At 43.5% G+C, this 66,824-nt stretch overlaps 1 protein-coding gene across 1 annotated transcript; it reads left to right on the plus strand.

Moving 5' to 3' along the window:
• Positions 1–18,909: 18,909 nt before the first annotated feature.
• On the plus strand, positions 18,910–21,051 carry LOC124658986. Its single transcript, XM_047196965.1, has one exon. The coding sequence runs from the start codon at positions 18,910–18,912 to the stop codon at positions 21,049–21,051; it is 2,142 nt and encodes a 713-aa protein (XP_047052921.1).
• The last annotated feature ends 45,773 nt before the right edge of the window (positions 21,052–66,824 follow it).

Consider the following 66,824-nt stretch of genomic DNA (forward strand, 5'->3'; position numbering starts at 1 on the left):
TCTCCGTGAATCTCAAGGAGGGAAAGAGCGTCCAGAAGGCGATCACCTTCAGGGTTCTCCAGATCATAATCTTGATGCGTTTTCCCTAAAGCGAGTCAAAAGAAGCTTGTCAGGAAAAAGCAAGCCAAGAAAAATTTAATGATCCGAAGAAATGAAAGAAATGTGAGTACTTACTCACAAAACATCGACTCTGCGACTCCAGGCGACTAAGGATTTCTTCTTCGCGAGCAGCCTGTTGAGCTATGTTTTCACTCAGTGAAGTTTCCGCGTCATGAAGTCTCTTTCGAAGATCTTCAACAGCGGCAGCATCTGCTTCAGTTTTTTATGAGCCTTTTCACTTTGCTCCAGTTTACGAGCAAGAGAATCGGTACGTTTGTTGGCTTCTACGAGATTTTCTGACAAAATAGTCGACAACAATTAAAATCATCATAAGAAATGATGGAGAGGTCATGTACCAGAAGAAGTAGCAAAATAGTACCTTCGGGTTTTTTAGCATGGTCACGGTACCCGACGAATTGGGTACCGAGACGGATGAATTCCTTCATCAAGGGCTGACAAAGAAAGATAGAGAAAAGAAGCATCAGTAAGGTAAAAAAGTTCGACAGCAAAAAGTAAAAGAGAAGCGAAAAACAAAAAAGAGTCGACAACATTGAAATATTCGGCACAGAAGAGAAGAAGTGAACAACTCACATCATCCAAGGAAGGAGTCGTGGAGCTACCAAGTAGTAAGGTAGACTCCTTGGCTGGCTCGACCCTTGCCCTCTTTGGCGAAGGGGCACGGGGGCTTGCAGGTGGAGTAGGATGCTCGATGTTTTGCTGAGGAGGCGAGGTTTCATCTCCATCAGGCTGAGCTTTAGAGACAACTAAAGTACGTGACGTACTCGTTCGAGCAGTCGCGTCAATAGGTTGATCTTCATCCTCGTCACCGCTACAGTAAAAGACGACAATATAAGAATCAACATAGACAAAAACATCGAGAGCAAACAACCAAAAGCAATAGAGAACTTACGAGCTGACAAGGGCATCCTCGTAAGGATTGAAAGTTGTCTTCTTTTCAGAAGGACCAACTTCTTCGGCAGGAGGTGCGCCGGCCTTGGAGGTGCCAGAATCGGCACCTTCGTCCCTTCTCCTCTTGTTCCTTGGAGAAACAGCGGAAGGAAGGGAGCGTGTCGAGGCAGTGGCCTCAGATTCGGCTTCTTTTTCAGAGGAAGCCGCGGATTTTTGAGAACCCGCGACTTCACTCTCAGGGCGAGAAGTACCCTGGTTGTCGTCGGTGACAATAGTCCGTTCTTCGACTTCTCCACCTTCAGGAAGGGGAGGAAGAGAAGCTAGAACTGGGTGGTTCTACAAAAACAATAAGTGTCGACAAAAATTTATGCAATGGACGCCAGCAAGATAGTAGTCGACAAATATTAAAAATTCAAGAGGACAAGATAGTAGTCGAGGGAAAAATTCAAGAGGGGGTTGGTGCTACTATACGGCTTCATGCGGCAAGAGGATGGAATAGTATCCTTCTTGCTAAGCGATGAAATTTTTCGGATTAGCTTCTCCAAGTCCTTCACAGGAAGATCTTTGGAGAGCCTCTCGACATCTTCTTCACCAGCATACATCCAAAGGGGATTTTTGCGAGCTTGTAAAGGCTGCACTCTAATCCTGAGGAAGTAGGCTGTGATCTGGATACCCGACAATTCCTTGCCACGGGTGTTCTGAAGCTCATGGATGCGAGTCATCAGCTCCTCTGTCGCCGATTTCTCTTGTTCGGTGGCTTCAGCGTCCCAGGATCGGCGACGAAGAATCTTGGCTCCGCCATCAAAAGGAGCAATGTTGTAATCCACCGAGTTGGAGCTTTCTTCATGTACATAGAGCCACTTTTTGCGCCACCCCTGGACGGAGTCGGGGAATTGGACGTCGAAGTACTCGACATCAGGGCGAACGCAAATGACAACGCCGCCTATGTTGTAGGCGACGTTGTGAGAGCCATTGCGGCGGCAGTAGAAGATGCGCTTCCACAGAGCCATATTGGGATGGACTCCAAGGAAGCACTCATAGAGAGTGATGAAAATAGAGATGTGGAGGATGGAATTGGGCGTCATCTGATGCAGCTGTAGCCCGTAAACAAAGAGGAGACCGCGGAGGAACTCGTGGATAGGGGGAGAGAGGCCGCAAATAAGGTGGTCAACGAAACTGACCCGATATTCGATTGGCGGTGATGGATAGCTTTCTTCCTTGGGGAAGCGTAGGGCGTTCTCCTTCTTCGTGAACCCGAGCTTCTTCAGCAGGTTCATATCTTGATTGGAGATTTTGGATCTCTCCCACTCCAGATCTTCAGCGGCCATCTTGGACTCGGGCGTGCTGTGCCTGGTGAGCCGCGCACGCGGTGGCATCAACGAGAGCGGAGGAGAAAAGCGCGAGCGTGGTTGAGCTCAAGAGCTGTGGGGCGCAATGGAGGATTTTGGCAGAGGAGAGCAGAGGAGCGCCGCGAGCGAAAGTATGAAAGGAGGAAGACGACGACCTTAAGTAGAGGTGCGGTGAATCGATGCACCGTTGGATGAAGAAATTGTGAGATAGATGGTGTACACGTGGACAAGGGGTAAAAATGAAATTTCACTGAGAAGGGAAGGAACAGGCGCTACAGTGCGTGCGCCAGGAAAAGTGGAGGACGTGTGTCCCCCACTTGCACGACGTGTCAACTTGATGAGAAATTTGGGCCCGCAAGGCAGAGAGAGCGCAGTTCTCGCGTTTTCCCGATACAGTGATCGTGGCTATCGTCAGCAATGATGTCACCTTGGTAAGAGAAAATTTCGGCTATGAAGCTTCATAAGAATGGCGACAGCAGAAGATTATTGATTATTCCGAGAGCCTTTGATCAAATACAAGTTTTTGATCAAATGCTTGGGGGCTACTTTGAAACAATGAAAAACTCGAGAATGACAAAATAGAAATGGCGAGAGCCTATGATCAAATACAAGCATTTGTTCATAGCCTCGGGGGCTACTCCCATCGGGAGCGCTGGTCGCGCACCCGATAGATATGAAAACTTCGAGAAAGAAGGAAAATATAGCAACATAAGGCGTTGAGCCTACACCCAAGCACAAGTCCTTGGCTGTAGCCTCGGGGGCTACTCCCATCGGGAACGCTGTTCGCGTGCCCGATGAAATTATAAAAAAAAAAGAGAAGGAAGACGAAAAAGTGAGCATATTTCGAGTTATATAAATAACTCTACATATACTCCCATCGGAAGGGCAATATAAGTCATCCGTTGACTCAATAAAATGTGCTATTCCAACAGCCGAAAAAGCACTCGACAATATATTCTCAGAGCGCCAAAGTTGCGAACGATCTCTGAATGCCGCAAAACTTTGCGAAGGTAAGACCCCAGATCCGTTCTGAGTGGCGTGGCGCCGTCTCTCACGTCGGTTTGCTACTTTTTTCCGTATTAACAGATACGGAGAAAAATCCTAACGGACGCGTTAGATACCGATAAAATATGGCTCGGGACTCGACGAATGGTAAGACCTTAAGCGGCACTTGTCGAAGTTTACACCAGTATCCCGAGATCATGTCCAGGGACGTGATCTTGAAGTAGGTTTTTGCGGATTGCCACTAGAGCAGTTAACTAGTACCTGATCCATCAGATGAACTAGCCCCAACTACCATTATCCCTGTACAATATATAATTACGTATCCAAAGATATGTGATAAAGTTTTGCAGAGCTATTGAATGAATATAAAGTTGGAGATTTTCCCTGATTCTGCGATTCAAGCAAAATCTCGAGGGCTACTGACATAGGCATCCCCAATGGGCCTGCCGAAGATGGTACCCGGGGTTTACTGAAGGCCCATGACTCGAAGATAAGGAGAATCGGAAGCCGAAATTACTATTAAGGAAAGCTAGAGTTGTATTAGGAAATAATACTTGTAATCTTGCGGGATGGGTTGGAAACCCTCCCGGACTCTGTAACTTGTGTATTACGAATCCCTCGGCTCCGCCTCCTATATAAGGGGGAGTCGAGGGACAAAGAAGCCATCGATTCATTGTCTCACAAAACCCTAGTTTTCATATCGTCGAGCACTTTTCGGCTGAAACCTTCGAGATCTACTTGCCCTCTACTTCCGACTAAAACCCTAGTCTACAACTTGTAGGCATTGATAAGTTAATCCCTTGTCATACACCCCCCAGGGTTGGCCGGCCATGCTAGGTGGAGTCCCTCCGGGACTCCGCCTTCCATAGTGATTTCTTCCGGACTTTTCTAGAACCTTCTAGAACCTACCATAAATGCACCGGATCATTTTCAAACTTATAAAATGACTTCCTATATATGAATCTTATTCTCCGGACCATTCCGAACTCCTCGTGATGTCCTGGATCCCATCCGAGACTCCGAACAAAACTTCGAACTCCATTCCATATTCAACATCTACTAATACGACATCAAACCTTAAGTGTGTCACCCTACGGTTCGCGAACTATGTAGACATGGTGGAGACCTCTCTCCGACCAATAACCAATAGCGGGATCTGGAGATCCATAATGGCTCCCACATATTCAACGATGACTTAGTGATCGAATGAACCATTCACATACGATACCGATTCCCTTTGTCACGCGATATTTTACTTGTCCGAGGTTTGATCATCGGTATCTCTATACCTTGTCCAACCTCGTCTCTTGAAAAGTACTCTTTACTCGTACCATGGTATGTGGTCTCTTATGAACCATTCATATGCTTGCAAGCTATTTAGACGACATTCCACTGAGAGGGCCCAGAGTATATCTATCCGTCATCGGGATGGACAAATCCCACTGTTGATCCATATGCCTCAACTCATACTTTCCGGATACTTAATCCCACCTTTATAACCACCCATTTACGCGGTGGCGTTTGATGTAATCAAAGTACCTTTCCGGTATAAGTGATTTACATGATCTCATGGTCGAAAGGACTAGGTAACTATGTATCGAAAGCTTATAGCAAATAACTTAATGACGTGATATTATGCTACGCTTAATTGGGTGTGTCCATTACATCATTCACATAATGACATAACCTTGTTATTAATAACATCCAATGTTCATGATCATGAAACTATGATCATCTATTAATCAACAAGCTAGTTATACAAGAGGCTTACTAGGGACTCATTGTTGTTTACATAACACACATGTATCAATGTTTCGGTTAATACAATTATAGCATGGTATATAAACATTTATCATAAACACAAAGATATATAATAACCACTTTTATTATTGCCTCTTGGGCATATCTCCAACAGCTTTCATTGGAAAATATTATCCTCCTGCTGAGATTATATCCTTGCGTAGTGACATAATGAAATTTAGACAATTTGATAATGAACATGTTGCTCAGTCTTGGGAGAGAATGAAATCTTTGGTAAAGAATTGCCCGACTCATGGACTGACTACTTGGTTGATCATCTAAACTTTTTATGCACGACTGAATTTTTCTTCAAGAAATCTTCTAGATTCAACTGTTGGAGGTACCTTTATGTCCATCACTTTGGGGTCTGCAACAAAGCTTCTTGATGATAAATTATTCGGAATGGCACACCGAGAGGGCTCCACAAGGTAAGAGGTAAAATCTGTTGAAGAAACCTTCTCCTTGAGTGATAAGATTGATACTATTATGTCTATGATTGTTAATGGTAAAGCTCATGTTGATCCAAATAATGTTCTTTAGCTTCTTTGGTTGCTCAAGAAGAGCATGTCGATGTGAACTTCATTAAAAGCAACAATTTTAATAACAATGCTTATAGGAATAATTTTGGTAGCAACAATTATAGGTCATATCCTTCTAATAATGGTAATGCTTATGGCGACTCTTATGGTAATTCTTATAGCAACAATAGAGGTGCACCCTCTGATCTTGAAGTCATGCTTAAGGATTTTATTAGTAAACAAACTGCTTTCAATAAAACAGTTGAGGAAAAGTTTGGCAAAATTGATGTTCTTGCTTCTAAAGTTGATAGCCTTGCTCATGATGTTGAATTTCTTAAATTAAAATCTATTCATCCTGATGTTAAAGAAAGCAAAACTTTGAATGCCATTCAATTTAGAATTGACAAAAATGTTAGGATGTTGGCGGAATTGCATGCTAGGTGTGAAAGAGAGGATGAAATTGCTAGAAATAATAACTTGACTAAACATTCCACCATTAGTACCACTAGTAATACTGAAACCTCAAATGCTAGCAAGCCTCCTACTATTAATGGTAAAATAATTGGCGTAGTAAATGTCCCTACTCCTTTTACAAAAGGGATTTATATTTTCGTGCCCTCGGGTCCTTAGTTGTGCTCAGTTTTCCCCAGCCGCTTAGTTTTTCCTCAGTTTTCCCCTAGCCCTTGTCTGAAACCCTCATAAGTGCTGGAACAGCCGTTTGCCCAACGGGTCAACAGCTTTGACCGTTATCTACTGACTAGTGGGGCCACGTAGAGCCCACAAAGACACGTCGAACCATCCATCTTTGTTTGACCGTAAGCATCACCGTATCCCTGACCAAAACGTGGACGTGTGGGGCTTCGGTATATCGAATGACAAGTGGGGCCATGACGCTGACACAAGGGGCAATACATGGGTAGGATTAGATTTTTAAATGGAGCTCTACATCGATGGTACGGAGGAGGTGGCCTGCGGGGTGCCGAGATGAGATCGACGTCCACAAAGAACTGCATGAGGCGAGACCAGACGCATTAAATAGATATAAACTAGACGCGTTTAGCCATGCAAAGAAGAGAAGAAATGGTCGAGGACATCAACGACTACCTCAACACTTTGACTGATGGTGTCGAACACGAATGCGAGCAATGTAGAGATAACTAGTGTCTCTCCTTTCTGGCGTGTATAGATGGGTTCTAGGGGAGTGTGGTGGCGAAGGGAAAGACCTCATGGTGGTCTGTGGCGTCCAACATATCGGGGCAGTGTGGTCGTGCCCACAGCGGCGTGCATGTTCGGCATTGGCATCAGCATGTACGTTCGGTATTGGCCTCGGCGGTATCTCTGGTGTGTCAGTGATCGAATGAGGGGACGGGATTGAGGGTGCATCCCGATGGTGACCTAGCAGTGGCGGCGAGCATAGCCGTTCTGACCATGCCGATATCGGCATCGGCATCGTTTGGAGGTTGTGGTGCTCGAATCAAGGTGGGATTTGTTTCTTGTACGCTAAAATGAATTTGAAACAAGTTTCCTGTTGAAGGTTAGGTAAAATACGAAAGTTTGTAACTAAAAAATTTACTAGTACCATGGTGAGGTTTTTTTTGATAGAGCTATACGGTTCGGCAAAAGTTTTTGACAATTTTTAGATATTCCTTGTTGTTACATGTATGGCATCATGTATGGCAAATTTGGGGTCATTTGGAGATGTTCGAAAAAATCACTTTGCTTAAGTGCATGCCGTTTGGTCTCACTAAACCAGCTTTTGTAACAAGTTAGGTTTTTTCGACCTTCTCTAAATGACCTCAAATGTCATACAGATGATCTTCTATACAAAGATAGCTAGATTCTTTAGTTTTTACATTTTTTTGAACTTTTATTTCCCTTTATAATACCTAGTTGATTTTCAGATCAAAACCTCGAAAGTTAACATAAGTAGATGGTGAACCCTCCCAAACTTCAAATACAGAGATAGATAGATTGTTTCGTTTATCATTTTTAGCATGAAAAGTAATGGCTACAAGAAATTGGTGATGGTTTATCATTTTTAGCGTGAAAAGTAATGGCTACAAGAAATTGGTGAGGTTTATCATTTTTAGCATGAAAAGTAATGGCTACAAGAATTTGTGATGGTTTATCATTTTTTGCGTGAAAAGTAATGGCTACAAGAAATTGGTGATGGTTTATCATTTTTAGCATGAAAAGTAATGGCTACAAGAAATTGGTGATGGTTTATCATTTTTTGCGTGAAAAGTAATGGCTACAAGAAATCGGTGATGGTTTATAATTTTTTGCGTGAAAAGTAATGCCTACAACAAATCGGTGATGGTTTATCATTTTTTGCGTGAAAAGTAATGGCTACTCCCTCCATATCGGTTTATAAGCACATTTCGTGATTTGAGAAGACCTTTGGCCATTAATTTGGTCAAAAAATATGAAATATATATCACAAACATTATATCGTTGGAAACTTCTTTTGCATATGAATCCAATGGTATAATTTTACCCTAAATTATATTGGTTTGACCAAATAAATTATCAAAGTTTTTTTGCGTGAAAAGTTTATCAATTTTGGCGTGAAAAGTAATGGCTACAACAAATCGGTGATGATTTATCATTTTTAGCGTGAAAAGTAATGGCTACAAGAAATTGGTGATGGTTTATCATTTTTTGCGTGAAAAGTAATGCCTAAAAGAGTTTATAATGCCTAAATGCCGACAGAGAAAGAGAGGATGGTGGGCCCCAATCAGAGAAAGAGAGGGTTATCCTGCCCTTTAGATCATACGATCAACGGTCGCGGGCACGATCCGCATGACAAAGGGCTAGACCAATCAGGGGAAGGTTGGGCGTCTTTGAGAATTTGTGAAGGGAGAGGAAAAACTGAGTAGTATCAAGGAACCAAGGGCACGTGAGTAGTAAACAGACTAAGGGATTCAAATATGAGATTTAAAAAATGGAAAATGCGTGTTTTGTACTATGAAACACATTTTGGCCTACCTCAAACTATTTGCAATACAAATATACATGAGTGTGAAAATTGTGGCCTCATTCAGACAAAGTATGTTTTGGGGAAACCTGTTTTGGGAAGAGCTTATTATGGAAAGCCATGCACCTTCATAGCTACTAGGTGATTTGAGAAGTGGCAATTTATGGTAAAACTTGATTTATCTATCATTGTTATAGTTCCCAACGTTGCAGGTCGTGTAAGAAGACTCCATGAGTAAGTGCCACTATGGTTTTATCTTTTTTTGGAATTTTTGAGCATGAAATGACTCAATTAGATAGCTTAATCCCATTTGTTGACTATCTGTTGACTAGCCACTTGAGGGTAAAACTGAGTATATTGCACTAGCCAGTATTAGTACTCGAGGGTAGAACTGAGTACACGTAACCGCGTTATTTATGTTCTTTGAGAAATAGTTTCCTCTCATTTAATCTTGTTAAGATTTAATCTCCTCAAATAATAAGGTATGAACACATGTTGACCAAGGTCAACACTTCATATTTATCATTTGGGAAAATGGTTTAAATGAGGTATTACACCACATGCAATTTAAATCCTACTTTGATTTAATATCCTCAAGTAAGCAATGATGAGACCATGCAACTAAGGTCATCACTTTACTTCATATTACTTGGGAAGATGATTTAAATGAGATGCTACATCTCATAGATTTGAAATTCCAAATTTGAAATGATTTAAATGAGCTAGAAATGACTACATAGCCATTTTGAATCTAGCTCATGATCATATGAAGCAACCATGTCATATTTCTACATAATCAATTAGACAATATGAAATGTGATTTATGAGAGTTGGAATCAACTCAAAATCATTTATGGTTGATTTTTAATAAATGTTTGAATCTAAGAAAGGCTCTGCCTTGTTATTTTTGCTACACTTATTCTATAACCAAACTAGGTATGAGACCAGTGTAGTTGTTTAGAGAATTTCATAAGCTTTCCAAATATATAAAATTCACCTAATTTGGCTCAGTAGATTTGAAGTTATTTAAATTTGAATTTGACACCAGTATGCAATTTGACTGAAAAGAAATAATTTGAATTCAAACGAGTTGGGCTAGGCGGGAAAGAACTTGGGCCAGTGAGAGGGAAAAGAACTGGGCCGGCCCAGCTACGCGCTGGTGCGCAGTGGGCTGCCTGACAGGGTGGGTCCCAGCTGTCAGCGAGTCTTAACCAGCGAAACGGTATGAATCAGTATGAGCCGCATGATTCGAAGTTGATCGAGCGGCGCAGAGACTTCGTCGTCTCCGGCGAGAGAGGGCTACTGGCGCGGCGAGGGTTAGGGTCCAGCGAGCTCACCGGTGGTCGGCGGTCATCGGCGAGGGTGCGCGGCGGCGTTGTCGAGGGTGGCGAAGCTCCTGGTGCAGATGGCGTCGACTGAGTTGGCGTCAATCGACGGCGAGGTGCTGCAAGTACTGGCGGGGCTCCGGCGTGCAATTGGCGCTGCTCCAGCGAGAATGTGGAGGGGAAGAGGGTCGAGGAGATCGAGGAGAAGGTGGGGAGCGAGATGGTGAGAAGAGAAAGGCTCGGGGGAGGCTCTATTTATAAGGGCGCTAGGGTGCTGTGGGTGCCCGTGGAGGTCGTCCATGGCGCCGGCGTTTGGAGCGGCGAAGGGGCAAGGGAGTGGGCGCGTGAGGTCACTGGCATCATGGCGAGCAGGGTGAGCGTGATGGCGCAGAGAAAGGAGGTCCAGGGTGTGCGGGCGACGTCAAAGTCTCCGCAGTACTGAGGCGGAGGACGGTGATGATGTCGACGGCGATAGGGCGAGCGCCGACCAATGGGGTTGTCCAGGAGGGAGAAGGTGGGTGGTGATCGCACGTGCGAGAGGAGGGAGCGAGGGGAGGACGGATGCGACGTCGCGAAGGCGTGCTCTGGCGCGTCCAGGGTCGTGCCCGTGCGCGTCTGGCATGGTCTGGGCGCGTCTGGGCGCGTACGGGCGCGTGACGTTCTTGGCGTGGGCGTGCTTGTCTTTGACCAGGGAAGGCACCAGCGTGCTCTGCAGGGCGTGGTGAGTCTCGTCGACATTGTGAAGGGGACCAGAGAAGGATGGAGAGGAGGAGTGGCATGGTGATGGCATGGTGCACGGCATGGGTTATTTTGATCATTTTATTTCAGTGAAAAGGGGTTGCAAAGTCATGGCTTGATCCAGAGGAGGTACCAGCATGGTGATGATCACAAATGGTCCTGGGTTTAGCCCAAAATCTGATGGGTAAAAGGATGTATGAACTTACAGATTTTTGCACACAAGGTGCTCGACCAAATGGCCGCATGAAATGAATATTTGAATTTTCCAAATCTTTTTGGTGGAGTTGATTCAAATAATGTTTGGAACATAATGGTGGTGGTGGTGTGCAAAATTGGGTTGGTTTGTGAAATTTCAAAATGGGCATAATCTTAAATCTGTTTTGGTGTTGCTACTTTGCCATCTTAAATTAAGCAATAGAGAATGAATTGGTCAAGGTGGTCAACACCAAAGTTGTTCACCTTGATGAGGTCTTAGATGAGGTGCAAAGAGTTGAGAGGGTTTGGTTTAGAAATTTCTTAATACAGGGGCTCAAAGACGGTAAGATGTTAAAAATGGCACAAGTGACCATTATCATATGTCACTTGAATTTGATTTTTTCCTTTGATTTGATTTGGGTTTTCTTGATTCAAAAGTGATTCTTATTAGTGTAGTAACATTTCCAAACCATTGACACACTTCAAAATGGCCTAGTTTAAAGATTTACAAAAATGGCCATAAGCACATATGTGGTGTTATTCTTATTTTTCTTTTTCTTCTATTTTGTTTTACTTGATTCACTTGGCATGGTTTAGGGTCCATTTAGGGTTAGATGGGGTTTGGTAATGGTTTCAAACCATTTGGGTAAGGTATGAGGGCTTAGGTCAAGATTTTCCATTATGGCTATATGCCACATATGCCTCTATGTATATTTTTATTTTATTTTTGTTTCACCTTTGATTTAGTTGGTAAGTGCTAGGTTGGGTTTGTTGAGGTTTTTCAAACCATCTAAACCAGGTAGAAAGTGGCATAGTTCATTATTTGTAAAAATGGCTATTTGCTCACATAGGCCTTTCTTTTTAATTTAATTTTTTTTATTTTTTTTTATCTTGGAGGGTAAAAAGGAGAGTAAGGTTTAGGTTTTTGAAACAATCCAAAGTAGTTCACAAAAGCATCAAGGCAATATCACAACATATAAGCCTAAACACTATGCACAACCTCTAATTTAATTAAACTTTTTGTTGGTTCCAAATGTTGGAAATAGGGAAATTCATTTTCTCTTTGTTTTAAAATTTGGGATGTTACAACACCCTTCTCCACCACCTCATGGCAAAGGACAAGTTCAAGATGATGATGAAGATGAGGATGAAGAAGAAGGCGAAGATGAAGACGAGGAGGACGATGATGATGATGATGATGATGATGAGGACGAGGATGACGAGGACGAGGATGACGACGACGAGTGATCTTCTTGGGCCACTAGCATGCTTCTTCTTCCTTGTTGGTGTTCCGATGCTAAAGGGGGAGAATTTTTTCTATTAGGAACGGGAATTTGCATGGGGATGCCAAGGGCTTGGTGCTTCATTTTGGTCTTTTCGGCCTTGGCATCAATTTTTATTCCTAGTTAGTGAGAACTTTATTCGTGCTTGATACTTTGATACTCTATTCTATTCGTGGATCTCCCGGTTTGTAATAAGACCTATTATGGTAGCCTATGTTGGTTTTCGGTATTCATCTATAGTGGCTATACCATCTATTTGGAGGCATAATTGTTGGAGTTTGGGTTTTCTCAAGGCAAAGGTATGTCTCATGCACTCAAACTCCTCGTATCATAATGCGTTGCCTCTAATTGTGCATATGTTATATATACAATGTCATATATCCTTGTTGCATATGTGCTTGGTTTGTAAAATCTAGGGGAGTTATGTTCCTAGGATGTTGTGCATTCATATTCAAACTATGCACGCATATAGGGGGAGCTCCGTCTATATTTTGCAAATCTTAAATCCTATCATAATATCTTGTGCTATATTGCAAATTCTTGTGTTGTCATCAAACACCAAAAAGGGGGAGATTGAAAGAGCAAGATCTACCCATAGCGTTTTGTGTGTTTGATAACAACACTCGAATGAATTTCACCGTGTGCATAGTTGTGATACGTCTCCGACGTATCGATAATTTCTTATGTTCCATGCCACATTATTGATGATATCTACATGTTTTATGCACACTTTATGTCATATTCGTGCATTTTCTGGAACTAACCTATTAACAAGATGCCGAAGAGCCGAGTTGTTGTTTTCTGCTGTTTTTGGTTTCGGAAATCCTAGTAACGAAATATTCTCGGAATTGGACGAAATCAACGCCCGGGGTCCTATTTTGCCACGAAGCTTCCGGAAGACCGAAGGGAGTCGAAGTGGGGCCACGAGGCGCCGCCACACTAGGGCGGCGCGGCCCGAGCCTGCGCCGCGCCGACCTATGGTGTGGGGCCCTCGTGTGGCCCCCCGCGTTGCCCTTCCGCCTACTTAAAGCCTCCGTCGCGAAACCCCCGAGTGCAGAGAGCCACGATACGGAAAACCTTCCGGAGACGCCGCCGCCGCCAATCCCATCTCGGGGGATTCGGAGATCTCCTCCGGCACCTCGCCGGAGAGGGGATTCATCTCCCGGAGGACTCTTCACCGCCATGGTCGCCTCCGGAGTGATGAGTGAGTAGTTCACCCCTGGACTATGGGTCCATAGCGGTAGCTAGATGGTTGTCTTCTCCTCATTGTGCTTCATTGTTGGATCTTGTGAGCTGCCTAACATGATCAAGATCATCTATCTCGTAATACTATATGTTGTGTTTGTCGGGATCCGATGGATAGAGAATACTATGTTATGTTAATTATCAAGTTATTACCTATGTGTTGTTTATGATCTTGCATGCTCTCCGTTATTAGTAGAGGCTCGGCCAAGTTTTTGCTCTTAACTCCAAGAGGGAGTATTTATGCTCGATAGTGGGTTCATGCCTCCATTGATATCCGGGAACAGTGACAGAAAGTTCTAAGGTTGTGGATGTGCTGTTGCCACTAGGGATAAAACATTGATGCTATGTCTAAGGATGTAGTTGTTGATTACATTACGCACCATACTTAATGCAATTGTCTGTTGTTTTGCAACTTAATACTGGAGGGGGTTCGGATGATAACCTGAAGGTGGACTTTTTAGGCATAGATGCATGCTGGATGGCGGTCTATGTACTTTGTCGTAATGCCCAATTAAATCTCACTATATTTATCATGACATGTATGTGCATTGTTATGCTCTCTCTATTTGGCAATTGCCCGACTGTAATTTGTTCACCCAACATGCTTTTATCTTATGGGAGAGACACCTCTAGTGAACTGTGGACCCCGGTCCATTCTTTTATACTGGAAATACAAATCTGCTTGCAATACTTGTTCTTTACTTGTTTTCTTGCAAACAATCATCTTCCACACAATACGGTCAATCCTTTGTTACAGCAAAGCCGGTGAGATTGACAACCTCACTGTTTCGTTGGGGCAAAGTACTTTGGTTGTGTTGTGCGGGTTCCACGTTGGCGCCGGAATCTCCGGTGTTGCGCCGCACTACATCCCGCCGCCATCAACCTTCAACGTGCTTCTTGGCTCCTCCTGGTTCGATAAACCTTGGTTTCTTTCCGAGGGAAAACTTGCTGCTGTGCGCATCATACCTTCCTCTTGGGGTTCCCAACGAACGTGTGAGTTACACGCCATCAAGCTCTTTTACTGGCGCCGTTGCCGGGGAGATCAAGACACGCTGCAAGGGGAGTCTCCACTTCCCAATCTCTTTACTTTGTTTTTGTCTTGCTTTATTTTATTTACTACTTTGTTTGCTGCATTATATCAAAACACAAAAAAATTAGTTGCTAGCTTTACTTTATTTACTATCTTGTTTGTTATATCAAAAACACAAAAAAATTAGTTACTTGCATTTACTTTACTTGATTCATCATGTTTCCTTTTAATTTTACCACAAAAGACATACCGGTAGGACGCGGGTCTATAGTTGGGAGAAATAATATAGAAGAAACAATCATGTTAGTACCGTTGAAGATTTCGAAGATAGACACTTGGTAGAACTTGCTCCTACTTATGAAATTGCTGCTACTGCTTTAGTTCGCATGTTGGAAACTAAATTTGTTAATCTCAGTCCTATAATCCAACACATGTTTCTTACACTCGGTGATATGGAAGAAGGGGAAAAGAAAGATTTTGTTTTAGAAACCCTTCTTAGAGAATTTGGTGGTTTAGCAAGAGAGGCTAGAAAGGTCTTTAGTAAATATAAGATGCTTGGTTCCACAAAGGTTTTTGGGGCGCGCCAGAAATTTTATCGTCCTCAGTCGCGCGTCCCAAAGGCTCTTTCCGTCCAGCGCCATCCTATACGATGTCCGGCGTCCCGAGTCCGTCTGCTCCACATGGAACACTCCAGGGAGGTCGAACAGAGCGAGAAGCGAGGCCGGGAGTGCCGAGCCTGACACGTCATTGACACATGAACAAATTTGGGGAGCGCGTTTGGGGAACACGACTGGACAGCGACACCTCTCAAACGCGGCACAAAGAAACAACGTCCCCAATCGCTAAATCCAGAGCGCTTTGGGAGACGTTTGGGGGACGCGACTAGAGATGCTCTAAATTTCGTCCGTAAATATCTCATGTAGTATTTTTGTTCGAGAAATTAACAACCGACCTTCTCGAAAATGGTGAATGGAACCTGGGTGCGCGCGCACCCATTTACGAAAAGTTCAAAAAAATGCTACTTAAAAGTTTCCAAAAAATGTGAAGTAAATTTTTGCATGTAGATATTATGTTGATACTTACTCATGTGTGTTTTCACGGAAAAATACCATTGTGTGTGACCTACACAAAAAAGACAAAATGCAAATTCCTATTCCTGTGAAGGAATAGTACAAATTCCTGTTCACTATTCTCATTTGGACATTTTGTCATTTTTATACAGGCCACACACAATGGTATTTTTTCGTGAAAACTCACAAGAGTAAGTATCAACATAATATGTACATGCAAAATTTTACTTCACATTTTTTGGAAACTTTTAGATAGCATTTTTTTTGAACTTTTCGTAAATGCGTGCGCGCGTACCCAGGTTCCATTCCTCCGGGTCGCCGACCTTCTTCACTAATTAACCAACAATCGAATTAAACATGAACACTTTTTCAAAAAAATTACACATGAACAAAAAAATTGATCCAACCAAAAGCTACATAAAAAAAACGAAGTCACTGCCCCCTTGACGTTTCTTCAAGTCTGTGGTGAAGCAACTGCAAAAACAAAATTTGCACGGTTTAGACTGGGCCAGGTTTGCTGCGTGTAAGAAAATATACCTTTGTAACAAGAAAAATATTCCGTTGTAACAAGACAAAGAAAAGTCGCCATTTGATAATGTCAAAACCAACATTTTGTGTGAGAAAATACATTGGTTCGTTGTTAGTCAAAGCTAGAATCTATAAATTCAAAATATACCTTTGAAACTTAATTAGTTTTCTGAGAACACGATTCCAGACTACATTAAAAGTATAAAACTTCAGTAGTGTGATTGTGTGAGTCACTGACATCTGGACTCAGACAGTGTAAACTAAACGGTATAAACGAGACTGTAAAACGGCTTAACGGCCATAATAGAGTAAAGTATGAAAGAAGGTGAAGATCTTGATCAGGGTTCTCGGAAAAAAGATCTTGATCAGTGTAGGAAATATCCAACTTTAGGTGCGACCTGCGTTTGCTGCCTAAATAGCAACATTCTGTTGTAACAAGAAAAAAGAAGAATAGTCTCCATCTGATAATGCCTCCTATACAGACTAAACATCAACATACATCCAAAATGCATCGAACCAATATATTCTCTCGCCTACCTTGCATATAGCATGTGGATGCTTTATAAATACCCGGTGCATTCAAGGCTCAGAAGCGCAAACCGTGGCTGCTTCAAACCGTGTCTGCTCCCTGAAGGAAACTTTAGGCGCCACGCTAAGTGCAACAATTCTGTCGTAACAAGAAAACCAAGAAGAAGATTCTCCATCTGATAATCTGAACATTCTGCCTTAATACCAACCTGCCAGACAACCACATTGGTAAGTTGTTTGGTCAAAGTTAAGATCTAAATTTTCGGAACATGCCTTTGAAGGCTACGTACGGTCTATACTGTTTTAATAAACCTCTGCAGTGTGAGCCAATGACAATCTTGACTCGGACAGTGCAAACTAAAGTGTAGAAATGAGACCATAAAACGGCTTGATGGCCACAACGAAGTATGAAAGAACGGCAGTATTTTTATCAATGATCTGAGCCATGTCAGCTCCCTGTAGGAAAATCCAGTTTTAGGCGCAACCTACACCTGATATCTTAATAGCAACATTTTGTTGTAATAAGACAAACAAGAGTCTTCACCGTCCTATAATGTCAAAACAAACTATCATGCTTGCAAGAAAAAGTATCAACGGTACATAAACTGCCTTCTGCGCGACGGTATATCCATCTTCATATCATCAACGGAACGAGACGAGACTATCAGATGTAGCGGGAGAACCAAGGAGACATTGACAAAGCTTCCCATAAGCGAAAGATCGTTTCCTCTTCTTGGAGAGGACAGATCAGGGATGCAGCAATCCTAATCAACTGTGACAATGATATGCATGGCTGGATTTGTTTGAATGGTATTCGCACAAATGATTTTCTGGCAACACGGAGGCCGTTAGAGCACAATAGGGTAACGAAACTAACTATTGCACCCAACACTTTGCCACACTCCATGAAGTACCGCTACTTTTGGACCCGGAGAAAACCATAGGAAGTCCACGCCGTGGGAGGTTAAGCTCATGCTATCTTTCCATGGGAAACCCGGAGAAAACCATCGGAAGTACACGGTAAGAGAGCTACTAAGTTCATGCTATCTCTTCTCCCGTCGGAGCTTAACAGCATCTCCAGTCGCGTCCCCGAAAGGTTTTTGGGGCACGCCGGAAATTTTATCGTCCTCAGTCGCGCGTCCTGAAGGCTCTTTCCGCCCAGCGCGGCCCTATACGCTGCCCGATGTCCCGAGCCTATCCCTGCTCCACAGGGGACACTACAGGGAGGCCGGACATAGCGAGAAGCGAGGCCGGGAGTGACGGGCCCAACACGTCATTGACACATGAACAAATTTGGGAGCCCGTTTGGGGAACGCGACTGACAGTGACACCCCTCAAACGCGGCACAAAGAAACAACGTCCCCAAACGCTAAATCCGGAGCGCTTTGGGAGACGCTTTGGGGACGCGATTGGAGATGCTCTAAATTTCGTCCGTAAATATCTCATGTAGTATTTTTGTTCGAGAAATTAACAATCGACCTTCTTCATTAATTAACCAACAATCGAATTAAACATGAACACTTTTTCAAAAAAATTACACATGAACAGAGAAATTGATCCAACCAGAAGCTACATAAAAAAATTCGAAGTCACTACCCCTTGACGTTTCTTCAAATCTGTGGTGAAGCAACTGCAAAAACAAAAAAAAATTGCACGGTTTAGACTGGGACAGGTTTGCTGCGTGTAAGAAAATATACCTTTGTAACAAGAAAATTATTCCATTATAACAAGACAAAGAAAAGTCGCCATTTGATAATGTGAAAACCAACATTTTGTGTGAGAAAATACATTGGCTCGTTGTTAGTCAAAGCTAGACTCTATAAATTCAAAATATACCTTTGAAGCTTAATTTGTTTTCTGAGAACACGATTCCAGACTACATTAAAAGTATAAAACTTCAGTAGTGTGATTGTGTGAGTCACTGACATCTGGACTCAGACAGTGTAAACTAAACGGTATAAATGAGACTGCAAAACGGCTTAAGTAAAGTATGAAAGAAGGTGAAGATCTTGATCAGGGTTCTCGGAAAAAAAGATCTTGATCAGTGTAGGGAAAATCCAACTTTAGGTGCGACCTGCGTTTGCTGCCTAAATAGCAACATTCTGTTGTAACAAGAAAAAAGAAGATTAGTCTCCATCTGATAATGCCTATACAGACTGAAAAATCAACGATACATCCAAGAATCAATATATTCTCTCGCCTAGCTTGCATATAGCATGTGGACGCTTTATAAATACCCGGTGCATGCACAGCTCAGAAGCGCACACAGAGAGACACCCCACACGTAGCCAAACAAACAGACTGTTTGTAATGGATCGTCGCACTAGTTTCGCCGTCCCGAGGGTCCGCGTGAGTATCCCCAACCTGCTGCCGACCCTGTTCGAGCCGCAGAATGCCACACCGTACCCAAAGGCCGATGTTGGTGATGACAACGCAGCATTGCCGGAGCGTCGCCTCACCGTGCTGGCTCTCCAGTTGGCGTTGCTTGAGAAGGCGGCGAGCCGACTGGGCACACTGGCCTTCATTTGGGCCACGGTGGTGCTCCTCGGCGGCTTCGCGATCACGCTGGGCCGCACCGACTTCTGGTGCATCACGGTCCTCCTCCTCATCGAGGGCACCCGCATCCTGGGCCGCAGCCATGAGCTAGAGTGGCAGCACCAGGCCATCTCCTGCGCCCGCGCCGTGCATACCTTTTCGTGGATGCAGCTGCTCTCGGCGTTGGCGTGTGTGTCCCTCTCCCTCCTACGCCTCCTCCACCAACACTACGGGGGCAGCGAGGAAGCGCGAACAAACCGCAGCGCCGCGCTCAACATCTTCTATGGCCTCGCGCTCGCTGAGGCACTCCTATTCCTTGTCGAGAAGGCGCTGTGGGAATGGAAGGTGGGTCACTGCCGCCTCCTGGAAAGCGTGGCCGCCGACTATAACCTCGCACCTAGTGCCGGCGAGGTCGGCATCCGCCTCTTCTTCTACAACTCTTACTCGCGATGCCTTGATGGGAGCATCTTCGACGGCCTTCACATGGACCTCGTCTCCTACGGCGACAACCTCGTCACATCGGGCTCCCATTACGAGCAAAGTGTCGGCGCCGGCATCCTCGTCGCGCTCGCTGAGTCCAACCGCTTTTCTGATGCCACACTGCGCAAGATTGGCGTCTCTGCGCCCACCATCGAGCGTCTCATCGAGATGCTCAGCTGGAAGGACTTGTCAGATAGGGAAGTCCGGCGGTCGGCGGCAGTGGCCGTGTCCATGCTCACGGGAAAGAAGGTCATCGCGCTCCGCATAACCGGCATCCCAGGAGCAATTGAATCCGTGGCATCACTGCTCTATGCCGACCAAGACGAACTCAACCTACTCGGCCTCTCCATCCTAAAAAATTTGGCGCACGACCACGACAACTGTGACAAGATTGGCAGCACGCGGGGACTTCTTGACAAGATCATCTCCTACTCCAGCCTCGACCATGGTCTGGCGCCGACAACGCCGAGAGACATGAGGCTCAAGGCTGTGAAGCAATCTCTCCACGTGGTGAAGAGGTTGGCTAGCATGACAGGGAACACGGGGAAGCTCCTCCGGAGAGAGCTCACCGACATTGTCTTCACCGTGAGCAACATCAGGGATGTTCTGCAGCAGCAAGAAAAGAAGTTCCAGCTCGAGCTGCACCAGCTGGCGATTGAGATACTCACGAGCCTCTCCATGGATGACGAGGCGAGGGAACTCATAGGCGGTACAGGTGGCATGGTGAGCGTGCTAGTCGCCATGTTTTTGCAACCGATGGCGATTACGGAGTGTCGACAGCCAAACACCATCCGGGTGGAGGCTGGCGAGGCGCTTGCGATGTTGGCCCTTGAGAGTAAGAAAAACTGCGGCACGATCATAATGGCTCTCGGGGGAGGGGTAGGACGGCTCATGGCTGCCCTGAACGACCCCGTCGTCATCATATGGGCCGCGAGGATCCTACACAACCTATGCTCCTACGCCGGCGATGAGTGGCAACTCCCATTGAAAGGGGTCACTACCGGTGCCACCAAGGTGCTGAGGACCATCATGGTGGAGAAGGGGAAAATACTTAACATCTTTCTCAGGCTTGCCGCCCAGATGATCAGGTATATGGAGCCAGGGGAGCTCTGTGCAAGCCTCGCCATGGCAAGCGTGGTAGATGAGGGGCTAGCAAGGACGCTCGTGCAGGTGCTGCAGGAGTATAGCTGCCCGTCCATGGACATGCCTCGGGTCCGCCGATACACCATCGAGCTCGCGGTCGCCATGATGCGGTCAGATGTGCGTTACGTGGCCCTCTTCGTGGAGCTTGGGCTGGAGGACCAGCTAAGGCACGTGGCTGCAACCACTTCGATGCTCGAGTGCTTCAACGTCTTCTCCGGGAGCGTTGGGCTCGGCCACCACGCTGTCAGCATCCACACCCTTGTCGAGTCGGCATTGGATGTGATGAAGGGCTGAATCTAGGCCCTAAACCTACGTATCTATCTTAGTAAGTGTTATGATTTGTTATGCTAATCTTGTGATATTAATCTTACCGTGTATGCTTGTCTGGTGTGTACTTAATGTTTTACCCAATGGAGTTTGCTATATGTAAAAAAGGGAACTTATAGCATTTATGATTTATGTAAAATCAGTAATACCCAATGGAGTTACGTATCTATCTTAATGTTTTTACTAATGTTTTTACTAATACCAGTAAAAATATAATATCAAATCTTACCTCAGAGATGGTCGGTTTAATTCTTTTTCCTCGGCTAAGGCCTGAGGGCACTTGATGGGTGGCCTACCATGGGTACCAACCAGCGAGGATTGATTCATGGTTCGCTTCCAACAAGCTGGAGTGGGGCACACATTAAAGCTGCACAAAAGGAGCAGCTACAAATCAAAAGAGTGGGAGCCAAGCAAGCGTTAGGGGGATCTCGCGTTCAGTTGAACAGATTGAATGAACACAAGCTGACCTGGTGGCGCAGAGGAACGACAGTCGGCCGACATGGTGCCACACAGTCAGCTGTCCAACAAGTTGACCCGTCGCTCCTTCGCCACCGAATGGAATTATTTTTTATGCTTTTATGTATCTGTCTTTCTATGGGTTTTAATATTTTATGCTAATCTTCTAATGTTAATCTAAACGTGCATGCTTGTCTGGTGTCTACTTAATGTTTTACCCAGTCTCCAGTGGTGTTCTTTACATGTAAAAAGGCAACTTATGGCATATATAATAAATGTAAAATCAAGCTATCCTCATAAATATAACATCAGATCATACCTCAGAATGGTCCATGTTGATATTTTCCTCCTTAATTGAAGGAACTGATCGGCGGCGTACTCTCTGTGGGTTGTCACCAAGAACTGATATGTAGCTAAAGACTGTGAATCATTTATCATAAAATTTACCATGGGGCATCCATGCCACAGAAACGCTCACTGTATAAATGAGAGGTAGTCAGGTAAGTTCTAACAGCACACCAACAGAGACTGATAGCATCAAACTGTAGTAATTTAAAAAATGAAAGAATTAAACACTAGATGGTTAATGCAGACATTGCATTGGAATACAATATATCAACAGGGTAATAAAATATTCAAATGAACATCTGACACCAAATGCAAACTCCTACAGACATGGATCAGGTAGACTGATAAGGCTGTAATACACTAATACTGTAATACAAAAGCTATGCATACATTGTGTGGCTCTTAATTCAACTGAAGAATGAGAACATTAGAGAGCCGAGCAGCTTATGTAATACAAAAGCTATGCATACATTGTGCGTCTTGTTCCTTTTTTCCATGTTTAACATGTACTCACGATGCACAGAAAGCCAAAAAAAAACCACTAATATCGAAATGCAGGGTACAAATGGTTTTCGTAACCATCTTGGTCAAACAATGCCTCTTCCCAATTGGTCGCGCTGACCTAGGAAGTCGCTGGTTCGACCTTGGTGTTTCCCCCTCAGCTTGGACGCTTCGTCATCAGAAGCCTCTCAGGCAAGGTCTCCATACCCATGACTGACAGCAGGAACCAGACATAAGTGAGTAATTCCATGGCAGAGCCCATGCTCTTGGCATGTAGGTACCCTGGGCACCTACTGGCAGAAAAGCAGAGCATCTCCAACCACCAACCTTAAATCTCCTCCGACATCTTCTCATCACCTAAAGCCAACAAACCTTTAGAAATCTTCCAGGCATCGTGGATAATAAAACCTTGTTGAGGTACTGGAGGAATGGCCCATTGCACTTGAGGTACTGGAGGAATCCAGACATATCTCCATCCAGTGGTGATTATGCGTGTTCAACTGCTTCTCTGTATTATGTGACCTGCAACTTACTGATTATTCTGTCTGTGAGTTCTCTTTTGATCTCCTGTAGCGATGGTGTTTTCCCCTTGAGGTACTGGAGGAATGGCTCATTGCACTTGAGGATCTCCATGAATGATGGGCTATTTCCCTGAATGATCTTCTTGAGCAATAGTTTGTCATCCTCGGGAATTTTCACTAGTTGGGTATTAGCGATCAGGAACAGATTTCGTCTAGTGCCGGACAATAGAATCACAGGATTGACGAACAGTAGATGTATTATGTAGTTGAAAATTTCTCTGCATCCTGTGGCTATTTCATAACTAACTGATAGACTGCCCTTTTGGTAAAAACATAGGTCTACTACGATGTGCCAGAGAAGGACACTGTCGCCAAACGGCATGTTTAAGTCCCATTCCAGGTCGTGGTCACATCCTTTATGCTGAATAGTCCATTGGCCCCTGTGATCGTTGAACATCCTATAACTGACAGCATCTACTATGTGTTCCTTCCACCAACCTTTCACATCTCCAAGAACCAACCCTGTAATTCTGGTAGATGATGGGCATGACTTCATGCACCAACGCTCGTCAAGAAAGTATTCGCAGTTTAAGGAACTAAGGATGAACATCTTCTTGCTGTGACTTTTGTTTCGGGCAAACAACCTATGAGGCTATATTGGGCAACAATGCTAGACAACTTCCGCTCGATGTAATTTGTATAAAAGGAAAAAAAAAATACTACACCACATTAGTGCAACAGAACAAGGCATATGTAACCTTGACATTGTCAAAATTATAAGCTTCTTTGTGGCTCTTGTGGAAGAGACTGATGGCTACGAGTGGCAGGCACAAAGATGCCATCCGCAACCAACCAGAAAGAAGTCCGAAGCATGTATTGTCTACTTCGCGTGATGATTCATGCAAACTGGCCATCTTTTATTTTGGTGTAGAGAAGATCGTGCAAAATAGACTTGTTTGCAAAGATGCACATGCTTTATTCCCATCAATTACTCAGAACGATTTAAGGATGCCCAATTGATCATGAATTCATGATACAACGATGCAAGGTCCATAAATAGTGGGTCTCAAGGTCCAATCTTCTCTCCTTTTCCCTTTTTGGATTTGGCGGCTTACTTCACCAGCTAGTCGATCTCTGGCCTTAAGGAACATGGTCGGGGTCAAGGTCAGCTGTAGTACCTTCTCCCTTGGGCTCGACGATGATGTTTGGTCTCAAGGTCCACCGCGTCACTATCTCCTTGGGCTTGGGGAACGTAGTTGTGCTCAAGGTCAGCTACATCACCTTCTCCCTGGGCTTGATGGCCATGGTCGGCCTGGACAAAATCCCTTACTTCTTGCACGTACTCTTGAATCGAAATGGTTTTTCCTATGTTCAGAGGTGGGTCTGAAGAGCTGACTCGGCTATTAATGCTAGCAATCATAAGAGCCTATGGCTTCTCTTTGCATTCGAGGATCCCGGGGAAAAAGAACAAGACTGATGCCTGCAAAAACTCTTGTCGCCTCCTGGCCAGGATTTCCAGAACACATAGACGACTACAGTGACCTGAGACACTGCGGTGAGGACTGTGACATATCCACAGCTCATTGTCCTCGATGTTGTAGGCGGTTAGCCGGTTATGATGTCCTGTCCACCAAGGTGCATTAGGAGAACAGGCGCCCACACCACCTCCAGGATGCTATTGCCTTTCTCCCGGAGATACAATCTTGCCTCCTATGGCGGCACGCAAGGGCATATATGGCTAGAGCGTCGCTGCCTAGGTACGCGAGCCATATGCCCATATCAAAGATCTTAACCAAGAGGAAATAGCGAGCTTACGCATGGGTGCTAAGAAGAAGAGGAGCCACTGAACGAAGAGACTGCCACGTGCGGTAATGCGCAGCCGCCACTCATCCCACCATTCCACCGCACTTGAGAGAGTCTTGCAGTTGTGCGAGAAGTGGCTATGCTTTCTCGTTCTCTGAAGGTCAGGTGCGATTTTCTTCTTCTCTAGGATCAAAGATGAGAGAGATTGCAGCTTGCAAAAAAGGAAGATATGAAACTGAGAGTAACCTTTTTTTTTTGTTTCTCTAGGATCAAAGCATTCTCTCTAATGAAGGCTAGGTTCACAATTGAATGGAATGTACTGTTTGCTTTTGATGTTGCTTTGCCTTGACTGCTGGTGGTAACTAATATCCTTCCCGTGCGGGTGATTAATGCCCTCTTCTCCACCTTTTGCTGTACTAGGATTTTGACCCAATACTTGATACTAGAGGAAATACCTTTAATCCTCTTTGTTCGTAGCGATCACTGATCAGCACACTAGGCACCATACAACACTAAAATCAATGATTTATGTCCCTGCCACACCTGCACCCACATAGCTCAATTTATTTCGGTTGATGCTTGCTAAAGGTTAAAGCCATCAGTGTCAAGACTTGATCATATTTCACTTGACTTGGACAATTACACAGCTTGATTACTTAAACTGGTCCACGAGCCCCATATTTAATTGAAAGGTACGCAAGGGTGGTCGCGGATCTTACTCGCCTACAGCGACTGGCTGCATGGTAGTCGTATTTTCGGTCGACCCAGCCTACCGATTCTCCAGACTTCCCATGATGTAGGGCATAAACAACTAATTGGTTTTTTTCCTCCACAAATTTTTTTTAACAATTAGGGCATCTCCAGCGGCGCGACGCATTTCGGACACCCATAATGTCCGCGGGCGTCTGTTTGCGTCGCCTGGCGGACGCGGAAATGGTCGCGTGTCCGTTTGCGTCTGGGGCTGTCTCCAGCGGGGCGACGCATTTCAAAAAAGAGGAACTAGCGTCAACTTTGCACAAAATTTTACAGCCGCAAATTGAGGGCTGAAACAAGTTCATCACACTTTGCAGATGGTACGGCGCAAAGTGGAGTCCAAAAGGGGCACAACAAGGTCTGAACAGCAATAAAAATGTCCAAAAGGAGGCTAAGGTACTAGGCGTAATCGTGCCGGCGATCAGGCGTCTCGCGCGCGGATTTCGGCGCGCCTCTTCATGAACCAGGCCCTGGTGTCGTCGTCGAGGCTGCTCAAGTCGGCTAGCAAGATCCTAGTGTCCTCTGCAAGGACGCCGGTGATCCCCTCTCTCTTGACGAGCATGTAGCCCTCCGCTAAGGACGGATGGAGGGCTACTTGCGCGACGCCGGCTTTGATCTGCATCTGCCAGGCTTGCTGGTTGGCGGCCGCGGCAGTCTTGATCTTCTGGTTCTTGCGCCGGCCGCGACGCTTCGTGGCCTCGATGATTTTCTCCTCCGGGGAGAGCACCTTCTTTGCCGCCTTCGGCTTTGCCTCCCGGCCGAAGCTGGTGGCGGCCCGCTTTGCTTCCGCCGGAGTTGCAGCCTCCATTGTGGCTATGGTCGTGGCTACGGGGGAGTGTGGGGCGGCGGCGGGTGCGAGGGTTTGCGCCGCATCCATGGCGGTGGCTGCGGCGGCGAGGACGTCCATCGCTTCTGGACTTCTCGCGCCGGTCTAGTTTGGTATTTCGCGCGGGGAATGGCCAGTGGCGGGAATAATATCAGTCTCCCTGCCACTGACGCGCGGGTCCTACGTGTTTTTCGGCGGACACTCGGCGCGACCGCGGAGCGTCCTTGGAGACACAAACCTGGCGCATATTTGGGCCAGGTTTGCATCTCCGCGGACGGACCGGTCACTTTGCGTCGCCCCACTGGAGCAGGCCCCAAACGCATTTCCGGTCACGGCGGATAAAAACGGCCACTGAACGACCATTTGCGTCGCGCCGCTGGAGATGCCCTTAGCTTACGGCCATTACTTACATCTGTGAAAGCAACCAGCCGGTGCATCAATCCTATGGAAACCTTTTTTAGGAGTCCGTGAGTAGCCACTAGCTCGCTGCTCAAGCTAGGAGGCGGACGGTAATCTAAAGGTATAATTGATGGCCCCCCATAGGGAGCCTCACAGCGCTTTCAGCTTCTGGGTCGTTGGATCAATCCATCAGCGTATCTCAGCCATTGATTCCTGGGCAGAACCCACTAGGTAAAGCCATGCAATGGCCATGGTCTACCCGCCTCTGGCTTCTAGTGGGCCCCACCATCGTCCGGGCCCGCCTGTCGGTGACTGTGGGTGAGATTGGTTTTGGTCAGGTTTGGTTAAAATAGACAGCCCACGGTTGAAACCCTAGCCGCACTCCCCAATCGCCGCACGCCCCCAATCGCCGCACGCCCCCAGTCCACGCTCTCCCCCAATTCCGCACGCAGGGGCGGCGCGACGGCGGGCTCCTCGAAGCGCACGTCCACGTGGCGCATGAGGGCGTCGGCGGCGCCGCAGAGCTCCGGGCTGGCGGCGGAGATGCGGAGCACGGGGCGGCTGAGCGGGGCCACGCTCTCCCCAATTCCGCACGCATGGGCGATGCGATGGCGCCCGGACGGCTGTAGGTGGTGTGGTCCGGGAAGACGCGTCCGGACGCCGGCAGCAGCCTCCGCCTCGCTATCCTCCCGGCCAAGGTCGTGCAGCATGACGAGAAGGATGTTGTGGCGCCGCAGTGGAGAGGAGCTCGAGCCGCCGCCAAGAGGGAGATGCCTAGGCACAGCCAAGCTGAGTCGCGACTGATTTGGCCAAGGTCGCCCTCAACACGACATGGCGCCACCGCCGTTCTCAGCTCAATAATACGTCTACAGGTCTGGAGCACACCCCTCTCTCCCTCTCCCTCTCAAATCCCCACAGGTTCTCATCTTACTCTGTGCAGTAATTTTTGTTTTGTTTATGTCTTCAAGGTGTTTGACAAAAATCCTACAGGGTAGAAATATTGATTTATGCAGTACTTCAGCTTAATTGATGCCTGTAAGGAGCTTTACTTGATGCATGCGTTGCGAGATAGCTGAGATGGTTGTACTCCAAGTGAAGGAAAACAGAAGTGTAGAAATTTTTGATTTCTGAATTGTGAGGTTATGGTTCAGCCGTTCAGGCAAACCATTGTATGCAACAAACCGCTACACATTTTAGTTTTGGATTGCATTATTTGTGCTTCTAATAAAAATGAGCATATACTCATCTTGCTACATTGATACGATGATTTATTTATTTGTAGCAATCTGTTTTCTCATGTTCCATACTTCCATTTGTTTTCAGTAACAATGAACATGCTGCTGTTGTGCCTGACGAAAACACAAACCAGCCGCAGATGCCGGCGAGGAGCATGCTGAGGGAAGGGACACACTGACTGAATCATGTGAACATCAAAAATAGTTGCATTTTCTTGATGTTAGTTATGACTATCGGCTGCCATACTTGAGCATGAGTTGATGATATAGAAGCAAAGGTATCATTTGGACACAGCCATATTGCATACTATTTTCTAAAGAGTAAGCTATAGTTAGGTTTGGTCACTAGCATTTTTGCTGCAGGCGTCGAGATGAGCTGAAATTGGTAGTGGTCAAACCATGGGAAGGGAGCAAATAGCAAGACCGAAACATGTTAGTCCGCCCACACTGAACTATACTTCCCTTGAGTGTTCTCTTCTTTATACCTGCATATTCCTTGCAGGGATCGACAAATATCATGCATCATCTCTTGGGAGAAGACCAAGAAAGCCACGGTCGAGGGAAAGAAGAGGGCCACAGGGACAATCTGGCTTATTTAAGTAAGGTAGTGAAACAGCAGTCCTGGAGGTATGCTGCTCTATTACATCCTATTGTTCTTGAACCAACAGTTACGCAAGTACAACAAAATTGGTCAGAAGCTCTTTGTTGTGATCTAATAATATAACCTAAAATGTGTAATATTATATCTATTAAATTATGCTTTTTATAACCACGGTTGATATGGTATCTAATATCTGAGGTAAGCACTTATTTTTCCTATAGATTCTACCATATTTATTCACTCGGAACATTACCATGCTTTGTAGTTGTATTTGCAAATTGTAGACATCAAGAATTTACCATCTTTAATTCTTGAGAAAAGCGTTTATGTATGGTTCACCAGGAGTCAAGAAATATGTTTATCAGCCATGGTGCTAGATTAGATATTTTTAGTGAAAACATGAGTATTGGATCTGGTTTTCAGTGTGAACCTACTGGAGAACTCAGTCTCACACTAATGGTTGATCAGTAGTTCACCTTCCAAAGTGATAATTTTACTTGAATGTAACTTAATATTGTCCACCAGTAGTGTTCTTATTTTTTTACAGATTTGTCGAGATGGACAAGGTCGTGGAGCCAAGAAGAGGCGTTACGGACTCACCGCGTGCTTGCTGTTGGAGAAGGCACATGAGGTCGAGGTTCCAGAAGTAATTGATGTTGCAGCCATGGGTATTGCGTTGATCAATAGCAGGGCATCTTACCGCATCCAGATAACAACCTCGAACCACAGTACGGTCGTTCCATTCGACTCCAATTTTTCTACTCGATTTCTTCTACTTTTATAGTGTGATACTGTAATCTGGAGATTCCTACACCAACAAATAGCAATATATTGTGTATAATTTTCCTTGTTTTTCTGCTTTGTTTGGTCCTGGCCAGAACAGATGGTGTTCCTCTCCATGTTTTTATTTTCATTGTAAGTACCATACTCAGGTTGGCTTTGTGGTTTCATGACTGTAGGACATTGTCTCGATGGGAGAAGGTGCAGAACAGGGTGACCTAGCCTTCTCTTACCCATATCTGTGAGGGAAGCAGCCTTCCGTGACAACAGCTAAATCTTGCAAGTTTTTTCTGCGTCCACTAGGAATCTTTTTGTGCTCTAATAATGGAGTCGGTACATGTGAAATTTGAAATTTTCATCATAGATGCTGCCAGCGATTGATTTTCTATTTGGCATTTAGGTTGACCCAAAACTAAAATAGACTATGCATATAATTTTTCCATCAGTGCTATGTATGCTTTTTCTTCACGAATTTTGGACAAGTGCTCCTAGCCTTCCCGCTTCCTCTCTATTTATATACCTCCATTTTCCAATTCGTTAGTAGTCCAAATTCTTAGTTTTTAATTGATCGCACATTTGTAATGCTTGTTGGTTGCTGTGATTTTTTCCTCAGATAGAACGAGGGCCAGCAACATGTTTGGGAGAATTTAAGGAGACGAGGATGGAGCAGGCATAAATGTGAAGCCAGATGTCTGTCATGTGACTCTGATATCCCACATCTCAGCAACAATTGTTTTCTGCTTGATCCGTGTGTGATTGATCCTAGGATGACCTGTAGAATGCACGGTGCCCTGTGAATATTTTTTGTATGAATCATGTCACAAGGTATACTGAGTTCAGATCTCATCGGTAGTTATATCACTATTTTCTACCACTTGAATTTACTTCTATCCGGTTAATTTACATCTTTTATTTTCAAGGAGAATGACCGCCGTTGTTGTGTGTATGCAAGGTGAGGCATGTTTCAGTGTACTATTTGGACAATCATTTCTGATGTTTTAGTAGGTTATTACAAATATATTTTTTGGAGTTTGGTTATGTAAATTTACTTAATTATGGTGCCAGCGAAAATGAACAGACATACTATCTATATATGATCTTTTTTTAACAGTGTGATTCAGACACCAATACTATTTTCTATGTATATATGCATACAATGTTGTTGAGCTGTCGGTGATGTTACTAATTGGACTGAGATTTGCTCCGGCATGCTAAGTGCCACATTCTTCTTCCCGTTTCCTCTAAGAAACACATTCCCTTTTTCCCTGAAATTAAACGGTACATGATCTAAATAGTCTGGGCATATGGTGTTATGTATTCTCATTGTTCCACTTTTCTTATGTCCAATATTAACATGGTTAGCTTTGGGAAGGACTCAGGAGCATCAGGTGATCAACAAAATATTCCTTCAGGTAGAAGACCCTTTTACCAATTCAATGTTCCAAACCTATATTACCAGGAGCTCTCCTTTATATTTTAGTCCTCGGTTTCGCACTGTAACAGATCTTTCACTTTCACGGTGTTGTATGATTAGATGGTAAGCTCTCTATTTTAGCCATGCCCGAGGTGTCCTACTGTTATATTGGGCACTGATGGTGTGCAACATATATTATACAAAGGTGTGTTCATTGGCGTTCTTTTACATATGTATCTTTATTTATGTGGCATCTTTGTGTTTTGAAATATTTGACAGAATGTTTGGCTAAAAAATTGAAACCGCAATACTGTAAATAAATTATATAAATCATAGCCTGGATGCGATACAATCCATATATTATATTGATAAATAGTTTAATCAGTATATAATGCATTCTTGACATCTGATGTTTACTTTATCAATTTTGCGGAAGTGGTGGTATTATTAAGTTCTTATTGATCGTGCACACCTAATAGATTAAATCACGATGCCCTTCCTTTGTAGTTATTGTTTTGGCTCTCGTCCAACCTTGGTTTTGGTTGATCCCGATATTCATCCAATTTGTAGGATATGAGGTTCTATATTAGTTACACTTGGAGTCATTGTGTGCTCTTATAATGTGACAACAGGTTGTTTCAATTTCCAAGATACCATTTCTCTTGCTCTTATAACGCCACAACATGTTGTTTCTATTTCCATATTAGTACTAACGTTCCAGTTTTCTTTCTACTATAAGTACTTGCTTTCCCTAATCCCAGCCCTATTTTTAATTATTGTTTCCACCGTGTGCTAAGGTTTCTATTGGCAGGCTTCTCTACAGTTTGGAATGTATCACGACATTCTCTCAACTAGCGGAATAGCTGTAATGCATATGCTTATTCCTCCACATCACTCCAGGCAGTGGCTACAGGTGCCATATTTTATCTTTGCAGTATTGGGCATGCCATGAAAATGGGCAAAAGATAGATTAGATCTTATGCTTCAGTAGGCATGAAAAATTCTATTCTTAATGCAACAGATTAATTTTCATTGATACGATTAATTCGGTCGTTAAGCTTGCAAAGGAAAAAATAGTAGTATGAGCAGAGTTTGAAGCAATGATGGTAAGAAAGTAGTAAACCACTATTTTTAATAAATAGAAACTTTCAGCTCATATACATATTTTTTTGGAGATATCATATATGCATTTCTGGGAAGGTTGAGTTTGTTGTGTTCTTACATATGAAATTGTGAACTGTTTTCCCTTTGTAGGACACCATCATGTGATTGAAAGAGGATTGGTTAGGAACAAGGAGTGCGCCTGTGCCTGGTGATTAAAGCCTCGCGACAAAGATGTGGCTGGCTGGTTGTTGACTACTCCCTAGCGCAGAAGATTTTCATGGGGTTGTTAGGCTGTGGATGTGTCCTTTAGTATGTCCTTCTTTCTTGTGCTATGCTCCGTTCATTTTCTGGCGACGTTGAGCTACAACAAGAGACTAACGTTAGTGGGATATGAGGTGCTTGGTCAGAAATTCATTAGGTACACATCATTTATGGTGGTGTTCGCTACAGGTCTTCTATATATGATCTCTCATAGCTGCTTGAATCTTTCTTCACAATTATCACGTCATATAGTTTCGCATATTAAATACAGCCTTACTATTTTTAAACCAATGGTACCCAGGTTGTCTCCTTTTGGTTTTCTGTTATTTCTTCAAAAAATTGTGCATTTTTATATATAGACATGTTTACCTCCCTGTTCCAAACCAAACATAGACATCGAAAATGCGTAGCTAAATAAATTATCCATTGGATTCTCTATCTTGCTACCAATAGTGCATGTACATGAAAAAATCAATTAGTGTGTGCAACCTTTTTTATGGCAGTGAAAATGATAAGTATTTGATTATTATGCAATCTTTGAATGGCAGGAATCAAATAGTATTTATTACTATGCTACTTGGCTAATTTCTAGCATTAGATACTTCACTATAAAAAATATTGGGTTGTTAAAGTTCTCATTGATGGAGCTTAGTTTCATAAGGAGCAAACGAGACAACCTTTGTTGGTGCACGGTCTTGAAGAGGCTGGTCTCGAAGAGGTACTAACCTGCACCAGAAGATGAAGGAGTTCACTAGGCGCTAAGGTGATTTCATAGGTGATTAAAGATGAGATGCTTCACTATCTGCAAGCTCGCGAGGTACATCTCTTCCTACTTCATCTATGATTGTTAGGTTGCATTCCCTACTCCTTATCTGCTCATTCGTTGATTCAATTATCTCCTGTACCTTCTCTGTAAATATTGAGGCAGCTGGCTAGGGTGGCATAGCAGTGCCTTAGACTTCTCGCGGACAAGTTGGTCTTATATTTCTCAAGTTTTCGAGTAAATAATAACCTATTGAATCAAAGGAGAGTAGTTTGCATAACTCTATGGTAATTTGATTAACAACTGAAGGTTAACAAGATGTCAGGCTACTAGCACTATAATTCTATTGGAGACATAGGAAGAACTTACCTTTGCTATATTTCTATTATGATTATGAAAGCTCATATATCTATGAATCTAATATCTTAAATTTAATTTAGAGTAAATAAAAAGGTGGCAGGCGAGGTGTAAGGGTACATTGCCCCTATGTGTGGTTTTGGTAATTAATGACAACCCCTATGGACTAATGTTTTCATTGAGTTTATATGAAGGAATATTCCATAGGTTCTACTTGCTCTCCATGTGTTGGATTCAAGTATGGATGTCATGAAGATAAAGGTATACCTTGTGTATTGGCATCAAGATCATCGGTATGAAGATATGATCAAGAAGAAGAAATGAAGATGGAGTTCTTATGTGGAACTCAATATTAGCCATGCTCTATCTTATGTGAGTATGAGAAGATACAAGGTTGAGTTGGGCAAGTTCAAGATGAGCATCTTGAGTGAATCACATGCTTGAAGCTTGCCGTCCATTTGGTGATAATGGACATGTGAAGATGTGCATCAATGGGGCTTTCCCATCATAGTGTATGGGGAGTATTTGTGAGTCTTCACGAAGCAACATTGATCAAGTGAGGCATTCCGGCTTGAGTAAAGCTTGAAGAGTTATCATCAAGATCAAGCGGGATGCGCAAGGCAAAGGTATGGACTTGCTAGGTTTTCCTTTTACCGGTCTCAAGGTGGATGTTGGGAGACCGGATTATAGGATAGATAGCCGCACTATTAAGAGGGGCTTTCGGTTAAGTAACTTGATCACATCGTCTTAGGGAGCTCAATCCTTTGCATACTTTGCATATCCTTATTGCTTCTTGGTGTTTCTCTGTGTGAGGTTCTTGAGCTTGTTGCTAGCTTTACAACAAGCCCAAGTTCATCGAAAACGGAATCCGCATGTATCTTCTATTGCGTTTTCGAGTTTGGACGTCTTCACCGTTTCTTGACGGTGGGAGACTCCCTCTCTAAAAATCATCTAAAATGTTCTTTGAGGAGTCTCCATATTTCCAGTTTTTGTTGGGGTTCTATTCGTCGTTATCTTTCCAACAAAATTGGTTTCATGTTAATCGGAGTTCGGGAGCAATAGTTATTAAAGAAAAGGTAAAAGAAGAAAAAGAAAAAGAAAAGAAAAAAAGGGGACGGCTGCCCGGTTTCCGACCGGTCGACCGAACCGCATGCCGGCCCACTCGGTCGACCGGGCGGCCACCGGCCCACGCGCCGGCCAGCCCAGCTGAACCTCCGGTCCGACCGGATGGCTGACCGGGCCGTCTCTCCGCCTTCGGCCCGTCAGGCGGCCTGGCGCGCGCCGCTCGGTCTGACCGGCCTCGCCCTCAGCCCGCGGCCTGGCTGGCCTGGCTGCCTCCCTGGCCCAGCCGGATCCGCTCCGGGCCGCCTCCACGCGCTGAGGCCCACGCGGCCTGGCCTCTTCCCCGCGCGGCCGAAGGGTTTCCGCCGCCCAGCGCGCTAACCACCGCGCCCGGTCGGTGGGCCGGTCCGACCGGACGGAGCCACCGGCCTCTCCGGCCCAGGCTCCGGTTCGACCGGCCTGCTGACCGGCCTGGGCACTTTTTAACCCGTTTTTTATGCGTTTTCCACCCCGTTTCTTCCCCAACGGTTATTTCTTCTTCCCCCACTATAAATACCTTTCTTGAACACCTCCGGTGTTCTTGCTTTGCATCATTGCATAATGTTGAGCTCTCCACCACGATTTGTTCGAGTGAGAGACCGTGAGCTTGTTACTCTTGGAGGGTGACCTCCTAGTTGGCTTGGTGATTGGTGCTCCGGTGATCTCTTCAAGAAGATTGTGAAGAGGCCCGGGCTTCTCCTTCGTGGAGCTTGTGAAGTGGTTGTGGAGCTTGCCATCTCCGGAGCGGAGGAAAAGCTAACCATAAGGAAAGGGCCATTATCCTTCGTGGGTGTGGTTCGGAGAATAGGGTGAGCCTTCGTGGCGCGGGGAATCCTTCGTGGGACCTCCACTCCTCCAAACGTGACGTACCTTGTTGCAAAGCAAGGGAACACGGGAATACATCCTCGTCTCCGCGTGCCTCGGTTATTTCTATACCCGAGCTCTCTTTCCTTGTGATAGCCATCGTGCTTGAAGTACATATATCTTGCTATCACTTGTGCTACATATATCTTGTGCCTATCTTGCTTAGCTCTAGTTGCTATTGTTACACTTAGTTGAGCTTAGCATATTTAGGGTTTGTGCTTGTAAACTAAACGATAGTTTAATTCCGCATTCATACAAGACAAATCCGCAAGAGTTTGTAATTGCCTATTCACCCCCCTCTAGGCGACATCTCGATCTTTCAATTGGTATCGGAGCAAGGTCTCTCCTTGTTTAAGGCTTCACCGCCTTGAGAGTAAAGATGTCGGCTAGTATAGTGCACAATGACACAATTGTCTTTAATGGCACAAATTATCTTTTGTGGAGAAATTGCTTGCTTTGTAAGCTTCGGACCTTGTGTCCACATATAGAGCAATTTCTAGATGTCGGTTTTTCTCCTCCGATGGATTCTCAAAATCTATCTTTAGAGGATGAGAAAAACTTACATCTTGAGACCCGATTTTCGTAGGTTCTTGATATATATAAAGCGAAAATCGTCTCATGAGATGTGGATCAAGCTTAAGGAAATGTTTGGTGGATCCACTTCTCAATTGGTCGGTGGTGACTCCGAGGAGCTCTCTTCCCCTTCACATCATGAAGAGCTCCAAGTTGCTTCCACCTCCGGTCGTGATGATATATCATCTTCTTCCACTTCACCAACGTGTTGCAAGACACAAGGTAATGATATGGTGAGTGGTGAGGGAAATTGCAATGTTGATATTGTGCTCAATAGTGATGACTCTTCATCTCTATCTCATTGCAATGTTTCCTCTTTGGACTTAAACACATCTTGCATTGAAAATAATCTACATGCTTGTGTTGATAGTCCTTGCATATCATGTGTAAATTTCTTACATAAATCCCATGATGATATGCTTGCCTTTTCTTGCTCTCATAATCAAAATGCTTCTATTTCCTCTAGTTGTTTGTTGACTAATAATGTAGAGGAAACCGAACACTCTATGGATCAAGACATGTTTTCAAATGAGGATTCAAGAATTTCTTCATCTTCATCCTCCGGTATGCACATGTGCCTTATGGCAAATGGATCAAAGGTATCTCCTACTTTGACTCCTAACACTTCCTCTAATGATGAGAGTGATGATGATGATAATGATGAAGAATATAATATCTTGGTGCATAATATGGCAATGGTATATGCTTCTCTTCATGGTAATAAAGAAGCTCGTGCTAATCTCGAACACTCTATGGATACCTTGAGTAAATATAGGGAAACCATAGTGGAGTTGGAGTTCCATGTTGAAAATGGGGAAATGAGATTCACTCTCCTCAAGCATGAGCTAAAAGATGAGAAGCATACTAATTTTATGCTTACACAAAAATTTGAATCCTATATGCATGAAAATGAGAAAACTATTGTTGATGCTTGTGCTACTAACTCTAATTCTTGTGAAGCATCTATCCTAAAGGAGAATCTTGAGTTAAGGGCTCAACTTGAGTTGCTAACTAGCAATTATAGGGAATTGGAAGAAAGTCATAAAAAGCTCTCGGGCTCTCATGATGACCTTCTAATTTCCTATGATGGGCTAAAGTTAGCTCATGAGGCTAGTATCACTAAGGTAACATCTTGTGAGCCTCATGTGGACATTAGCACAATCTCTACTACAAATGCTATATTGCCATGTGCTAGTCCTTGTAATCCATCTAGTCAAACTAGTGATACACCTTGTGTTGGATTACTTGCTTTGCCTTTTTGCTCCAACAATGAAGCTTCTACTTCCTCTAGTACTTGTATTTCTACTAACCATGTAGAGGAAATAAAAGAGCTCGAGGCCCAAGTCCTTTCTTTGAAGAAAGACTTGGAAAAGCGTCATGAAGGGAAATCCGCACTTGACAAGATGCTAAGTGTGCAACAATCCCCCAATGACAAGAGTGGACTTGGATTCAACTCCAATAACAAGAACAAGTCCAAGAGCAAGAGCAACAAGAAGAAGGGCCAAGACAAAGTCAATGATCCGGCCAAGTTGGTTTGCTTCAAGTGCAAGGTTGAAGGGCATCATGTTAGATCATGCCCATTGAAGAAGAAGAAGCACATGAGTGAGAAACAACAAGGGAAACGGCCACAAGGTCAAGGTCAAGCTCATGCTCGACCTTAAGTTGAACATAGGCCACTTCCCAAGAAGAATCAAGATTTTGTTCCCCAAGAGAAGAAATCAATAAAGAAGAGAAAGGGCAACACTTGCTACTTATGTCGTGAGAAGGGGCACTTTGCTTCTTCTTGCTTAGGTGGTACCTTATCTAACCCTATAATTGTTGATGATGATTATTCTCTAGGGAAGGATAAGAATGGCAATGTGTTTGCCAAGTTTGTTGGAACTCAAAGTGGTTTCAAGAAAAGAACCATTTGGGTTGCCAAGCCTATTGTGACTAACCTCTTAGGACCCAACTTGGTTGGGGACCAAAAAGCTCAAATTTGATCAATAGGTGTATTTGGAGGTCATTGGAGACTTGGCTACTTCATGAAGAATTAAGGGATCTTCATATATTATATTTTGACCAAGCCAAGTCGTATGGATTATCATCTATATCTTATATCCAATGTTCCTCTTTGCGGTAACTTATACTTCAACTCATCATATTTATTGTAAGTTACTTGCCCCTTTGCATGATTGGTTTTGTATCAAATATGTGTGTGTATGTGTTGTGTCTTACTTACCTATCTTGTGTATTCAAGTATGTTTGTTTGATTCATCATATACTTGTGTATTGTTTTGAGCCTAATGCATCTTGATGACATCTTATTTGGCTCTCTTTAAGTGATTAGTGGAACATCCCATTTTGGGGGAGTGATATGCATTGTGCATCTCTCTTTCTCTAAAATGTGAGTACATGGGTACCACCACTTAGTATTGATATTACAAGATTATCTAGTCACTATGTGGTATGCCATACTCATGAGAAATTCAAATTCTAAATGTCCATTAATCATCTCTACTCGAGTTTTAGTTGCCTCTTATTTTAGAAGAAATGACTTATCACATTATGGGGGAGTAATATGTTTTGTACATATCACAAGCCTAGAAAATGTGAACATATGAGGTTTTGCCACTTAGTGTTGATACACGTAATTATCTTGATCCTAGGTGGCATGTTTGCTCAAACAAGCTCCACTTGTAGTAAAAACCTTTTATTGCTCATCTTTTGGTTCTTGTTTGAGTAAGATATTCTTGGTACGGTTCTTCCTCAAATACATATCTCTATATCTTATTTGGAACACCGTTTGCTTCAAGTTATTCTAATCATTGCCGTGCATGATTGTTTGACTAGTTGAAGCTATCAAGAATCTTCATCCGTGCATAGTGCTTAATTCTATATACTTATCCTATGCCTTTTATTGTGAAGTTGATCCTTACTATCATTATCAATTCACCACCGGAAATTATTTCCAATATACCCATTGTCTTTGACAATTGATAACCTTGTATGTGGTTGAATTCATGGATCATCTTCACCTTGGATTGCTTCTTATTTACTTATTTTATTTTCAAGAAATCTTCGTTGCTCCCATGTGTCTTCCTTGTCCCTTTGAAAAATCTTTTGATAAATTCTCTTAATTCATATCAAGTGTTTGTTTTGGAAGACAAACATTTTCCTTACGGTACATTGTGCCATTGTGAAAAGTGTAGAGGGTTTGGTTTATTTGTTTGAACCTTGCTCTTTTGGGAGTTTTGCTATCTCATTTCTTCTTCTATGCCTTATTTGTTGAATGAGATAAATCTTTGAGCATGTTTGCTTTATTTCATCCTCTATGCTCAATGGTTCCTTCTTAGTTCATTTGTTGAACTTTGTTGAACAAATCTTTTGTGATTTGCGTCTTTGATATAATTTGGACAACAAATTTGTTTGGTCACATCTTTATGCCTTCTTCAATTCATTTGGTGTTTTGTCCAAAGTATATCTTTCTTGGATCTTTAAAGTCTTTATGCGTGCTTATATGTAATTTGTTTATATTTGTAGCATGTTTGCTTTCTTTGATCCATTATATAGGGTATACTCCATCAAATCCTAAATGGCTAAGATGTGCATGAAATTCGAATTTCATCTAAATATGCACATATTTATATGGAGTGTGTCCTATATATTGTGGTTGGACTAACCATGTTGGACCCAATAAGTTTGGGGACCAAGATGTACTTGAATGATGTTTTAGGTATATTGGAGATGCAATGGAGGCTTGTCTCATCTATAAGGAAGGTGTTGTCACCATATGAGATTTGGAGTCAAGCTAGGATGATCGATGAACTCTTATCTACTACATCAAGCCATTGCTATCTCGGTAACAAGTATCTTATTCATGCACTCTCATATAGCATCCAACCTCTTGTAGGTTGTATCTTGGCATGAAATTATTTATTTCGAAAATATTGCGGTTCTTGAAAAACCCTTTTTAAGTAAAACTTCTTATTGAACACTTGAGTAATTTGAGAAGATGCATATGATAGGTTATATATATATATATATATATATCATATTTTATGATTCACCTATCACAAATATGCCCTCTAGCAATTTATTGCATATCAATTCCTCAAAGAGCTCTTGTGTACAATATTGATGAAATTGTGAAATAAATCCGTATTTGTGATACTTGTTGCCTCCCTCAAAACATTCCAACTAGCTTTACTCCCCTTATTGTTAGTTGTGATGTTTTTGAGATTTTCTTGGTTGAAGCTCATTCATATACCACAAGTGTGTAAATTGGAGCCATAGGCTATATATGCTTTTTAAGCAAACATCCTTGGTATATTTTATGACTTCATCTTGGATATCATGTCTTATTTATTTTGTTAACCTCTTGTGTGTGCATGTTTCTTTATGGATCACTATGTCCACTTTAGAAACTTATATACATGAGAGCGTTAATCCATCAACTTGATATCCTTGTTCCTTGCCAATCATCTTTCACCCTTTTGCTTTTAGTGGTGTTGGTAAAGAAGTTTTATGAGTGCTTGGTTTACTTGTTTTTCTTCATGCACTCATATCTCGTAATTGTTGGATTCAAGTTATTCTTGATAAGCATATTATTTTTATCATTGGGTATGTTCTAAATAATATAGAGGGAGTGAGGATTCCATGTTTGTGCATATTGTATTCAAATGCAAACATTATAAATTGTGCACGAACCTTGGGGAGCTTTCTTATTTTATTTAGAGCATTATATCTCTCTTATCATGATATCTTTGTTTGTCCAATTGGATCTTTCATTGCTCGCTTTATTTGTTGAAGCTCACTTCACCATGTTATCTTTATGCAATCTTTGATCCTCAATATAGTTTGACTTCCTTCAAGTATTCATCATTGGATATGTGCACTTGATTCCACTCAAATTAGGAGAAGTGCACACTTTGGGGAGGAACTCACATTATATTGGCCTTCTAAATTTTTCACCCATTTTGACAATCGATGCCAATGGGGGAGAAGTTTAGAGGGTTTAAGGGAATGGTTTTATACTTAAGTTTGGGTTGTGCTTAAGTGTTTTGTCCTCTCATGCATTCCATATTTATATGTCTTGCATGGTTGTATATATATAGTGGAAATTGTCCCAAAGGTTAATCTTGACAATGTATGCAATGAATTCATGTTCATCACACGTGCATACATTGTGGGGGAGTTTTCTCGATATATATTGGTTCTACTCACATCCATTGCATTTGTTGTAGTTGTGTGAGTAGAGCCGGTTTTGATATGGGGTAGTAGCTTTGTGTTACTTGACCATATCAAATACAACCTCTTGTATACAACTTATTCTCGGATAAGTTGCGTACTTGTTTCTAATATTCATCATATAAACCCTCTTATTTGTGGTTGTCATCAATTACCAAAATGGGGGAGATTGTAAGGGTACATTGCCCCTATGTGTGGTTTTGGTAATTAATGACAACCCCTATGGACTAATGTTTTCATTGAGTTTATATGAAGGAATATTCCATAGGTTCTACTTGCTCTCCATGTGTTGGATTCAAGTATGGATGTCATGAAGATAAAGGTATACCTTGTGTATTGGCATCAAGATCATTGGTATGAAGATATGATCAAGAAGAAGAAATGAAGATGGAGTTCTTATGTGGAACTCAATATTAGCCATGCTCTATCTTATGTGAGTATGAGAAGATACAAGGTTGAGTTGGGCAAGTTCAAGATGAGCATCTTGAGTGAATCACATGCTTGAAGCTTGCCGTCCATTTGGTGATAATGCACATGTGAAGATGTGCATCAATGGGGCTTTCCCATCATAGTGTATGGGGGAGTATTTGTGAGTCTTCACGAAGCAACATTGATCAAGTGAGGCATTCCGGCTTGAGTAAAGCTTGAAGAGTTATCATCAAGATCAAGCGGGATGCGCAAGGCAAAGGTATGGACTTGCTAGGTTTTCCTTTTACCGGTCTCAAGGTGGATGTTGGGAGACCGGATTATAGGATAGATAGCCGCACTATTAAGAGGGGCTTTCGGTTAAGTAACTTGATCACATCGTCTTAGGGAGCTCAATCCTTTGCATACTTTGCATATCCTTATTGCTTCTTGGTGTTTCTCTGTGTGAGGTTCTTGAGCTTGTTGCTAGCTTTACAACAAGCCCAAGTTCATCGAAAACGGAATCCGCATGTATCTTCTATTGCGTTTTCGAGTTTGGACGTCTTCACCGTTTCTTGACGGTGGGAGACTCCCTCTCTAAAAATCATCTAAAATGTTCTTTGAGGAGTCTCCATATTTCCAGTTTTTGTTGGGGTTCTATTCGTCGTTATCTTTCCAACAAAATTGGTTTCATGTTAATCGGAGTTCGGGAGCAATAGTTATTAAAGAAAAGGTAAAAGAAGAAAAAGAAAAAGAAAAGAAAAAAGGGGACGGCTGCCCGGTTTCCGACCGGTCGACCGGACCGCATGCCGGCCCACTCGGTCGACCGGGCGGCCACCGGCCCACGGGCCGGCCAGCCCAGCTGAACCTCCGGTCCGACCGGATGGCTGACCGGGCCGTCTCTCCGCCTTCGGCCCGTCAGGCGGCCTGGCGCGCGCCGCTCGGTCTGACCGGCCTCGCCCTCAGCCCGCGGCCTGGCTGGCCTGGCTGCCTCCCTGGCCCAGCCGGATCCGCTCCGGGCCGCCTCCACGCGCTGAGGCCCACGCGGCCTGGCCTCTTCCCCGCGCGGCCGAAGGGTTTCCGCCGCCCAGCGCGCTAACCACCGCGCCCGGTCGGTGGGCCGGTCCGACCGGACAGGCCACCGGCCTCTCCGGCCCAGGCTCCGGTTCGACCGGCCTGCTGACCCGGCTCGGGCACTTTTTAACCCGTTTTTATGCGTTTTCCACTCCGTTTCTTCCCCAACGGTTATTTCTTCTTCCCCCACTATAAATACCTTTCTTCTACCTTGAGACAATTAGTTCTTTCCATTCTCTCACCTCCATTGTTGCTATTTGAAGAACTTGCTCTCCCCCTTGATTCCTCCAATCATTCTTGCTCATATTTGAGGATTTGAGAGAGGAGATCTAGATCTACACTTCCACCGATCGATTTCTTCTCTAAGTGAGGGAAACTCTTGGGATCTAGATCTTGGAGTCTTTGGTTGACTTTCCCCCTTGTTCTTCCTCTCCAATCTCATCCTAGCATTCGTTGCTTTGGTGGGATTTGAGTGTGAAGGACTTGAACACCTCCGGTGTTCTTGCTTTGCATCATTGCATAGTGTTGAGCTCTCCACCACGATTTGTTCGAGTGAGAGACCGTGAGCTTGTTACTCTTGGAGGGTGACCTCCTAGTTGGCTTGGTGATTGGTGCTCCGGTGATCTCTTCAAGAAGATTGTGAAGAGGCCCGGGCTTCTCCTTCGTGGAGCTTGTGAAGTGGTTGTGGAGCTTGCCATCTCGGAGCGGAGGAAAAGCTAACCATAAGGAAAGGGCCATTATCCTTCGTGGGTGTGGTTCGGAGAATAGGGTGAGCCTTCGTGGCGCGGGTAATCCTTCGTGGGACCTCCACTCCTCCAAACGTGACGTACCTTGTTGCAAAGCAAGGGAACACGGGAATACATCCTCGTCTCCGCGTGCCTCGGTTATTTCTATACCCGAGCTCTCTTTCCTTGTGATAGCCATCGTGCTTGAAGTACATATATCTTGCTATCACTTGTGCTACATATATCTTGTGCCTATCTTGCTTAGCTCTAGTTGCTATTGTTACACTTAGTTGAGCTTAGCATATTTAGGGTTTGTGCTTGTAAACTAAACGATAGTTTAATTCCGCATTCATACAAGACAAATCCGCAAGAGTTTGTAATTGCCTATTCACCCCCCCCCCCTCTAGGCGACATCTCGATCTTTCACGAGGTCTCATCCACAGGTCACTTAAAAAAGGAGAAGGGTGCAATCAGTAATCTTTATCTATTCCCAACCTTTTATTATTTTCCATCAATCACCTTTTATTGTCCAAGTTATGCTGGAAGAAAATTTCTATCGTCCTTATAAGATGGTAACCCACACTTGACGGGCTCGTGTGGTAATGCCCGCCATCCATGACTCATATCAGACAAAGAGCCAGGTCCACTTTTCCTCCTTTTATTTGTTCATTCTCCTGTTCCAGAACCAAACTAAGCCAATAAAGATTTTTCTAGCTGCGCAATAACCTCTGTGATACAATCTATGAATTTAGCCATGTGTTTTTTGTTTATATTGTTGGGAATTATTCAGCCAGCTTTAGAGATTGGTGTGCTCCATCATTTTAATTATTTATCGTCAGTCTTGGGCCCGAAAGAATTACTAAATCCAACTCATGACAGATCTGCACGAAATCAATCACAGAGGAAAAGATCCTGAGATCGACATGAAGCAAGGACAGAAGAAGACATGAAGATCAATGAGCAGCCGCATGTTATCGTGGACCGATTGTTCAATATTGGCGACAAAATGACAATAAAATGATGGTGATATAGAAGTTACCCCTCTTAGACAGCCCCGAAGGGGAACATGATGTACCAGACGACATGAGATGTGCGTACTGGTGTCCAATGCAATCTTTCTTTGCGGACTTATCTCTCACATGCAATAAAAATTCCAGATATGCTTATGTTTTGTCCCTTCTCACTAAGGATAAAATTGTCTTGACTTAAACAATGTAACCAAGAAACAAATAATTGATTCTCACATTTGAGAGATCCAAAAATGTTCCAGCTTATATAAGAACAAAATTTGTTGCTTCCAGTAACTAATAAGTATGAGATTCAGTAGTTATGTATATTTTTATGTCAATTGCTTCCAGTATTGTAATATTGGTAGTAATTTTTTATTGCCTTAATATAAAAAGAACATTGACACAAGTTTTACAGGCTCGTGCGCCAAGGCGCACATCTAAATCTAGTAAACACAAACACCTGGTGGGCAGGCGAGCGAGAGCTGACCTGGGGAGGCAGCCGAGCCGAGGCTTCCACTGGACGGGACGAGTGGAGGTGGCGTCGGAAATGTAGCGGACGAAGCTCGTCGCAGCCATGCCGCGGACGGGACGAGGGTCACCTCCAAGAATCCAGCCACGCATTTCTTCGCCGTACCGCTGTGTGTAGGGTCTCCGGAGATACTCCGGTGCTGGACACCGACTGACGTGGGCTATTGCGCTGTAGTGGTCAGGGGATCTGGTACTAAAAGGCAATGTACTTACAAATAAAAAAAGTAGTTGGAAACAGAAAAAAAAATTGGGGGACTAGTTGGAAATAAATGAACAATCCTTCTACTACCCGATGTATATAAACAGAGCACTACCAGGATTGCAGTTGAGTTGCTTTGTCTTATAATTGGTTTGAACTAGGAGTAGCTTTCTTATTGTCCATTCAAAGAGTGTTGGCAAGACAAATGCTGTTGGTCTTGTGTTTGGGAGCAAGCTTGAGTATACTACTACTGGCTAACACAAACAGCCTTGTACGACGCAACGAGCAAGTTTATCGCTTTAAATGCCACCTACAATTTTACAAGGCGATAGGAGTCGGAGACGCCAGGAAGTATACTACTACTGGCTAACACAAACAGCCTTGTACTACGCAACAGAAAAGTTCGAAGATGGTTAGATGAGGGGTGTGATAAATGTTCGGGCCTTTGGCTTAATGTAGGATTGATCCAATTGCGCTCCAAGTCGTAAAAAATCCATATGCATTAGATGTCATGAAAGGTCTGGGAGCCCAATAAAGCGATAAACACCTTGGACGCTCGTGAGCATAACTGCTGCTCAGATTGCTCGGATATCACTGACCCGGACTTTTGGCTCTCATCCACGCCCCCACCCCATATCTGCACGTTCATTAGTTGCTTTGTGATCCGTGGACAAGGTAACATTAATATAGCTGAAAAACAGAAATAATTGAGAATACGTCCATCTAGACTATGAATAATCAGCTGCTACGCATTTAATGGGACTCTGATGGCGTCATTGTTACAGCTCGGTACAGAGTCGTGGCTTGGGTAGTTAATATGACATGCATCATTCAATAAATCAATTAGAACCGGAAAATTGGTAGAGAAATTCAATTTTATATTTTTCTGCTCTTTCTATCTCATGCCACAACTTTTTTTTGATATGATTCAGAAATTTGTATTTGATATTGATGGATTCCTTATATGAACTACAAATTAATTTTTGACATTATCAAAAAATCTTATATGAAGTACAAAGAACCATAACAAGTTTTTGGAGATCCAAAATCCATGAACAGGACGGTGGTAAAAACAGGAAATAACAGAATCCATTAACAATTGGACGGAAACAGAACACTTGAGGGAAGAGACAAAATTTCGTAGGTGCAATCTCAACAAATCAAACATCATAGACCAATTTTTGCCACCACGAACAAAGCAAGATCATTATATATGATATGAATAGCAAAATATCCAATGAGGTGAGAGAGAACAGAGAAACTTTTGTTGCTCGTGTAGCAGTCAGATCAACCAAAGCACCATAGAATTTTTTTTTGCTGGCCACAGATTTCTTCGAGGAAAGCACGGAGTAGGCAGCTTAGGCGCGGCACAGGGAAGCCGGAGCGGTCTACTTCCCTGTAGTGGCGTCGGATGGAAGCTACGGCCGTTGACGTCGGAGGGGAAGAAGAAGACCGCGTGCTCAGTTTACTTCATACCAGCACAATGTGGATCTGGCCGCCATGGCGCCACAGGAATTGGGGATGGGGAAGGAGAGAAGTGACCAGCCCAACTTGCCTATGCGGTGAGTAAATGCGGACCAGATCCTTCTCTATGACATCAGGTTGTGGGGTCCCTGTATTTCAAAAAATAATTTGATACAGCTGCAATACAAGTACTTTCGTATAATACAACATCATAACTGCATCGCTAGTACTAATAACCAATGGTTCTCGATGGTGAGTCAAGGGTGGGATTTGGGGTGGGTGCGGCCGCAGGTTCACCAACGCATTTTCGCGGATATCACACACTATATAAGTTCACTCCCAGAACTGATGCCAACAAACAAATCAATATTTTTAACCAATACAATGGCAAATCCGTTCCCTCCGTTTTGCCAAGCTTTGTGAAACTCTTTGATTATGCTTTCTGGAGCACCCACTCTGTTCACCACCGGCAAGCATGGATGAAAACTCTAGTGGAAAATACAACTACTTGGATCGCGTACAATCATGGAAAAAAAAAGCACGCTATTTTGACGTTTTAGTGGCATTATAGAGTATTTAGAAGATGAACGCTACGCTATGCATAATTCTCTATGGTGCTAGTCTCGCTATTAGCGGCGCTAAGCTCGCTATTTGTTGTAACGTCATAGCGTTATACCTTGTTAAAAAAGTTATAGAACCAGCAGCAGTCCACGAGCTCTCGATTACAACCTAGCTCAAGTCCCTACAATGTATAACACCTACTCCCTCCGAGGTTTCAACGAATAAGGCTTATATTTATTTTGAAAAGTCAAGCCAAGTAAAATTTAACCAAATTTTTAGAAAATATATCAACAAATATAATATTTTATAGATATCATACAAAAAATATATTTCATCATGTATCTAGTTATATACATTTTGTATTTTGCATTTTAGTATTTTTCTTTGTAAAATTTGGTCAAATTTTACTTGGTATGACTTTTCAAAAATAAAATAAGCCTTATTCACTGAAATGGAGCTAGTACATGTCAGCTAGCTGCGAGACATTATGCATGTTTTAATCTGAGATGCATAAAACTTGCCATTTAATACAATTATGCATTATTACATTTAAAATATGCATATTTATCCAAATGTGGTGCGAGTATAAACGAATTGGTTAGTGAACATTAACACACAATTTAATGCCCATGAGTTTCTTAGTTTTATAAACTCAAAACCAATGATCTTGAAATAGTAACTCATGGCTTGGCTCGAAGTCGGTGACTAAGGAGATGAGATGATTTTTAATCTCCTTTGACTAGTCAAAGAGCTCGATCAAAATCAGGTGCTCTAAGCTAGTGGATATGCTCTAAGCAGGATAAACATGTGGTGTATGATGTTATGGATCGAGGTACTAAGAAGATTATACGCACTTATCGAAGAAAGAAGCTTATACCCTAGATTTAGAGATTAGGGGTGACTCCTGATTGCATTAGTACTCTTTTCTAACATGCGTGGGAGACGTTTTATGTTAATTTTTTTTAAAGCAAGGTAAAATATTTTCCATTTTTATTGAATAAGAAGAAACTTTTAGATGCAACAAGGGCAGTGCAAAACAAAAGCATAGTCTGGTGGCGCGGCACTATATTACTCAACACTTTGGCACCAGCGCAGCGAGACACCTTTATGTTAAATTAGGCTTATAGGCATTCCGTTTAAAAACTCATAACCTTTTTCTGCTCGTGCAGAACGGGCGACGATATTGATTTTACGGGGTTGCGCTTGGTTTCAGAGATACGCGAGAGAGATAAGAGGCAGAGAGAACAAGCGATGTGGAATTATAATGTAGTTTTTTTTTCAGAACTACTAAAAGTCTAAATATCCTATGCCAACCATATCAGCCTAGCACCTAGCTTATTGCCACCTTCCAAAGTTCTTCTCGCTTAAGCATCATAACCTGTACTTACCGGAGACCTTGTATATCTAGTACCAACAACGCAAGTTCCCGTCCAGGCATTCACATGTATCTGCCCTTTCCCCATGCTTCCCATGTCCAGGTCTCCAGGGCCACCGGAGTGCTGCCGGCCGGCGCCTGAATTTAGGCTTACAGATTATGGCCGAAAAAATCCTTTAACTGTAAGTTTAAAATGGCAACAAACTATATGTAGCAACGTGTATCCACGTAAATGGTGAATTGGTGATTCCGGTCTAACACCTTATGCCAGGTAAACGGCTACTCGCCACTAGCACTTCTCACAAACCACTTGGAAAATCTCACTCCTCTCGTTCTCTTTCCTTGGCCCACTCTTGCTCTTCCAAGTTTCCTATCCTCAAGACCAACATTTACGGTTCTGCCTCGCCTACTTTTTGCTCTCTGTCGCAAGAGGGTGAAGTGTGTAATCATGGGTAGACTGTGTATGTTGAATTGTTTATGCTCACCCAGAATTGGTTTGAGGTGCCTCTTTATATCCAAGAATCGCTATTGGGTCCCCGTAAGTGTAGTGGTACTATTATGGTTGGAGATCAAATAAAACTCAGAACCAACTATAAAGGTGACATCCTCAGGTAGCTGCCTAGTGTAAAGTTGCGATATTTTGAACTCAACGTGTCTCATGCATGGCTTTTACACTCTTACGGACAACTTCAGTAAGTAAAAAAAAACTACAAATACGATGCTACTGAATTCGCTCAGACCAAAAAGTCATGCACTCACGTTCCAAAAATAAGTAGATGGAAATAGGAAAAAAATCAAATTGGGGGAGTAGTTGGGAATAAATGAGGCAATCATTCTACTACTCGATGTATATATAAATAGAGCACAATGAGATAGCAGTTGAGTTATTTTCTTTTAATGGTTTGAACTAGCCTTCTTATTTTCCATTCAAAGAGCGTTGGCAAGGCAAAGGCTGTCGGTCTTGTGTTTGGTGAGCAAGCTTGAGATGCTAAATGCCACCCACAATTTTATAAGGCGATAGGAGTCGGAGACGCCAGGAAATGTACTTATGGGCAACACAAACCACACGTTGTGTGACGCAATAGGCATCAAGTATGGAGATGGCAACCACAAGTAGGGCTGTAAAAAACGTTCGGTCCCTTGGCTCATTGTAGGATTGGTTCAATCCTGCTCCAAGTCGTAAAGAATATCCATATGCTTTAGATGTCATGAAATGTCTAGGATCCCAATGAAGCAATAAACATCTTGGACGCTAGTACTATATCTAGTTCACACCTTACACATATGATAACATTTGTTACATCACTTAATTTAATTTTTGGTACGAGCATAAATGTTGCTCAGATTGCTCGGAAATCACACACTACATAAGTTACACTGCCAGAACTGATGCCAATAAAAACATCAATATTTTAGACCCACACAATGGCAAATCCGTTCCCTACGTTTGCCAAGATTTATGAAACTCTTTGACTATGCTTTCTGGAACCCCCTCTCTTTTCACCACCGGCAAGCATGGATGAGAACTCTAGTGGCAAATGTAACGACCTGGATCACCTACAATGCATAAACCTACTCCCCCTGAGGTTTCAACGAATAAGACTTATATTTACTTTTAAAAGTAAAGCCAAGTAAAATTTAACTAATCTATTATATAGTAAAAGCAATATACGGATGTAAAATAGAGTTACCATGTTAATTCACATCATCCAAATTATTTTGATAGTTGGATTTATAATTAATGGCTAAGATTCAACAAAAGATTCATTTCAATCGGCCCGACTTCGTCCATGACCGCAACAAAGCGATGGTACCATGTTTTGGAGACTTTGTCGGAGCTGATTTTTGCCTAAAATATCATCCTGTTGAAGGAGTAAGAGTTGCGCTTACTGGAGGCCTTCTACGATTAGTGTCATCCGGATGGTGCTCGTTATAGGTAAACGATTTGTGTGGGATAAGGTTCAACTAGGCCTTCACTCGGATCTGGCCTTTCCCCATGCTTCCCATGCACAGGGCCATTGGTGAGCTGCAGGCCGGTGTATCGAAGTAGGCCTCAAGATCACGGCCGCAAAGTTCTTAACTATTAAGCTTAGTGGAAATGGAAACCGAGTATAGTATAATTATATGTCAATATGAATATGGTGATTTTTGAATTCCCCAAAAAAATATGAAATGGTGATTCCGGCTAACGTTGTGCGAAGTCAACGGCTACTCGCTGCCGGGCGCTTCTCATCTGGCCCAACTCTCACTCTCTTAGGTTTCATACCCTCAACAGGCCATGGTTTCAGGTGTTGCCTTGACTATTATTTCTCTTCCTATACGTGTACGTGTTCTTGATTTTGCTCTCTGTCGTGGGAAGAGGAAGTGTAACGATGGGTAGGTTTACTTTTGTTGTATGTGTTGTGTATGTTAAATTGTGTATGGTCACGCATAATTGGTTGAGGTGCCTCTTTCTCTTTAAGCTAGGCCATGGTTTATATCCAAGAAGCGCTATTAGGTGACGTAAGTGTACTTGGTACTATTATGGTTGGAGATCAAATAAAACTCAGAACAAACTATGAAGGTGACTTCAGCAGGTAGATGTCCAGTGCAATGTTGCCATATGTTCAACTCAACGTGTCTCATGCATGGATTTCGACACTCTTAGGGACATCCGTACATGGACGTATAACAATTTTAGAAAGTTCAATATGATGCTATCGAACTCATTCATAACAATAAACCATTGTACTTGTAGATACTGAAAGTGGATGGAAATAAATGACCAACCGTTGTATTGCTCGATGTATAAAAATAAATCTACCGAGAGTTCTATAAAATTAGCTTCGTTTAAATGTGTTGAACAAGCTTTACTGTTTTTCCATCCAAAAAGATAGTGTTGAGGAGGTAGAGGCAAGTTGTGGCTTGTGTGTGACCAAGCTTGATATGATACGAAATGCCACTTACATGATGATACGATACTCCTTTTCCAGAAAACATGATGATATGAATCGGAGGCTCCAGGAAATGTACTAGTCGACGCACACATCCATCATGTACAACACAATGGACGTTAAGTTTTAGATGAACGAAGAGACTGCCACGTGCGGTAATGCGCAGCCGCCACTCATCCCACCATTCCACAGCACTTGAGAGAGTCTTGCAGTTGTGCGAGAAGTGGCTTTGCTTTCTCGTTCTCTGAAGGTCAGGTGTGATTTTCTTCTTCTCTAGGATCAAAGATGAGAGAGATTGCAGCTTGCAAAAAAGGAATATATGAAACTGAGAGTAACCTTTTTTTTTGTTTCTCTAGGATCAAAGCATTCTCTCTAATGAAGGCTAGGTTCACAATTGAATGGAATGTACTGTTTGCTTTTGATGTTGCTTTGCCTTGAATGCTGGTGGTAACTAATATCCTTCCCGTGCGGGTGATTAATGCCCTCTTCTCCAACTTTTGCTGTACTAGGATTTTGACCCAATACTTGATACTAGAGGAAATACCTTTAATTCTCTTTGTTTCGTAGTGATCACACTGATCAGCACAGTAGGCACCATACAACACTAAAATCAATGATTTATGTCCCTGCCACACCTGCACCCACATAGCTCAATTCGTTTGGGTTGATGCTTGCTAAAGGTAAAGCCATCAGTGTCAAGACTTTATCATATTTTACTTGACTTGGACAATTACACAGCTTGATTACTTAAACTCGTCCACGAGCCCCATATTTAATTGAAAGGTACGCAAGGGTGGTCGCGGATCTTACTCGCCTACAGCGACTGGCTGCATGGTAGTCGTATTTTAGGTCGACCCAGCCTACCGATTCTCCAGACTTCACATGATGTAGGGTATAAACAACTAATGGGTTTTCCTCCACACAAAAAAAATTAACAATTAGCTGACGGCCATTACTTACATCTGTTAAAGCAACCAGCCGGTGCATCAATCCTATGGAAACCTTTTTTAGGAGTCCATGAGTAGCCACTAGCTTGCTGCTCAAACTAGGAGGCGGACGGTAATAAACACAAACGCCTGGTGGGCAGGCGAGCGAGAGCTGACCTGGAGAAGCAGCCGAGCCGAGGCTTCCACTAGACGGGACGAGTGGAGGTGGCGTCGGAAATTCCGCGGACGAGGCGAGGCGACCCGGCGCGTAGTCGTCGCAGCCGGACGTTAACCAAGGTCATCTCCAAGAATCCAGCCACGCATTTCTTCGCCGTACCGCTGAATCGCACCACCGGCTGGCGTGGCAACTCCTGTCGGCCCTAGGGTTGTCGTCGTCCCTGGCGACGGCCACTCCTCCGCGGCCGGCGCACGGCAGCGTCGACGAGGAACGACGAACGTCCGATCTCCGGAGATACTCCGGTGCTGGACACCGACTGACGTGTGCTGTGGGCATCGGAGGAAGGATGGAATGGGCTGACTGACGTGGGCTATTGCGATGTAGTGGTCAGGGGATCTGGTACTAAAAGGCAATGTACTTACAGATAAAAAAAAAGTAGTTGGAAACAGAAAAAAACAAATTGGGGGACTAATTGGAAATAAATGAACAATCCTTCTACTACCCGATGTATATAAACAGAGCACTACCAGTTGAGTTGTTTTCTCTTATAATTGGTTTGAACTAGCTTTCTTAGAGCATCTCCAGTCGCGTCCCCCAAATGACGCTTGGGGGACGGCGGAGAAGAAATGGGGAAAATCGTGTTCCAATCGCGTCCCCAAAGCTAAATAGCGCCCCATTTTATGTCCGGCGTCCCTGGTACCGGGGACGCCGGACACAAAATCAGCGTCCGGATGCATGCATGTAGCCGCTACTCCCCACATGTCATTCTCTTTTTCCACACTTTCTCTCACCTACTTTTCCCACATGGAGTGGTCCCCTCTATTAAAATGCATGCATCCGGACGCTGTTTGAGGGACGCGGCTGGAAAGAGCCTCTTTTTTGTACAGATTTTTGGTCTCTTTTTGTCCGGCGCGGTCCTAAACGTCCCCCAAATCATTTATGCCGGACGTTTTTTGAGGGACGCGACTGGAGATGCTCTTATTGTCCATTCAAAGAGTGTTGGCAATGCAAATGCTGTTGGTCTTGTGTTTGGGAGCAAGCTTGAGATGCTAAATGCCACCTACAATTTTACAAGGCGATAGGAGTCGGAGACGCCAGGAAATATACTACTCCGTACTACTGGCTAACACAAACAGCCTTGTACGACGCAGCAGAGATCAAGTTCGGAGATGGTCAGATGGCAACCATAACTAGGGCTGTAAAAAATGTTCGGGCCCTTGGCTTAGAGTAGGATTGATCCAACTGCGCTTCCTGTCGTAAAAAATCCATATGCATTAGATGTCATGAAAGGTCTGGGAGCCCAATAAAGCGATAAACATCTTGGACGCTCGTGAGCATAACCGCTACTCAGATTGCTCTGATATATATCACACACTATATAGGTTCACTTCCAGAACTGATGCCAACAAACAAATCAATATTTTAGACCAATACAATGGCAAATCCGTTCCCTCCGTTTGCCAAGCTTTGTGAAACTCTTTGACTATGCTTTCTGGAGCACCCACTCTGTTCACCACCGACAAGCATGGATGAAAACTCTAGTGGAAAATACAACTACTTGGATCGCGTACAATTATGGAAAAAATAGCACGCTATTTCGACGTTTTAGCGGCGTTATAGCGTATTTAGAAGATGAACGCTACGCTGTGCATAATTCTCTATGACGCTAGTCTCGCTATTAGCGGCGCTAAGCTCGCTATTTGTTGTAACATCATAGCGTTATACCTCGTTTAAAAAGTTATGGAACCAACAACAGTCCACGAGCCCTCGATTACAACCTAGCTCAAGTCCCTACAATGTATAACACCTACTCCCTCCGAGGTTCCAACGAATAAGGCTTATATTTATTTTGAAAAGTCAAGTCAAGTAAAATTTAACCAAAATTTTAGAAAATTTATCAACAAATATAATATTTTATAGATATCATACAAAAAATATATTTCATCATGTATATAGTGATATACATTTTGTATTTTTCATTTTAGTACTTTTCTTTATAAAATTTGGTCAAACTTTACTTGGTATGACTTTTCAAAAATAAAATAAGCCTTATTCACGGAAATGGAGCTAGTACATGTCAGCTAGCAGCGAGACATTATGCATGTTTTAATCTGAGATGCATAAAACTTGCCATTTAATACAATTATGCATTATTACATTAAAAATATGCATATTTATCCAAATGTGGTGTGAGTATAAACGAATTGGTCAGTGAACATTAACACACAATTTAATGTCCATGAGTTTCTTAGTTTTATGAACTCAAAACTAATGATCTTGAAATAGTTACTCATGGCTCGGCTCGAACTCGATGACTAACGAGATGAGACGATTTCTAATCTCCTTTGACTAGTCAAAGAGCTCGATCAAAATCAGGTGCTCTAAGCTAGTAGATATGCTCTAAGCAAAGCATGGTATAAACATGTGTTGGATGATGTTGTGGATCGAGGTACTAGGAAGATTATACGCACTTATCGAAAAAAGAAGCTTATACCCTAGATTTAGAGATTAGGGGTGACTCCTGTTTTCATTAGTACTCTTTTTCTAACATGCGTGGGAGACGTTTTATGCTAATTTTTTTCTTAAAGCAAGGTAAAAGACTTTCCATTTTTTATTGAATAAGAAGAAATTTTTAGATGCAACAAGGGCAGTGCAAAACAAAAGCATAGTCTGGTGGCGTGGCACTATATTACTCAACGCTTTGGCACCAGCGAGGCAGCGAGACACCGCATAGCCTCTTCATCTTTGATTTTTCTTACCTTTATGTTAAATTAGGCTTGTAGGCATTCCGTTTAAAAACTCATAACTTTTTTCTGCTCATGCAGAACGGGCGGCGATATTGATTTCACGGGGTAGCGCTCGGGTTTCAGAGAGACACGAGAGAGATAAGAGGCAGAGGGAACAAGCGATGTGGAATTATACTGTAGTTTTTTTACCAGAACTACTTAAAGTCTAAATATTCTATGCCAATCATATCAGCCTAGCACCTAGCTTATTGCTACCTTCCAAATTTCTTTTTGCTCAAGCGCCAGGAACTGTACTTACCAGAAGCTTTGTATATCTAGTACCAACAACACACGTGCCCGTCCAGGCGTTCACATGTATATGCCCTTTCCCCATGCTTCCCATGTCCAGGTCTCCAGGGCCACCTGAATTTAGGCTTACAGATTATGGCCGAAAAATTCCTTTAAGCGTAAATTTAAAATAGCAACAAACTATATGTAGCAAACGTGTGTCCACGTAAATGGTGAATTGGTGATTCCGGTCTGACACCGTAAGCAAAGTAAACGGCTGCTCGCCACTAGCGCTTCTCACAAGCCACTTGGAAATGTCACTCCTCTCGTTCTCTTTCCTTGGCCCACTCTTGCTTTTCCAAGTTTCCTATCCTCAAGACCAATATTTACGGTTCTGCCTCGCCTGCTTTTTGCTCTTTGTCGCAAGAGGGTGAAACGTGCAACCATGGCTAGACTGTATGTTGAATTGTTTATGCTCACCCAAAATTGGTTTGAACTATTGGGTGCCCGTAAGAGTAGTGTAGTGGTTTATAACCAAGAATCTCTATTGGGTGCCCGTAAGTGTAGTGGTACTACTATGATTGGAGATCAAATAAAACTCAGAACCAACTATAAAGGTGACATCGTCAGGTAGCTGCCTAGTGTAATGTTGCCATGTTTTGAACTCAACGTCTCTCATGCATGGCTTTTACACTCTTACGGACAACTTCAGTAAGGAAAAAAAAAACTACAAATACGATGCTACTGAATTCACTCAGACCAAAAAGTCATGCACTCACGATACAAAAATAAGTACGGAGTACAACTTTTACTATGATTGGGGAATTTAGGAGCCGTCCAAGCTAGTTAATCTAACGGTGAAAAAAAGAGTAGTACTAAAAAGTAGCGGATATTAAGTACATGAAAGTACTGGAAAGTACATGAATTATTCATTTATTTTAATACAATAGAAGAGTAGTTAAGTAATTTCACGTTCAGATGGCGTCGCCGCTCCGTCCCGGCCGCCGCCCTGTCCCCTGCTCGCGTCGCCACCCTGACGCCAGCGCCCTATTCTCCCCTCCCACCGCCACCGCCTCCCCGTCGCCATAGTGCTTCGCCGCCCGTTCGCGCTCGCTCACCACTCCATCCCTAACCCCTGTAAAAATCCCCCTTTCCGGTAGCCATCTCCGGCCGCCATTCCAGTCCCGTGCTGGCAGCAGCCGCCTCTCGTGTCGCGCCGTTCAGCACCGCGTGGTATTCTTCGCCCAGGAAGACGTGCTCCACCCACACCTCACCGTCCGCGAGAGGCTTGTTATATTGTGATCCAAATTCATATACTAAAGGGAGGCTAACTTCTGACGAGGGGAGCGAGGCCCGTCGCCGGAGGCTTGGGCCGAAGCGTAGCGGTACGGTACGGATCGTTGGCACCGCCTATATATACATCTTGTAAGCCGCCGGCTAGGGTTTATCAGATTATAAGATAACCCACGGCGTTTGTAAACACTCCCCGATATAGTGAAGTTTTGCTGGCTGGCGCCCGTGGTTTTTTTCCCCTTCTGTGTTGGAAGGGGTTTTCCACGTTAAATCTTGTGTCTCCGCTGCATTTACTTTTATCGTTCTTCGTTATTTGCTTGTCGCTTTTATAACAAGTGGTATCAGAGCCCGTGTTTCAATATAGGGTTTTGCGACATGTCTTCCTTGAAGTTCGTTCTACCGCAGCTGGATTATACCACAAGATTTTCTCTGTGGCAGGTGAAGATGAGGGTGATCCTTACCCAATCTTCTGATCTGGATGAAGCTCTTGATGGATTTGGCAAGAAAGATGCCAAGACCTGGACAGACGATGAAAAGAGGAAGACCGTAAGGCTTTTTCTTTAATTCAGCTTCATCTATCCAATAATATCTTGCAGCAAGTGCTGTCTGAGAAATCCGCAGTGGTGCTGTGGTTGAAACTGGAATCGATCTGCATGTTTAAAGATCTAACCAGTAAGATGCACGTGAAGATGAAGTTGTTCTCGCACAAGCTGCAAGAAGGTGCGTCAATGATGAATCACCTATCGATCTTTAGAGAGCTCGTTTCTGATTTGCGGTCCATGGAGGTAAAATATGATGATGAGGATCTCGCTCTTATACTGTTAGTCTCGTTGCCTAATTCTTTTGCGAATTTTCGAGACACCTTGTTATACAGTCGTGATGAACTAACCCTTGCCGAAGTTTATGAGGCCCTCCAGCAGAGGGAAAAGATGAAATCTATGGTGTAGGCAGAGGGTTCGTCATCTAAGGCAGAAGCACTACAGGTCCGAGGCATGACCGAGAACAGGAAGAATAACTACAACAGAGATAAGAGCAAGACCGATAGAGGTCGCTCAAAGTCCAAGGGACGAGATGGTAAGTTCTGCAAGTATTGTAAAAAAACTAGCCACAATATTGATGATTGCTGGAAGTTGCAGAACAAAGATAAAAGAAACGGTACTTACCAACCGAAAAACAAATCTGAGGGTGATGGTAAGGCTGATGTTGTTTCCAGTAATAATTCTGATGGCGATTGCCTAGTTGTGTTTGCCGGTTGTGTTTCTGGTAATGATGAGTGGATCCTTGATTCTGCATGTTCGTTTCATATTTGTTGTAACAAAGACTGATTCAGTTCTTATGAGTTTGTGCAGAGTGGAGATGTTGTGCGTATGGGAGATAACAACCCACGTGAGATCGTGGACATTGCCTCCGTTCAGATCAAGATGCATGATGGAGTGCGGCCACATCATATGCACATATAATTGCAGTGTTCCCAGTTCACCACACCATATGTACATATTATTATATCACTAATAGCCTCAAATCATATCATCGTGAGCATTGGATGTGTAAATACGATCCTAATCATCCTACCGTTAAATACAAGATGATATGTTGCACCCACCTATATGTCTAGATGACCTTACTCTGCTTTTCCTTTGATTCTTTCAAGTAGCTGAATGCGATTGATGCAAGTATGCTCACAGTTTTACTTCGGAGAAGTACATGACAACTGGCTTCTGTTAATGACATCAGGAGATTAAACATCCCAAGGACAGATACCCAGTATTATTCTTTGGGAAAACCTACTATTTGTTACAGCCAGATCTGGAGGAAGCTACTATTTGTTACATCCAAAATCTTTGGGGAAACCAACTAATCAAGATCCTAGATGTAGAAAAAGAAAAAAAAAATACATCCACCGCTACAAATTTCAGATTTTCTACGAATTGCTGAACACTTCCATCTAATGCCCAAGTTGGTCAGGTAAAAAGGAGAGGTTCAAGCAGCTGAACCGGGAACATCTGCCGGCATCCAACAGGCAAAAAAATTCTACATGCTAAAACAGAGACACGGACCATTAAGAACTGAACCTTCATGACCACCACCGTACATGCGCTCGTAAATATACATCCTATAGTGTTGACCACCACTAGCTCATCCATAGAGAATGGCAACGATGTAGAGCCACGAACTGCTGCGAGCAAACCTGCTACAACACTAGTTTAGCCGGGGATGTGTCTCCGCAACTAGAATCAAACGCGAATCAATCCCTAAGCAACTAAAATTAAACGGGCATCGACCCTAAATTACCAACGCGGAAAAGCAAAAACCGGATGGGAAAAAGCTCAAGATTGAATCACTCACCATCTCCAAAAAAGCGACAGAAGTACGCCGCGGTCTGGACGCAACACCACGCCACCGATGCCCTCTCGCCGATGCGTCCAAGCTCATCCAGCCCAACTCGAATGCGTCGAATTACATGGCCCGCGTCGGACGCGTCGATCCACGCGTCCGCGACGGCGAGGTTGTTACAGGGCTCCATCCACCAGGAGGAACGCCCCACAGCTTCACGGCGGTCCGCTCGCCGCCGATGAGGCCGATCTAGTGGGGGATTGAGGGGGGTTGAGAGGAAGTGGGCGCGGGTGAAGAGAAGAAGGGTTGAAGACAAAGTTGACTTTGAAGAGGGGAACGGGGAAGAGGTAGTCGTCTCTTTTTCCTGCGCTGCTTCGTCTGAGCCACTCGATCGCGATCCGACGACTAAGAGAGGAGAGCACCCTATAAGACTAGAGTGTGCCCAGGCAATAATTAGAAATTGGGATGATGTAGGGCATAAACAACTAATTGGTTTTCCTCCACACAAAAAAATTAACAATTAGCTGAAGGCCATTAGCAACCAGCCGGTGCATCAATCCTACGGAAACCTTTTTTTAGGAGTCCGTGAGTAGTCACTAGCTCGCTGCTCAAGCTAGGAGGCGTACGGTAATAAACACAAACACCTGGTGGGCAGGCGAGCGAGTGAGGTGACCTGGAGAAGCAGCCGAGCCGAGGCTTCCACTGGACGAGTGGAGTGGAGGTGGCATCGGAAATGCCGCGGACGAAGCTCGTCCTGCAGGCGAGGCGACCCGGCGCGCAGTCGTCGAGGCCGGACGTTGACGAGGGCCATCTCCAACTCCAAGACTCCAGCCACGCATTTCTTCGCCGTACCGCCGCCTGGCGTGGCAGCTCCTGGCGCCCCTGTGTGTAGGGTTGTCGTCGTCCCTGCCGACGGCCACTCCTCCGCGGCCGGCGCACGGCAGCGTCGATGAGGAACGACGAACGTCCGGTCTCCGGTGCTGGACACCGACTGACGTGGGCTGTGGGCATCGGAGGAAGGATGGAATGGGCTTACTGACGTGGGCTATTGCGCTGTAGTAAAAGGCAATGTACTTACAGATAAAAAAAAAGTAGTTGGAAACAGAAAAAAAAAATTTGGGGACTAGTTGGAAATAAATGAACAATCCTTCTACTACCCGATGTATATAAACAGAGCACTACCAGGATTGAAGTAGAGTTGCTTTCTCTTATAATTGGTTTGAACTAGGAGTAGCTTTCTTATTGTCCATTCAAAGAGTGTTGGCAAGACAAATGCTGTTGGTCTTGTGTTTGGGAGCAAGCTTGAGTATACTACTACTGGCTAACACAAACAGCCTTGTACGACGCAACGAGCAAGTTTATCGCTTTAAATGCCACCTACAATTTTACAAGGCGATAGGAGTCGGAGACGCCAGGAAGTATACTACTACTGGCTAACACAAACAGCCTTGTACTACGCAACAGACAAGTTCGAAGATGGTCAGATGAGGGGTGTGAAAAATGTTCGGGCCTTTGGCTTAATGTAGGATTGATACAATTGCGCTCCAAGTCGTAAAAAATCCATATGCATTAGATGTCATGAAAGGTCTAGGAGCCCAATAAAGCGATAAACACCTTGGACGCTCGTGAGCATAACTGCTGCTCAGATTGCTCGGATATCACACACTATATAAGTTCACTCCCAGAACTGATGCCAACAAACAAATCAATATTTTAGACCAATACAATGGCAAATCCGTTCCCTCCGTTTGCCAAGCTTTGTGAAACTCTTTGACTATGCTTTCTGGAGCACCCACTCTGTTCACCACCGGCAAGCATGGATGAAAACTCTAGTGGAAAATACAACTACTTGGACCGCGTACAATCATGGAAAAAAAAGCACGCTATTGTGACGTTTGTGGCATTATAGAGTATTTAGAAGATGAACGTTACGCTATGCATAATTCTCTATGGTGCTAGTCTCGCTATTAGCGGCGTTAAGCTCGCTATTTTTTGTAACGTCATACCGTTATACCTTGTTAAAAAAGTTATGGAACCAGCAGCAGTCCACGAGCCCTCGATTACAACCTAGCTCAAGTCCCTACAATGTATAACACCTACTCCCTCCGAGGTTCCAACGAATAAGGCTTATATTTATTTTGAAAAGTCAAGCCAAGTAAAATTTAACCAAATTTTTAGAAAATATATCAACAAATATAATATTTTATAGATATCATATAAAAATATATTTCATCATGTATCTAGTTATATACATTTTGTATTTTGCATTTTAGTACTTTTCTTTGTAAAATTTGGTCAAACTTTACTTGGTATGACTTTTCAAAAATAAAATAAGCCTTATTCACTGAAATGGAGCTAGTACATGTCAGCTAGCTGCGAGACATTATGCATGTTTTAATCTGAGATGCATAAAACTTGCTATTTAATACAATTATGCATTATTACATTTAAAATATGCATATTTATCCAAATGTGGTGCGAGTATAAACGAATTGGTCAGTGAACATTAACACACAATTTAATGCCCATGAGTTTCTTAGTTTTATAAACTCAAAACCAATGACCTTGAAATAGTAACTCATGGCTTGGCTCGAAGTCGGTGACTAACGAGATGAGATGATTTTGAATCTCCTTTGACTAGTCAAAGAGCTCGATCAAAATCAGGTGCTCTAAGCTAGTGGATATGCTCTAAGCAGGATAAACATGTGTTGTATGATGTTATGGATCGAGGTACTAAGAAGATTATACGCACTTATCGAAAAAAGAAGCTTATACCCTAGATTTAGAGATTAGGGGTGACTCCTGATTGCATTAGTACTCTTTTCTAACATGCGTGGGAGATGTTTTATGTTAATTTTTTTCTTAAAGCAAGGTAAAATATTTTCCATTTTTATTGAATAAGAAGAAACTTTTAGATGCAACAAGGGCAGTGCAAAACAAAAGCATAGTCTGGTGGCGCGGCACTATATTACTCAACACTTTGGCACCAGCGCAGCGAGACACATTTATGTTAAATTAGGCTTGTAGGCGTTCCGTTTAAAAACTCATAACCTTTTACTGCTCGTGCAGAACGGGCGATGATATTGATTTTACGGGGTTGCGCTTGGTTTCAGAGATACGCGAGAGAGATAAGAGGCAGAGGGAACAAGCGATGTGGAATTATACTGTAGCTTTTTTTTTCAGAACTACTAAAAGTCTAAATCTCCTATGCCAACCATATCAGCCTAGCACCTAGCTTATTGCCACCTTCCAAAGTTCTTCTCGCTTAAGCATCATAACCTGTACTTATCGGAGACCTTGTATATCTAGTACCAACAACGCAAGTTCCCATCCAGGCATTAACATGTATCTGCCCTTTCCCCATGCTTCCCATGTCCAGGTCTCCAGGGCCACCGGAGTGCTGCCGGTCGGCGCCTGAATTTAGGCTTACAGATTATGGCCGAAAAAATCCTTTAACTGTAAGTTTAAAATGGCAACAAACTATATGTAGCAACGTGTATCCACGTATATGGTGAATTGGTGATTCCGGTCTAACACCTTATGCCAGGTAAACGGCTACTCGCCACTAGCGCTTCTCACAAACCACTTGGAAAATCTCACTCCTCTCGGTCTCTTTCCTTGGCCCACTCTTGCTCTTCCAAGTTTCCTATCCTCAAGACCAACATTTACGGTTCTGCCTCGCCTACTTTTTGCTCTCTGTCGCAAGAGGGTGAAATGTGTAACCATGGGTAGACTGTGTATGTTGAATTGTTTATGCTCACCCAGAATTGGTTTGAGGTGCCTCTTTATATCCAAGAATCGCTATTGGGTCCCCGTAAGTGTAGTGGTACTATTATGGTTGGAGATCAAATAAAACTCAGAACCAACTATAAAGGTGACATCCTCAGGTAGCTGCCTAGTGTAAAGTTGCGATGTTTTGAACTCAACGTGTCTCATGCATGGCTTTTACACTCTTACGGACAACTTCAAATACAAATACGATGCTACTGAATTCGCTCAGACCAAAGAGTCATGCACTCACGTTCCAAAAATAAGTAGATGGAAATAGGAAAAAAATCAAATTGGGGGAGTAGTTGGGAATAAATGAGGCAATCATTCTACTACTCGATGTATATATAAATAGAGCACTATGAGATAGCAGTTGAGTTACTTTCTTTTAATGGTTTGAACTAGCCTTCTTATTTTCCATTCAAAGAGCGTTGGCAAGGCAAAGGCTGTCGGTCTTGTGTTTGGTGAGCAAGCTTGAGATGCTAAATGCCACCCACAATTTTATAAGGCGATAGGAGTCGGAGACGCCAGGAAATGTACTTATGGGCAACACAAACCACACGTTGTGTGACGCAATAGGCATCAAGTATGGAGATGGCAACCACAAGTAGGGCTGTAAAAAACGTTCGGTCCCTTGGCTCATTGTAGGATTGGTTCAATCCTGCTCCAAGTCGTAAAGAATATCCATATGCTTTAGATGTCATGAAATGTCTAGGATCCCAATGAAGCAATAAACATCTTGGACGCTCGTACTATCTCTAGTTCACAACTTACACATATGATAACATTTGTTACATCATTTAATTTAATTTTTGGTACGAACATAAATGTTGCTCAGATTGCTCGGAAATCACACACTACATAAGTTACACTGCCAGAACTGATGCCAATAAAAACATCAATATTTTAGACCCACACAATGGCAAATCCGTTCCCTGCGTTTGCCAAGATTTATGAAACTCTTTGACTATGCTTTCTGGAACCCCCTCTCTTTTCACCACCGGCAAGCATGGATGAGAACTCTAGTGGAAAATGCAACGACCTGGATCACCTACAATGCATAAACCTACTCCCCCTGAGGTTTTAACGAATAAGACTTATATTTACTTTTAAAAGTAAAGCCAAGTAAAATTTAACTAATCTATTATATAGTAAAAGCAATATACGGATGTAAAATAGAGTTACCATGTTAATCCACATCATCCAAATTATTTTGATAGTTGGATTTATAATTAATGGCTAAGATTCAACAAAATATTCATTTCAATCGGCCCGACTTCGTCCATGACCGCAACAAAGCGATGGTACCATATTTTGGAGACTTTGTCAGAGCTGATTTTTGCCTAAAATATCATCCTGTTGAAGGAGTAAGAGTTGCGCTTACTGGAGGCCTTCTACGATTAGTGTCATCCGGATGGTGCTCGTTATAGGTAAACGATTTGTGTGGGATATGGTTCAACTAGGCCTTCACTCAGATCTGGCCTTTCCCCATGCTTCCCATGCACAGGGCCATTGGTGAGCTGCAGGCCGGTGTATCGAAGTAGGCCTCAAGATCACGGCCGCAAAGTTCTTAACTATTAAGCTTAGTGGAAATGGAAACCGAGTATAGTATAATTATATGTCTATGAATATGGTGATTTTCGAATTCCCAAAAAAAATATGAAATGGTGATTCCGGCTAACGTTGTGCCAAGTCAACGGCTACTCGCTGCCGGGCGCTTCTCATCTGGCCCAACTCTCACTCTCTTAGGTTTCATACCCTCAACAGGCCATGGTTTCATGTGTTGCCTTGACTATTATTTTTCTTCCTATACGTGTACGTGTTTTTGATTTTGCTCTCTGTCGTGGGAAGAGGAAGTGTAACGATGGGTAGCTTTACTTTTGTTGTATGTGTTGTGTATGTTAAATTGTGTATGGTCACGCATAATTGGTTGAGGTGCCTCTTTCTCTTTAAGCTAGGCCATGGTTTATATCCAAGAAGCGCTATTAGGTGACGTAAGTGTACTGGTACTATTATGGTTGGAGATCAAATAAAACTCAGAACAAACTATGAAGGTGACTTCAGCAGGTAGATGTCCAGTGCAATGTTGCCATATGTTCAACTCAACGTGTCTCATGCATGGATTTCGACACTCTTAGGGACATCCGTACATGGACGTATAACAATTTTAGAAAGTTCAATATGATGCTATCGAACTCATTCATAACAATAAACCAGTGTACTTGTAGATACTGAAAGTGGATGGAAATAAATGACCAACCCTTGTATTGCTCGATGTACAAAAATAACTCTACCGAGAGTTCTATAAAATTAGCTTCGTTTAAATGTGTTGAACAAGCTTTACTGTTTGTCCATCCAAAAATATGGTGTTGAGGAGGTAGAGGCAAGTTGTGGCTTGTGTGTGACCAAGCTTGATATGATACGAAATGCCACTTACATGATGATAGGATACTCCTTTTCCAGAAAACATGATGATATGAATCGGAGGCTCCAGGAAATGTACTAGTCGACGCACACATCCATCATGTACAACACAATGGACGTTAAGTTTTAGATGAACGAAGAGACTGCCACGTGCGGTAATGCGCAGCCGCCACTCATCCCACCATTCCACAGCACTTGAGAGAGTCTTGCAGTTGTGCGAGAAGTGGCTTTGCTTTCTCGTTCTCTGAAGGTCAGGTGTGATTTTCTTCTTCTCTAGGATCAAACATGAGAGAGATTGCAGCTTGCAAAAAAGGAAGATATAACTGAGAGTAACCTTTTTTTTTTGTTTCTCTAGGATCAAAGCATTCTCTCTAATGAAGGCTAGGTTCACAATTGAATGGAATGTACTGTTTGCTTTTGATGTTGATTTGCCTTGACTGCTGGTGGTAACTAATATCCTTCCCGTGCGGGTGATTAATGCCCTCTTCTCCACCTTTTGATGTACTAGGATTTTGACCGAATACTTGATACTAGAGGAAATACCTTTAATCCTCTTTGTTCGTAGCGATCACTGATCAGCACACTAGGCACCATACAACACTAAAATCAATGATTTATGTCCCTGCCACACCTGCACCCACACATCTCAATTCGTTTGGGTTGATGCTTGCTAAAGGTTAAAGCCATCAGTGTCAAGACTTGATCATATTTTACTTGACTTGGACAATTACACAGCTTGATTACTTAAACGAGTCCACGATCCCCATATCTAATTGAAAAGTACGCAAGGGTGGTCGCGGATCTTACTCGCCTACAGCGACTGGCTGCATGGTAGTCGTATTTTAGGTCGACCCAGCCTACCGATTCTCCAGACTTCCCATGATGTAGGGCATAAACAACTAATTGGTTTTTCTCCACAAAACAAAATTAACAATTAGCTGACGGCCATTACTTACGCCTGTGAAAGCAACCAGCCGGTGCATCAATCCTATGGAAACCTTTTTTTAGGAGTCCGTGAGTAGCCACTAGCTCGCTGCTCAAGCTAGGAGGCGGACGGGAATAAACACAAACACCTGGTGGGCAGGCGAGCGAGAGGTGACCTGGAGAAGCAGCCGAGCCGAGCCGAGGCTTCCACGGACGAGTGGAGGTGGCGTCGGAAATGCCGCGGACGAAGCTTGTCCTGCAGGAGAGGCGACCCGGCGCGCAGTCGTTGCAGCCGGACGTTAACCAAGGTCACCTCCAAGAATCCAGCCACGCATTTCTTCGCCGTACCGCTGAATCGCACCCACCGGCTGGCGTGGCAGCTCCTGGCGCCCCTGTGTGTAGGGGTGTCGTCGTCCCTGGCGACGGCCACTCCTCCGCGGCCGGCGCACGGCGGCGTCGACGAGGAACGACGAACGTCCGGTCTCCGGAGTTACTCCGGTGCTGGACACCGACTGACGTGGGCTGTGGGCATCGGAGGAAGGATGGAATGGGCTGACTGACGTGGGCTATTGCGCTCTAGTGGTCAGGGGATCTGGTACTAAAAGGCAATGTATTTAAAGATTAAAAAAAAGTACTCTAGTTGGAAACAGAAAAAAAGAAACAAATTGGGGGACTAGTTGGAAATAAATGAACAATCCTTCTACTACCCGATGTAT

The sequence above is a fragment of the Lolium rigidum genome, chromosome 1, assembly GCF_022539505.1.
Source record: "Lolium rigidum isolate FL_2022 chromosome 1, APGP_CSIRO_Lrig_0.1, whole genome shotgun sequence".
In the NCBI taxonomy this organism is placed as follows: Eukaryota; Viridiplantae; Streptophyta; class Magnoliopsida; order Poales; family Poaceae; genus Lolium; species Lolium rigidum.

Coding starts and splice junctions, on each gene's coding strand:
- LOC124658986 (XM_047196965.1), top strand. CDS start 18,910: ATGGATCGTCGCACTAGTTTCGCCGTCCCGAGGGTCCGCGTGAGTATC.